Raw genomic sequence first — 72,089 nt, 5'->3', positions numbered from 1 at the left:
ATGAGAATATACTTTAAACAAAATTTTATACGTAAAAATATAAATTCTTTACCTTAATGGTTTTAACAAAAATTTTAAATACAGACATACTATATTGTAAGTTTCTATATATAATCAATTAAGTTTATACAATGTTTTTCGATTAATGATGATAAGGTAAGAAATATCACGAAAGGCTCGATTGGTTGTAAGGACTACGGAATTTAGGACATGAAATGGTGGATCATTATCTTAGCACATAATTGTGTTAAGATTGCTTTTATAAAATAAATTAATAAAGCGGATTTATTATAAATAAATAATAAATCTTAGATTAGCGCAATCTTCAATTTTGTGAAAATGTCATCACAAAGTGATCGTGATCAAAGAGATGATTTGATGAATTCGAAGACTAAACAAGCATATTATGGTTTAAGAGAATTGAAGTGCTTGTTAGGACTATTTTGAATATGATGGTTTCAATCCATCATATGGGACTTCGAATTGAGTACGTATTGCGAGCAAGTTAACTGGGTTTGGATAAAACGAGTTTTAATAAGGAAGTTCGGACATGATCACAACAGAAACCATGTATACCCTTCAAAAAGAAAATCGAGTTTTTCAAGAAATGCATTGATTCGATATTAAAGAATTATTGCTTTGTAAAATGCAGTTTAAGATGCAAAGCTCAAGTATAGCAAAACGAGATTTGAACTTTTGATAAAAACAACAAATTGGAATGGAGCCTTCCTATGGTCTTCGTAACTCAAATGAACCACATGCACAACAAACAGTGCATGTGTACCGTGTGGATTTTCCAAGAAATGAAATAGATCAATATTTGCTACTATGAAAGAAATCCTCATGGTATGATGACTATTAGAGGAAGTAGAAACACGAAAGTCAACTCTTTATAGGCAGAAGTCAGAATTGCAACGAAAGAAATATAAGAACTTTATCTGAAATCTCGTGCGATAACCTTTGTTAAGTGACATTATTAGAGAATGTCGAATGAAGTGAAATGAAATAGGGAATGTGCAAAACTATATGACTTCTTTTGTAGTACTAATAATTATGACTCAGGTTAAACTATGTACCGATGTTTGTGAAATGTTGTTCCAACGTACCTCAGCGAGATTTTGATTGTTTGTAAGATCATGTGGCAAAATACCGCTTTTTGATTAGTAGTACTTTTACCGACGGAATTAATATTGGTGTCATCGTGCCTAATTTATATTTTTCAAAGGTCTTGCCTTGGAAGTTGTGTGTGATAAACTTTGACATCTGTGGACGTAAGATTTTAAGTTTCATGTGTTTTCTTGTGCATTAGCACAACTTGACATGCTTCTTACTTGCGTTCATAATTTATGGCGTTAATAATTTATGGTAACGTATTGGTAATTCTTATATTTTTGATGGTGTCCCAACTTAATGGGTTTCCATTTATTATTGTTGCTCGAGTTACGAGGTAGATGATCAAACAAAATAATGTTTGATATCGATATAGGTAAGAGATTCTTGGTAAAGGAATCTAAATTTATTATTGACACATATACTTGTGCTTTATCCCTAATTATCAATTGTTATGGCTTTTGAAATTTCTTATAGATATACATATCTATATAATCATATATTTCACATGCTGTAATATACATACCCTTTATAAGGTTAATGTATTTAACAGATTCTTATTTTCAAAAACAAGTCTGATATCAGGCCATGATACTTACTTAGGGAAATTTTGTCACTTGTTTGACATTTTATATACCCCATCTTACCCGGTTCGCGCCGGAGAGGTAACCTCAGTATATCTGGACAAGCTGGAGAGTCTGCTACTCTATACCCAGTTTTGCCGGAAAAATTTTCTATTTCCCATAAATAGTATCTTTTTCTAGATTTTAAAAGTGTCTCTTTTATTAGGACTTTTATCCAGAATCAAGGAAATTTGTATTCCCATAACATATCTTATTCTAGACCAAATAATACCAATAAACAAGAATAAATGGCAATTAAATGCCATTGCCTGCTAGTCGTTATTCTTATGGAATACCAATTATACTTATTTATACTTATATAAGAAATTTTATCTTGAAATTTATATTAAGACAAAATTCTTAAGTTCGAGTCTAAATATCATTCAGAGTGCTATCAGATAATATTAAGTTTCTAATTCTCCGTTTAAACTTAGGTATTATTATAACACCTAATTGTGTAAACCAGTGGCTTAGCTTATACTAAGGCATCTTATGTTCAAGTCTAAATGCTATCAAATGTGCTACCAGTTAATAGCAATCTCCTAACTCTTTTATTTAAGCTTAAGTATTGTTATCACAACACTTATAGGCTTAAAGTAGTGGCTTAGCTCTGATACCACCTTTACTGTCACGACCCCCGACCCCATCCTGGCCGGAATCGGGAGCCGCGAGCAGTCCAGTGGTACCGGTGATTATTTTGAAAAACATTGCAGCGGAAATTTCATCAGGACCGTGAGTTAGGAAAAATATCAGAGTTTAGAAACACCGGATTTTATTTAAATGGATGGAATAAATTCCAAGTTTTACAAAGGTAGCTTTTAATAAAAACAATATTTCTTAATTTGATTTAATTAATAAAATAAGATAAGCCACTTCTTGAAGTCTTTTAGTGCCGGATCCAATCCTTACTCCAATCTACTGTAATTACCTGAAACGCGTTTTAAAAAGATTTTGTCAGCGGGAAATACTGAGTGAATTATTCATTTTACTGAAAATGACACGTTTTATGATTATTCACAGTGTTAAGATCTTTTACGCATGTTTCTGATATCAACCAACTACCCACAGTATTTGTCACTCGACCGGATCTGTGACAGTGGTCATATCACCATTGGCTGCCCCAATGAATGACGTATGTCACATTTAGGCTCGCCCACCTAATGTGAAGGAAACAATAATAATAATACTGTGCACAATACCCCACATACTGGCTGTAATTTGGTGATTACATCAACTTAATCACTGGTATTATAATCTCGGAAAAATGAATTTGGAGTATTGTAAAATAGTTAATACTCACAAATGGTGAGAAAAGAGTTTAGAAAAGACGAATAACTCACATTATAATCATGCAGATTCATACGGCCAAAGTTTAGTTTACAGATAAGCCTTGATATATTGCAGATTTACACAGGCAGAGCTTAGTTTATTGATTTAGCCTTGTAACCTAGTGCATACGAACTAGGTAGGTAACTTAATACAACAATTACGATAACTCACGAGATCAAATTCTTACAACGAATGACAAAGTGCAATACTTCAACTCATTTATCGAATTGATGACAAACGACAAAGTATAATACTTCAACTCATTTATCGAATTAACGACAAACGACAAAGTATAACCCAAAGTGGGCGGCACTTAGACATTCTTTGGATATATTGATCCCGGAAAATGAATCGTAATACCGATCGAGTTAATACCCTGTATCGTAGCGGCACTTCGGGAATTGTGTGTGTTTGAAGTAAAATGGTTATAACTTGACGTACATAATGAATTTTGACGTCGTAGGAACAACAGAATGCAAGTGCCAACATCCCCTATTTATATCTGAAAAGTGGTCTCCCCCGCGTGTCGCGACAGGGACCACTGATCCTGTCGCGTGGCGCGACGGGTAACAAAAGTAGGGTAGGGTGGACACGTTTCGGGGTAGCTTTGCTGAGTTGCTTGTACGATCAAATTCAATTTCAACAACGAATTTAGAAGATAACTATTGATTAGGGTTTATCCCCCTTGAGTTTTAGGGGCCCTGATCCTGATTCTGTTTATTCTGAAAATTTTAAGGATTGTGCAGAATTACTTGGGTGTCTCAACTATGGTTCCCTATTGGGTAAATAAAATAATAGATATAACTTTTGATAAAATAAAATAATATTAGTTTTGGGTAAATTACAAAAAGAGAATAAAATAGTGAGAAAAAGGAATGGACCCACTGTGTAACTTTAGGGTTCAACTAGAAAGATTCCTGGTATAAATTTCGGGTATAACTTTTGAGCTATATAAAACTATAATGCACTCGTGTTAAGTATAGTACCCCTAAATCAACCTTGTCCCGAAGTCCCGAGATGGAATCCAAACGAACTTAGTCGGGCAGAGGCTTGACATGCGTTATGGGACTCAGATCAATCGGAAAGGGTAGCGGTGATTGGGAGTTAAAATACTTAAAACGAGACAGGACCTTATTATTATTATAGGTAAAAATAAGAATAAAATAGAATTTAAAGAGGGAGGGGAAGGCGATATTTTATACAGAATAGAATGAATGAGAACTTCTCAATTCAGTTTAATCCTATTTATAGAACTTCCAAGATGTATGAGGCTCTTACACGTTTCCCATCATAAATCACGTATACATCATATGTGTTGTCTACACATTTCATCTTGTAGTACTATATCTACACACATCACAATTATTTGAATTAAATAAAAGAAATGGTTTGATTTATCTTTATTATTTTATTATTATTTTATTTTATTTTTTTTTATATAAGATGGGACATGAAATTGGTAAAGGACACGACAGTTCCTTCATGTCGAATTTCATATGTTTATTGGTATTATGATTATTTTATTATTACTACTATTATTATTATTATTATTATTATTATTATTATTATTATTATTATTATTATTATTATTATTATTATTTAACTAATTCATTTATTTAACGTGTATAACTTTTAAAATATGAAAATAATAATTATGTCACTAGAATGATAATATTTTTGTCTACATTTTGAACCAAGTTTCATTAAAAACAGAGTAGGTTCAAATATAATTATATTTTTGTAATTTAGTTATTAGACGGTTACCAAGCCCGTCTAGGTACTTCATATTTCTAACAGTCGACTTACCCGTAATCTACCCGTCTAATAAGTTTTGATAGACTTTTATTTTATTTAGAAAGGTCACCCATATACAGGTCAATTAATTAGAATAATATTTCAACCAACTATATATATATAAAATAGTGTTTAAAACTATTTGGGTTGAATATTTATATTAAAAATAAACTAGTTACTAGTCACTAGTGGTTAATAAAATTAATCAAACCTCTATTAAAAATAGGAATGTTACATTGGGTATTCGTTCGCATCCAACTCGTCATATCTTGCCTTAGCATCCAACTCGTTTGCATTGAACCGTGTGAATTTCTTCGACATCTACAAGGAAACACCAAACAATTAGCATGAAACAGTGAAATTTTTGGAGAAAACTGAAAAAAAATCGGCTGAACACGACCCCATGTTCAGTGGACACGCCCCATGTTGGTCAGAAAATGGCTGGACACGCCCCCGTGCTCAGCGAGCACGACCCCGTGTCCAGGCGTCTGTTTCCCAAAAATCTCATTTTTCTACCTGGTCCCGAAAACTTGAAAATTTTTGGTCAAGTAGGGGCGGTTTTCCCCGAAAATGAAACCCCAAGTGCCGTTTTTCCCAAAACAAACCGTTTACCCCTTAAATTTTATCTTTTTCGGTTCAAAAACAAGGGTTTGGGGTTCTTGTGAGAAATCGAGCAAATCTATGAACAATACAAGTGGATTTACTTCCTATAACATGAATCTAAACTATTTCTAACAAATTTATGCAAAAATTTGAGATTCGATCCAGATGAAGTTCAAGAACCCTAGATTTTTCCATGATTTTTTTATATTTTAACTACATGCAAGTGCTTAATCTAACTACTAATGATGTTAGAATCATACCTTAGTGTTGTTAGGAGTAGAGGAGACATCGAAATCTTGCAGAAAAATCGCCTGAACTAGAGAGTTTTCGGGGAAACATGGCGTGTGGAAATGAAGAAACTGTGTTGAAAAGGGGTTTTATCCCGACAGTTGCGCGGACACGGCCCCGTGTTGGGCGAAAATACATACATACATACATACATACATACATACATACATACATACATACATACATACATACATACATACATACATACATACATACATACATACATACATACATACATACATACATACATACATACATACATACATACATACATACATACATACATACATACATACATACATACATACATACATACATACATACATACATACATACATACATACATACATACATACATACATACATACATACATACATACATACATACATACATACATACATACATACATACATACATACATACATACATACATACATACATACATACATACATACATACATACATACATACATACATACATACATACATACATACATACATACATACATACATACATACATACATACATACATACATACATACATACATACATACATACATACATACATACATACATACATACATACATACATACATACATACATACATACATACATACATACATACATACATACATACATACATACATACATACATACATACATACATACATACATACATACATACATACATACATACATACATACATACATACAACATACATACATACATACATACATACATACATACATACATACATACATACATACATACATACATACATACATACATACATACATACATACATACATACATACATACATACATACATACATACATACATACATACATACATACATACATACATACATACATACATACATACATACATACATACATACATACATACATACATACATACATACATACATACATACATACATACATACATACATACATACATACATACATACATACATACATACATACATACATACATACATACATACATACATACATACATAACATACATACATACATACATACATAACATACATACATACATACATTACATACATACATACATACATACATACATACATACATACATAACATACATACATACATACATACATACATACATACATACATACATACATACATACATACATACATACATACATACATACATACATACATACATACATACATACATACATACATACATACATACATACATACATACATACATACTACATACATACATACATACATACATACATACATACATACATACATACATACATACATACAATACATACATACATACATACATACATACATACATACATACATACATACATACATACATACATACATACATACATACATACATACATACATACATACATATATATATATATATTTAAGTGCTCGTGTGAGTGCCCTGTTTTCCCAAAACTTGGTTAGAAGACTTACCGATTTAGATGTCAACCTGCTTGTTCGTAACTTACCAGGCATGATGTTGATGCTTTTACTCTTCGACTGTTTGAAGCGAGATTTCTTCCTCTTCATTCTCAATGAATCCTTGATAGAGTTTCAGCCGTTGGCCATTGACTTTGAATGGAATTCCATTCCGAGATTTAATTTCGACTGCACCGTGGGGAAAATATGGGTGATGGAAAAAGGTCCTGGCCACCTAGATTTCAATTTACCCGGAAATAATCAAAGTCGTGAATTAAACAAAAGAACTTGATCTCCTACCCGAAATTCATTAGGTTTAATATGTTTATCATGCAGATTTTTCATTCTTTCCTTATAAATTTCGGAGTTAGAATATGCATAATTCCTTAGTTCGTCTAATTCATTTAATTGACACAATCGATTTTACCGGCAAATTCTACATCTAAGTTTACATTTATAATTGCCCAGTAGGCCTTGTGTGCTATTTCTACTGGAAAATGACAACTTTTTCCGTAGACTAGCTTATATGGGTTTGTACCTATTGTTGTTTTATAAGCAGTTCGAAAAGCCCATAAAGCTTCATCTAATTTATCGGCCCATTCCTTTTTATTTAACCCTACGGTCTTTTCTAATATTCATTTTAAACCTCTGTTAGTCACTTCGGCTTGTCCGTTTGTTTGAGGGTGATATGCTTTTGAGACCCGGTGATAGACCCCATACCTTCTTAAGATTTTTTCAAGTTGATGGTTACAAAAATGGGTACCTCTATCACTTATCAATGCTTTTGGTGTGCCAAAACGAGAGAACATTTTTTCCAGGAATCTTACCACGACTCTTCCATCATTTGTTAGAAGTGCCTCGGCTTCGGCCCATTTAGACAAGTAATCTACCGCCACAAGTATATATTTGTTTACTTTTGACGGTGGGAAGGGTCCCATAAAGTCGAGTCCCCACACATCAAAAATTTCACAAATAAGAATACCATTTTGTGGCATTTCGTTTTTTTGAAGAAATATTACCTGATCGTTGGCAAGCATCACATGTCCTTACAAGACTTTGTGCATCTTTGTAAATGGTCGGCCAATAAAATCCTGAATCAAATACCTTTTATGCGGTACCAGCGGCACCGTGATGTCCTCCATATAGACCTTCATGACAATGGCGGAGAATTCTTCTTGGTTCACTACCATGTACGCATCGGCGGATGAGTTGATTGGCACACATATTGAAAAGATAAGGATCCTAAAAAAATAATGCTTCACATTGGCAAAGATTTTTTTTTTATTTGATGATGTGGCTAACCTTTCGCGACTATACCGCTAGCTAAGTAGTTAGCATAGTCGGCGTACCATGGTTCTTCTCGGTATTCCACCATTTCCAGGGACTCCGTCGGGAATTTTTCGTTGATTTGCTCATCCCTGGTTGCCTCCAAAGCTGGGTCTTCTAAGCGCGAAAGATGATCTGTTGCGGTGTTTCTGCTCCTCTTTTGTCTTTGATTTCAATATCAAATTCTTGGAGGAGTAGAATCCACCGAATCAAACGCGGTTTATCATCCTGTTTCTTGAAGAGATATCGGATGGCTGCATGATCTGTATAAACTATTGTTTTAGAAAGAACAAGATAAGAACGAAATTTATCAAAAGCAAATACCAGAGCTAGTAATTCTTTTTTTCAGTTGTTGTGCAATTTTCTTGTGCATCGTTAAGTGTTTTACTAGCGTAATAGATTGGGTGAAAATGCTTTCCTTTTCTTTGTCCCAAGACAGCTCCAACTACAAAGTCACTTGCATCGCACATGATTTCGAAAAGTAATTTCCATTCAGGCGCTATCATGATCGGTACATTGACTAGCATTTCTTTTAGTGTTAGAAATGCTTGATTGCAATCCTTGTCAAAGATGAAAGGGGCATCTTTTTCAAGTAATTTTGTTAAATGCCTTGATATTTTTGAAAAGTCTTTGATAAATCACCTGTAAAATCCGGCATGCCCCAGGAAACTTCTGATGGCTCTAACGGAGGATGGGGGTGGTAATCGAGAAATAGTGTCTATTTTGGCTGGATCAACCTCCATTCCCTCGCTTGAGATTTTGTGACCGAGTATTATTCTCTCTGTTACCATTAAATGACATTTTTCCCAATTAAGGGCGAGGTTAGTTTCCTCACATCGGGATAGCATTCGTTCAATATTATCGAGACATTGGTCTTACGAATCTCCAAAGATAGAAAAGTCGTCCATGAAGACTTCCATTGTCTTTTCTATCATGTCATGGAATATGGCCACCATGCAATGTCGGAAAGTTGCGGGGGCATTACATAGACCAAACGGCATACGTCGATAAGCAAAAGTTCCATAGGGACATGTAAATGTTGTCTTTTCTTGGTTTTCGGGTGCTATCGGGATTTGAAAGTAACCTGAAAAACCATCCAAAAAACAGTAAAATTTATGACCGGATAATCTTTCTAACATTTGATCAATGAAGGGCAAAGGAAAGTGATCTTTCCTTGTTGCTTCATTTAATCGTCTATAATCTATACACACTCTCCATCCTGTGACGATTCTTGTTGGTATTAATTCATTTTTCTCATTAGTTATTACCGCCATACCTCCTTTCTTTGGTACTACTTGGACGGGACTTAGCCAAAGACTATCGGAGATTGGGTAAATGAGTCTGGCGTCAAGTAATTTGATGACTTCGTTTTTAACCACTTCTTGGACATTTGGATTTACTCTACGTTGTGGTTGTATTACCGATTTGTAGTCATCATTCATTAAAATTTTGTGCGTGCACACGGAAGGACTTATTCCTTTAATATCTACAAGCTTCCAAGCGATCGCATTTTTGTGTTTTTTCAAAAGTTTAATTAATTTTTCTTTTTCTAAACTACTTAACTTAGACGAAATAATTACAAGTGATTTACCATCTTTGTCTAGAAAAGCATATTCCAAAGCTTTTGGAAGTTCTTTGAGCTCAAGAGGTGGGCTTTTGGAGACTCCTTATTTGGTTGCTCATTTTTATCAAAAACCATAAAAGTTTGTTCTATGGCGACCTCTTCTTCAACAAAGTGGTCAATCTCTTGACTTGTATCGGGTGGTTCATCTTCATCTTCAATTAGGGGGTCATTATTGCCGAATGGATATTTCATTGAACGCTCAAGACCGACAGTTTTTTTTTAAATGCCCCTAATTAAATAGATAGATTATTGTATTTCCGGTTTTTCAAGGCTTCATGAGTTTTTACAAAAGGTCGTCCCAACACTAATGGAGTGTCATCAAGGATGACAAAGTCGGTTGGGATTACCATTTGATTTGTTTGGACCAAGACGTCCTCAACCATACCGATTGACTTTATTATTTTTCGATTAGATTGAAAAATGGGTATTTGAAGTGGAGCAAAATCACTAACACTTAATTTTTTGAAAATGTAGTTGGGCATTATATTAACACAAAGATCTTTATCAATTGTAATATTACTAATAAAGGAGTTTTGAAAAAAACTTGGAACCGGTGTAATGTTAATTTCAAATGGGTCTTCTTTTATTAGTGAAGTTTGATCATTTGTTAGGTTAATGCTTACTGTTTCGTCAATTTTAGCGTTAGTGTTTAACTCTTTTAAAAACTTAACATGAGTAGGTATTAAACAATGATTTTCAAAAGAAGGTGACAACAGATTAATTTCTTGAAAATTAGACTCTTCTTGAATTTTAACGTCATCAGACTCACCATTCTCGTTGCTTAACTCAAGTGTCAGTTTTTCACTTATTTGTTCTTCCATTTTCACACTTTCAACTATTTCTTCGTTATTATTACAAGTTAGCTCTTCTCTTGCGCGGGACTCCTCTTGTGACACATGTGTCACTTCAGCCATCAAACAAATACCAAACCAATGAAATATTGTATTTCATACTTGGGATTTGTATAAACATGTGCATCATTTGCATATATCAACTCTTGTTCGATTTCGGGCTTTAAATCGCTTTCTGAAAGGTTATACGCGCACTGATGCGTAAATATAACCAGTTTAATGCAACAAACACTCCGGAATAGTGACATAGGCTTAACATACCATAAATAACCTTTACATAACTTAGAAATAAGTTTTTGGTTTGGTATGCCGAAATCAAGTCTATTCGCTTGCAGGGACTAAATTCGACAAACTACGAAAGTATGTCAATTTGTACTGTAACAGACCCTCCGGAACATGATCATAAGTTAAGCACACCCTAAATATCCTTTACATAGCTTAGAAATAGGCTTTGAGGTATTCAGTGTGCTAAAATAAACTTTTTGGTCATTCAGGGACTAAAAGCGTCAAAAAGTGCATAAGTTTGCATTTTCGCGCATAACTTACGTTCTGAATACATCCGGACATCCAAAAATTTATGTAAGCATTAAAGTATTTTATTTTAATGTTTGGCATAAGAAAAATCCATTCGTCGCGTAATTTGGATCGTTTTTCGCGCTTAAGCGCATTTCGTCGAAATTGAGCAAACATCGTGATCGTACGACCAAACGAACCGACATCCGGCATATTTTTGAGCATGTTTTATGTCCACAATGATTAGGCATCATTTTAGGGCCTTAAAGTTGGATTGACGGGCCTTAAACATGTTGGAAATGACCTTAAAAGCTTGCAGGGACTGAAACTGTCAATTCTGAAACTTATTGCTGGTCTGGGGCACCCAGGCAGGGCGCCTAAGGCATTTGTAAACCTTACGCGGGGCGCGGGGCCTCCCCAGATATGCAAAATTTACTGTAAACAGCTGTTAACAGCTGTTATGCACTCCAAAACAACTTGCAAATGGTATTTTCAAACCATGGGCTGTTTTAATCTATGGGTGCTCAAGGTTTCCCAAAACAATGGGCCCATGTGTACGGCCGAGATCAAAGCACGTTTCACGATGAACGATCCTAACGGTTGTGCCATGCCTATATAAACCCAACCCATTTCATTCATTCCTCACTTGATTTCTGAGATTTTCTCTAAGTTGGAGTGGTTATCACTTCATACCTGAGAAATACTTGGAAATCAATCTTGCGGGGACCTTCTGTAAGTACTCTTTCGCGTTTTTCGTTCGTTTTAGAGTTAAAGTCAAACTGTGTTTGACTTTCTGCATTAACCAGTTTATGGTCAATGCGAAGTTCATTTGAACTTCATAACGTGAGCGTAATCACGATGGTTATAGTTCCTAGTGACTGTACCTTCTGATTTCCACGTTATCTAGGCTCAGTGACGAGTCGTAGTTTCGGCCAAAATGCATTTCCTCGCGTATTTTGTAACCAAACTACTCTAGGGTATCGAAACTGTTTGTTTTGATACCAAATCTGTTTTCTAACTTTACTAAACATGTTCTAGCATGTTTTGCTCGTCGCTTTTAGATTTGTGCTTGTTTAGGGTCTTAAAGGTAAGCGATCTAATCCATCGCTTATACTTTCGAACCCGACCCATTTGGTCGATCATTAGGATCCAACCAAACACATTAGGTGACCATAGTTGTATAGGGAATAACCTTCTGAGGTTATACCTTATTGTCACATCGTTTAAGTAGTTGTATGATAGGTAGTTTATATGCCTTAGGAAAATTACCAAAATACCCTTTTGTCGCCAAAATTCATTTTAAGCATATGCAACCTAAATTTTGATATCTAAACTGATTAGGCAACTATATTAAACATATTAAGGCATATTCTACTTGTCACAGGACTAGTTAGGCGGTCCGAATGCATTTTACGCGAACGACGCCTTAAAGTAGCATAAGCTACCTAAACGGGTCTTAATGGGTCGTAAGCACTTAGGTTAGGTTTCATTTTAGTATGTAGGCTTTATTAAACCATATCATATGAGTTCCAATACTCATTTGGTTTATGAAACCTCATACTGTCCAGTCTCCCGATTTAGGTCTGGTTATTTATATAGTTATCTATATAGGGTGCCGTTTGATTCCGTGATCCCTCTAGCTTTGCTTGGTTGTTGTTCAAGACTCCAAAGCACCCTCAAGTGAGTACATAGTCCCCTCTTTTACCGTTTTCAAACTGTTTTGGGGTGGAACACATGTGCCTACTTGTTACTTTCATGCTTTTCATGTTTTCATATCATATACTTGCTATGTTCACTACTACACTATTAGTACATGATTTCATTATGTTTTTGCTATGTATGTCCTTTGTTGCATACTTAGTACATTTGATTTACATTACCTTTTCATGCTATGTATGTTCATCATACTAGTACATTGTTTTACATCACATCAGATGCTATGTATGTTCATTTTGCTCATACTTAGTACATTCACATCACATCACATGCTTACATTTTGGTATGACATTTGGTTTGTTTAAACGGGACAATGTACATTTATTAACATTGATCACGCCGCTCGGTAGTAGGTAGTGGTACCATAGGACTTGACAAATCCCGTTCCTAAAATCCTAGGTTTGTTTGGATGGATGGAATGACCGAATCCGAAAACATTTCTTTTTGATAACCTTTACTCTAAGGTTATCCTGCTATCTCAAGGCTTGAATGTATGGAATTTTCACAATACCGCATAAATGTTTGTATCAATATAGCATGCATTTCCACAAAACATAACATTGATTTAAACTGAGTTTTACTTCAATTCTTTTTTTTGTGCATTTTCACCTATGGTTTAGTTGATACATATTTCACTTGCCATACATGACATTTTGTTTACACATTACATGATTGACATTTAACATAGACATTTTGACATGGTTTTCACAATGACATTTGACAATTGGTTTAGACATGGGCAATTTACATTGGTGGTTTGTTTGGGTAAGTGATTTAAGTAACGAGACGTGTGTAATGTGATACAAGCATGGTGGATACGCCGCTGGTACTTCCTATATATAAGTGCTTGTATTATATTACATGTCGTAGCGTTATTTCAATCATTCAATTTGGATTTACACATTTTTACACAAATAAGATATTTTTCACAAAACATTGTTTTACAAAACAGTTTGTTTTATACAAATTCATTTTACTTGGTTATTCATTTAACCTTACAAACATTCTTTTAACTATACATATCTATCATCGCTTTTCAAATGATTTATAAAACAAAACATTTTACAAGGATCATGACTGATTTTTGTTAAACAACTTTTTTCTAAACTTATAAGTCATGAATCCTAAATCAATAAAACCTATGTACTCGCCGGCATTTTTATGTTGATGTATTTTCACATGTGTTTCAGGTACTATAGTTGATGATATTGATGCATGCTCACGTAGGATTGGACGAGGCCTTAGTGACATTAAAAGATGCAAGACTAGTTAACTATGTTATATCTTCTTTGTTTGTTAAGACATTGTAACTCTTTTAATCAATAAAACAACATTTCAATTTTTCATGTGTTATGAAACAATGATTCTATCACAACACTCCCCGACGATTCCGCCAGGTTTTGTTGTCTTACGTGGTCGGGGTGTGACAGAAAAGTTGGTATCAGAGCTCATGGTTATAGGGAATTAGGTTATTAGTAATGCTTTGACCTAGTCTATAACCTTCCTAGGACCCTAACGCGAGTTTACTTGCGTTTAGTCATAAAACAATACCGTCACCTATCCTTAGGCGATTACCACAACAAGAACATAAATTTCAAAACCGCTTTGAAAACTAATCATCTGTTCTAGGATGATTTATTATATGGTTTTGAACCCTTCCAGTTGGATTGTTAGCCTAGTTACGTTTTCAAAATTCCGAAAAGGTTTTGGGTTCTAAATAATGTGAACACGTGCAAACCGGAAGAGTGAATGCCTGTACTCTGAGTTTTCTATCTAAGGCTAGAGTGTTCGTACAAATCTGCAGTATCGGACCAGTCACTCTTACCCGGGAACTCTTGGGGTGAGTGTTCACTTATAGGCAAGCATGTCTTCAGCAATACATTATTATGACCCGCTTGCTTTGATTTGTCACCATCTCATTTGTTTGCCTTAGGTAACAAACAAATGATCGCAATTCGTATGCATTGCCTTTCTGTTTTGTTTATCCGATAACATTTCATTTGTTGTTTCCTATATTTATCATTTTCTTCTTGAAAGTCTCTTCATCTCAACAAACGGTCAAATGTCTGAGCAAACAGCCAAATTTGCCCAGCAAATAGGCGAAGTGATACTGAAGTCTGTGGATCTAGGCATTGCCATGTCTCGTCTCAAAAATGGAGCCACTCAAGAGTCACCAAAGGAAGCAGAAGTCAAGCCTGCACCAAAACCAAGGAAGCGTAAGGCTTCAAAGAAACCCGCAGCAGCTACACCTAATCAAGCGGGACCTAGCCAGGTAGCGACGCCACCAGCTAGGAAGCCATACTTGGGAGCTGCCCCATGGTGCAAGCGATGTAACCGTCATCATTTAAACCTCATACCTTGCTCCAAATGTACCTACTGTGGATGGTTGGTACATTTGATTAACATATACCGCTTTGCTATCCAAAACAAAGCTGTTACAAACCTTGCTGCTACCCAACTCTAAGTCAACCCTACTCAAGCTCGTTTCCCGTCTGGTACTTGCTACAACTATGGTGAGACGAGCCATTTCAGGAACAAATGCCCGAAGATTGTCAATGCAAATCCAACCCTTGGATGAGCATTTGGCCGAGCAAAAGATATTGCTGTCTTATGCCTTTGTTTCTTTTGTTTTCTTGTATTGTGAAACAATCTGTTTTGTTCATAAATAAAAGTTGTTGTTCGCAATTCTGATGTACAAGTGTAGTTACATGTGTGTATAGCATTTCCCTATGATACCTACATCAAGGAACTATGTTCTTTACAAACTACTCTTGTCATTCTCCCTTTCAAGTGATCGCTCATGATTTCCTCGAAAATTTTAAGTACTCGTTTCATTCTAGGAGACGAAGTACAAGAAATAAAGCGAAATTGTGAGTAATCATGCTTTTTGCACATCTGTGCCTTTGAATCCTTGGTTAGATAACTAAGGGCATTTTCAAATTTCATACCGATTACGTTCTGATTTTTTCAACATGAATAACAAGTTTTCAAAACAACCTTCATGATATCAAAAACATTTTATATATAGTTCAAAAACGTTTTTAATATAGTGTATTTACTTAACATATCATATGCATGATTTAAAAAAAAAATTGTCTATACTTTCAAAAACAACCTCCACGATTTGAAAAACATTGTCTATACTTTCAAAAACAACCTCCATGATTTCAAAAACATTGTTTATGTTTTCAAAAACGACCTTCATGATTTCAAAATGTTATTAATACAGTGTAACTACTTATATCAAGTGCATGATTTCAAAAGCACCATTCATGTTTTCAAAAACCTTATACATAATTTCAAAATTCATCTTGCATGATTTTAAAACATTTTTTTTATATACCTACCTAATACACCTACTTTATGATTTCAAAAGTATTATATATAAGGTTTCCAAAAACATTGAACACATTTTAGAACCCCATGCATAGTTTCAAAATATTTTCCTCATACATTGATTTAACCTTCAAATTCCGCTTCATGTGTCGCCTTGGCATATCTAGCATCTCAATTTCATAAGCATTTTTACTTCATGTTTTCACTCAAGCACACCCAGTGCAAGATTTCAAAACATCTTCAACTTCTAAAATCCATATGGGATCTTCTTATCATTACAATTAGATCCTTGTGCATAATTATCATTCAAATCAGAGTTCTTAAATAGGATTCCTTGTGTACCTTAATTCGAACATTTCGGTTCCTTACAATCGAAATCGAATTTTCTCTTTAAGGTCTTTCTATCTTCATAGTTAGATTCTTGTTAATGTTTAAAGTACCAAATGAAATCCACAGAATGGATTCCTAGTGTGCTGTAAATACTTGTGCGTAATTACCAAAATGATGACAAATTTAAAATAAACAATTATGTGATTATGTGTTCATGCATTTTGTGTTTTCTTTTATGCATTTTTTGTGTTTTTGAATACTCTGGATATTCGTTATCCAAATCCTTGTAGAACCCTTCATATCTTCATATGAGGGATTTGTAGTAGGATATTCAAAAAGGTACTACCTTAAATCCTTATTGGGCTTCTACGTGATAGTCAAGACCCTTGGATTAAATGGTACCATTCCATGATTCAAAAAGAGACCCTTTGAGTGGTCTAGTCAAAAGATTGACTCAGAATCTGCTTAAGAATGACATGTGATGATATAAGCTGAAAAGACTCCTTGGCGGTCTAGAGATCATTTATTGACTCAATTAAAAAGGATCCCAGTATGGTCTAGTCACACTCATCACAGGTTTGTTCATTTGGTTTCTCCTACACCTTATAAAATGCACTGTGCGAACTATGCAAGGAATTACGTAATTATGGACGCGTACATAATTATGGAATTCAGTGCACAGAAACCCAGTAAAAATTATTATGTGTAAGAACCGATAGTGGCAACCATAACAAAATGTGAACAATGTAATAGAGGTACGATGGATGCACCAATGACGCTTTATATACTTGTATATAAGTGTCTCTCTCATATTGCAAGCGTGATGTTATTTAAAGTTACTAGAAGTTCAGGACTCTAACCAGTATTGTTCGATCTTTTCAATTTCATGTTTCAAGCTCTCACAAGTTTCCTCTAAATAAATTTCGGGACGAAATTTCCTGAAGTAGGGGAGACTGTGACACCTGTGTCACTTCAGCCATCAAACAAATACCAAACCAATGAAATATTGTATTTCATATTTGGGATTTGTATAAACATGTGTATCATTTGCACATATTAACTCTTGTTCGATTTTGGGCTTTAAATCGCTTTCTGGAAGGTTATACGCGCACTGATGCGTAAATATAACCAGTTTAATGCAACAAACACTCTGGAATAGTCACATAGGCTTAACATACCATAAATAACCTTTACATAACTTAGAAATAAGTTTTGGAAGGTTTGGTATGCCGAAATCAAGTCTATTCACTTGCAGGGACTAAATTCGACAAACTATGAAAGTATGTCAATTTGTACTGTAACAGACCCTCCGGAACATGATCATAAGTTAAACACACCCTAAATATCCTTTGCATAGCTTAGAAATAGGCTTTGAGGTATTCAGTGTGCTAAAATAAACTTTTTGGTCATTCATGGACTAAAAGCGTCAAAAAGTGCATAAGTTTGCATTTTCGCGCATAACTTATGTTCTGAATACATCCGGACATCGAAAAATTTATGTAAGCATTAAAATATTTTATTTTAATATTTGGCATAAGAAAAATCCATTCGTCGCGCAATTTGGATCGTTTTTCGCGCTTAAGCGCATTTCGTCGTAATTGAGCAAACATCGCGATCGTACGACCAAACGAACCGACATCCGGCATATTTTTGAGCATGTTTTATGTCCACAATGATTAGGCATCATTTTAGGGCCTTAAAGTTGGCTTGACGGGCCTTAAACATGTCGGAAATGGCCTTAAAAGCTTGCAGGGACTGAAACTGTCAATTCTGAAACTTATTGCTGGTCTGGGGCACCCAGGCGGGGCGCGTAAGGCATGTGTAAACCTTACGCGGGGCGCGAGGCCTCCCCAGATATGCAAAATTTGCTGTAAACAGCTATTAACAGTTGTTATGCACTCCAAAACCACTTGCAAATGGTATTTTCAAACCATGGGCTGAATCTATGGGTGCCCAAGGTTTCCCAAAACAATGGGCCCATGTGTACGGCCGAGATCGAAGCACGTTTCGCGATGAAAGATCCTAACGGTTGTGCCATGCCTATATAAACCCAACCCAACCCATTTCATTCATTCCTCACTTGATTTCTGAGATTTTCTCTAAGTTGGAGTGGTTATCACTTCATACCTGAGAAATACTTGGAAATCAATCTTGCGGGGACCTTCGGTAAGTATTCTTTCGCGTTTTTCGTTCGTTTTAGCGTTAAAGTCAAACTGTGTTTGACTTTCTGCATTAACCAGTTTATGGTCAATGCGAAGTTCATTTGAACTTCATAACATGAGCGTAATCACGATGGTTATAGTTCCTAGTGACTGTACCTTCTGATTTCCACGTTATCTAGGCTAAGTGACGAGTCGTAGTTTCGGCCAAAATGCGTTTCCTCGCGTATTTTGTAACCAGACTACTCTAGGGTATCAAAACCGTTTGTTTTGATACCAAACCTGTTTTCTAACTTTACTAAACATGTTCTAGCATGTTTAGCTCGTCGCTTTTAGATTTGTGCTTGTTTAGGGTCTTAAAGGTAAGCGATCTAATCCATCGCTTATACTTTCGAACCCGACCCATTTGGTCGATCATTAGGATCCGACCAAACACATTAGGTGACCATAGTTGTATAGGGAATAACCTTCCGAGGTTATACCTTATGGTCACATCGTTTAAGTAGTTGTATGATAGGTAGTTTATATGCCTTAGGAAAATTACCAAAATACCCTTTTGTCGCCAAAATTCATTTTAAGCATATGCAACCTAAATTTTGATATCTAAACTGATTAGGCAACTATATTAAACATATTAAGGCATATTCTACTTGTCATAGGACTAGTTAGGCGGTCCGAATGCATTTTACGCGAACGACGCGTTAAAGTAGCATAAGCTACCTAAACGGGTCTTAATGGGTCGTAACCACTTAGGTTAGGTTTCATTTTAGTATGTAGGCTTTATTAAACCATATCATATAAGTTCCAACACTCATTTGGTTTACGAAACCTCATACTGTCCAGTCTCCCGATTTAGGTCTGGTTATTTATATAGTTTATCTATATAGGGTGCCGTTTGATTCCGTGATCCCTCTAGCTTTGCTTGGTTGTTGTTCAAGACTCCAAAGCACCCTCAAGTGAGTACATAGTCCCCTCTTTTACTATTTTCAAACTGTTTTGGGGAGGAACACATGTGCCTACTTGTTACTTTCATGCTTTTCATGTTTTCATATCATATACTTGCTATGTTCACTAGTACACTATTAGTACATGATTTCATTATGTTTTTGCTATGTATGTCCTTTGTTGCATACTTAGTACATTTGATTTACATTACCTTTTCATGCTATGTATGTTCATCATACTAGTACATTGTTTTACATCACATCACATGCTATGTATGTTCATTTTGTTCATACTTAGTACATTCACATCACATCACATGCTTACATTTTGGTATGACATTTGGTTTGTTTAAATGGGACAATGTACATTCATTAACATTGATCACGCTGCTCGGTAGTAGGTAGTGGTACCATAGGACTTGACAAATCTCGTTCCTAAAATCCTAGGTTTGTTAGGATGGATGGAATGACCGAATCCAAAAACATTTCTTTTTGATAACCTTTACTCTAAGGTTATCCTGTTGTCTCAAGGCTTGAATGTATGGAATTTTCACAATACCGCATAAATGTTTGTATCAGTATAGCATGCATTTCCATAAAACATAACATTGATTTAAACTGAGTTTTACTTCAATTCTTTGTTTTGTGCATTTTCACCTATGGTTTAGTTGATACATATTTCACTTGCCATACATGACATTTTGTTTACACATTACATGATTGACATTTAACATAGACATTTTGACATGGTTTTCACAATGACATTTGACAATTGGTTTAAACATGGGCAATTTACATTGGTGGTTTGTTTGGGTAAGTGATTTAAGTAACGAGACGTGTGTAATGTGATACAAGCATGGTGGATATGCCGCTGGTACTTCCTATATATAAGTGCTTGTATTATATTACATGTCGTAGCGTTATTTCAATCATTCAATTTGGATTTACACATTTTTACACAAATAACATATTTTTCACAAAACATTGTGTGACAACTGTGCTCTTTAATTGATGAGCAATGCAAAACAATGTTAATTATCAATAATATAATGTGTTTTGGTGATATTATATGTGTTTTATGTGTTTGTTGATTTCACGATTTGATTCGATTCGTTTTCAAGCTTTAAATCGCTTTCTGGAAAGTTATACGCAAACTGGTGCGTAAAAGCAGTCAGTTTAATGCGACAAACACTCCGGGATAGTGAAATAGGCTTAACATACCTTAAATAACCTTCACATAACTTAGAAATAAGTTTTGGATGGTTTGGTGTGTCGAAAACAAGTTTGTTCGATCGCAGGGACTATTTGTGTCAAACTGCGAAACTATACCGATTCGTATGGTGTCGAATAGTCCAGAACTTGATCATAAGCTAAACATACCATAAATAACCTAAACATAGCTTAGAAATAAGCTTTGGATGGTTCGGTGTGCGAAAACATGCTTAATTGATCTTATAGGGGCTAAAAGTGTACATCTGGACATCCAAAATTTTTGTACACACTAAAATATTTTTATTTTACTGATCGGCATGCAAAAATTCCATTCGTCTCTTAATTTGGATCGTTTTCGCGTTCGTTACGACTTCCGTCGTAATTAACCGAACAACGCGATCGTACGACCAAACGAACCGACATCCGAGATGTTTTTGAGCATGTTTTGAGTTCTCAATACTTTAACTTCATGTTAGAGCCTTGAAATTAGGTTAACGGGGCTTAAACGTGTCAAAAATGGGCCGAAATGCAGGTTTCTAAGCTGCAGGGACTGAAATTGTCAATCTGCCAAAGTTGGCCAGGCGGCCCGCGTAAACCAAGCCTTACTCTTACGCGGCCCGTGTCAGTGTCACAGTACAGAAACATTGAATCTGGTTATTCTGCTCGTTTTTGCTGGTTTTGATCTCTGGTTTTCAATACTATGGAATGGTTTGTGTGTTCTCCAAGTCCCCCAATCCTTTCTTGACACTTGTGTGGCTTGGATCATGCCCTCCTCTCCAAGAAATGATCCTAACGGTTTGCGAAAAACTATATATAGGCCATCCAATTCACTTGTTCTTTGCTGATTCAAGTGTTTGGAGCTTTCTAATCTGATTGGGAACTTGGTTTCCTTGTAGAAAAGATAGCAAGGACCCATTGTGAGCATTCTTTCATTCTTTTTATTGTTTTTCTAGTTTGAAAGTCAAATATAGTTTGACTTTCAGCTTTGACCACGAGTTGGTCAACGAGAAGTTCGTTTGAACTTCGCAACGTGAGCGTAATCACGTTGGTTATAGTCCTTAGTGACTATACCCACTGATTACCACGTTAACTAGGTGTAGTGACGAGTCTAAGTTTCGGTCAAAATGCGTTTTAGCATGCATTTTGCAACGGAACTACTATTAGGTATCAAAACACTTTGTTTTGATACCAAATCAGTAGGTTAAACATGTTTAACTCGTCACTTTTAGTTTAGTGCTTGTTTAGAGTCGTAAGTCAAGCGGTCTAAACCACCGCTTAGACTTTCGAACTCGACCCGTTTGGTCGATCTTTAGGATCCGACCAAGCATGTTTAGTGATCATAGTTGCATAGGGAATAACCTTCCGAGGTTATACCTTATGGTCACCGAGTTTAAGTAGTTGTATGATAGGTAGATTATATGCCTTAGGTAAATTACCAAAATGCCCTTTTCATGCATAATTGGATTTTAAGCCTATGTAACCTAAACTTTTGTCATATAACTGATTATACAACCTATTTAAACATGTTTAGGCAGATAATACTTGTCATAGGACTAGTTAGACATCTCGAACGCGCGTTTGCGCGCACGACGCGTTAAAGTAGCGTAAGCTGCCTTAATGGGTCGCAATGGGTCGAAAGCACTTAGGTTAGGTTTCAATCTAGGATGTAGGCTTTGTTAAACCATATCACGTGAGTTCCAACACTCATTTGGTTTACAAGACCTCATTCTATCCGATCTTCCGATTTGGGCGTCTATTATTTGACTAGTGATTCGATTACTAGGTGCTGCTTGAGTTTCCTTGGTTTGAATGAGCTTGTTGAGTTCTTTAGATTGAGGATACTTTGCACTTCAATGTGAGTACATAGTTCCCCTATTTTACTGTTTTCAATTGTTTTGGGGTGATTCATATGTACAAAACGAATTTCAAGGTTTAAACGATAATTTCAAAAACAATGGTTTATACTAAACTAATAACGATTTCAATAAGGTGAACAAGACTTGTTGGTTGTAATTACATAACGAATGACATTCATTAGCTTTGGCTGAGCCGACCAGTATTAGGTTATGGTACCATAGGATCTGACAAATCCCGTTATCAGACTACACCCAAAGTTATGTGTGGGGGTTATGTAGGTAACGACTGAATCTGATGATTGTTAACTTACCCTTTGGTGGTTTGTTAATACAAGAAACGAGGTAGTCGAGTCACGAAGGTTTGAATGTTATTAGCGAGATGACCAAAAGTAGTTTCACTATTAAAACGAATACGATTTTGGGACGAGATACACAATTCGAAACGAGTTAAACAAATTAAACGATTGATTTTGGGAAGTGATTAGATAATGGGACGGGTGTAGTATGATAGAATCATGGTAGATATGCCGCTGGTACATCTTATATATAAGTGCTTCTATCATATTACATTGCGTGTCATTATTTAGTTCACTGGGGAAAACGATTTTGAAACGATGTCACATAACAAGGTTTTCAAAACGATATAAACCATACGAGTTTTATTAACAAGTTTTTACGAGATGTTTACAAGTTGTTATACTAAAACAAATGTTTTTGGGTTAAGAGTCATGGCTACGAGATTTTATAAACTATAACCATCTTGATTTGAGTTGGTTAATTATGTTGCAATACACTTTTCAAAACGAGGTTTGCATTTTGACTCTTATAGTCTAACGAGGTACTGCAACATACAAATGAGCCATGAATCCAATATTCCCATAAAACCTATGTACTCGCCAGCATTTCTTTGCTGACTTTATTTTTACATATGTTTCAGGTGGTATTGCTTGATGTTGCTTGCTAGGAAGCTCGTGTCACATAGGACCTGGACGAGGCCTTAGTGACTTAAAAACAGTTATAAACAATATGTAGCATGTTTGTTTTGATTTAAAGACAGTGTACATTGCATAATATTTCAATAAAACGAAACTTTTAATTACCATGGTTGTGGAACAATAATTCTGTTACAACACTCCCCGACGTTTCCGCCACGGTTTGTTGTTTTAACGTGGTCAGGGTGTGACACATTGTTTTACAAAACAGTTTGTTTTATACAAATTCATTTTACTTGGTTATTCATTTAACCTTACAAACATTCTTTTAACTATACATATCTATCATCGCTTTTCAAATGATTTATAAAACAAAACATTTTAAAAGGATCATGACTGATTTTTGTTAAACAACTTTTTTCTAAACTTATAAGTCATGAATCCTAAATCAATAAAACCTATGTACTCGCCGGCATTTTTATGCTGATGTATTTTAACATGTGTTTCAGGTACTATAGTTGATGATATTGATGCATGCTCACATAGGATTGGACGAGGCCTTAGTGACATTAAAAGATACAAGACTAGTTAACTATGTTATATCTTCTTTGTTTGTTAAGACATTGTAACTCTTTTAATCAATAAAACAACATTTCAATTTTTCATGTGTTATGAAACAATGATTCTGTTACAACACTCCTCGACGATTCCGCCACGTTTTGTTGTTTTACGTGGTCGGGGTGTGACACATCTTCCCTTGCGCGAGATTCTTTTATGTAACGCTCAATAGTTTTAAGGTGTTCTAGTATCTTTTCGGTTACTTCGGTGATAGAATAAGGATCGGGATCCTCAAAGCTTGAATCCGGATGTTCGATCCTTTGTTCCACATAGTACTCATATGAAGTAGATGGTTCGCACCATTGTTCTTCATTGTAAGCATATGATGGATAAAGGTCGTAATTTTGTTCTTCATAATACTCATATGAGGTGGGTTGTTCACGCCATGGTTCCTCATAATAAGTAGATGAAGGTGGTGGCTCATATCTTGGTTCCTCAAAGTATGAGTATGAGGGCTCATACCTTGGTTCATCTGGATATGAGTATGAGGGAGAAGGTTCATACCTGTGGTCTTCATAGGATGTGTATGAAGTCGATGGCTCGTACCTGGGCTCCTCATATTAGGTGTATGAAGTGGATGGTTGAAATAAGTCACAATATTGTACCGAGTGCAGGTCACCACAAATGGTGCAATAGTCTTCCCTATAATCATCCTCCTCATAGGTGTAGTTGTAGCATCCTGAGTATTGATCCATTAGAATCACTCAACGGACCACAACAGAGTCTCGGGACCAGAAAACGAAAATAAAAACTGAAACAGAGGCTGGACACGGCCCCTTGTTCAGTGGACATGGCCCGTGTTCAGCGTCTGTATCTGGGCGTTTGAATTAAAGTTACTGGTTTTGTGCAGCACGGGGGCGTGTTCAGTGAGCACGACCCCGTGTTCAGACTCTGTATCTGGGTGTTTTTACGAAAAATATGCAGCACGGCCCCGTGTTCAACCTACTGTAATGCAAAACTAACTAAAATGCAGAAAAATGTGCGCGCGTTTTGAAAAAGGTTTGAAAAACTAATTAGGCCGTCGATTTTAAGCTTTCTTAAAATCCTTGTGTCCCTGGCAACGGCGCCAAAAACTTGATGTGCATGTGGTGTGATATAATTTTATGTATATTTTTAGCCCTTTTTAACCACTTTAGTAGAGTTTTAAATTTATAAAACACGATATTTACTAACACCAAACACACATATGGGCAAGTGCACCCATCGTGAGCGTAGTATATTGTTGGTAAGATACCGAGGTCGTCCAAGGACACAAGAGCTTTTAATACCAGTTTATCCTCAACGTCTAATCAAATAAAAAATTTAGAAAAAGGTTTTAAACTGGAAAATAAAAACTAAAATGCTAAAAATAAAAATAAAATAAAAACAGATAGACAAGATGAATCCCTTGGATCCGACTCGCCTTTATTGTAACCTTTGATTATTTCCGCACTTTTGCACTTTTTAAGAGATTATCTTAGTTAATGTAGTAGGCCCCTCTTTTGAAGGTGACGTTACCCTCAACCCAGTAGTTTGAGTCAGCAAGGATACAATCCTAAAGGGTTGGATTATTGAAAGATAACTAATTAAGTTATTAACGCATATTGTGGTAGGCCCTTCTTTTGAAGGTGACGTTACCCTCGGCTAAGTAGTCTGAGTCAGCAGGGATACAGTCCTAAGTAGCCGGGTTAAAGTTTTAATAGTAGTTTACATATGAGGGGATCAATGAGTTTGGACCCCCGCCATCCAATACCTTTGGGTATTGAAGGAGGTCCTACTAAATTTGACCCAGGTCCTTGCAGGATCTATACACTGAACAATGGCAAGACTCTTACCAAACCATTCCCTTAACCCCCGACCAGGTAGCCAACATACCTCCATATAGACCGTGGAGATATGAATGGTGAAATTCTTTTATTTTATATAGACAGTAAAATAATGCCAAGACACCACGACAAATGATAAGGAAGAATCACCTTCAACATATAAAACTAGTTATTAAAGTCATTAATACATAACCAAATAAAAAGTGCGAAAATATTAAAAATAAAAAGTATTACACTAAATGCTTGTCTTCACCAAGTGATGTAAGAGACTGTGACATCTGTGCTTGTAATCATTGTAAACAGTTCAGTTATCAATGAAATAAAGTTATTTGATCCCTATGTTTGTTTGTTTATGTTTGATGTTTTTCATGTTTTGACTTTTATTCGATTTCAAACTCTATATCGCTTTCTAGAGAATTATACGCAAACTGGTGCGAAAACGTAATCAGTTATATGCAACAAATACTCCGGAACATCAATTTATGCTTAACATACCTTAAATAACCTTTACATAACTTAGAAATAAGTTTTAAAGGCTTTGGTATGGCAAAATCTAGTTTATTCGCTTACAGGGACTAAAATTGACAAACTGCGAAAGTATGCCAATCTGAACTGTAACGAACATTCCGGAACATGATCATAAGTTAAACACACCTTAAATATCCTTTACATAGCTTAGAAATAGGCTTTGAGGGGTTTGGTGTGCTAAAATAAACTTTATGCTCATTCAGGGACTAAAAGCGTCAAAAAGTGCATAAGTTTGCACTTTCGCGCATAACTTACGTTCTGAATACTTCCGGACATCCAAAAATTTATGTAAGCATTAAAATATTATGTTTTAATGTTTGGCATGAGAAAAATCCATTCGTCGCGCAATTTGGATCGTTTTTCGCGCTAATGCGCATTCCGTCGTAATTAAGCGAACATCGCGATCGTATGACCAAACGAACCGACATCCGAGATATTTTTGAGCATGTTTTGGGTTCCCTATACTTTAACATCATTTTAGAGCCTTGAAATGAGGTTAACGGGGCTTAAACGTGCCAAAAATGGGCCGAAATGCATGTTTTTCAAGTTCAGGGACTAAACTGCAAATTCTGGAAACTATGCCCAGGCGGCCCGCGTGAGTTTGTGTGTAATTCTTACGCGGGGCGCGTCAGCCTCCCAGATCAGCAAAATTGTTGCAAACAGCTGTTTGCAGCTGTTTAGCACTTCCAAACCACTTGCAAATGGTTTTGGGGCATTTCTATGGGCTCTAATGGTATTCTAAAACAAGGGGCCCATGTGTACGGCCAAGATCGAAGCACGTTTATCGAGGAACGATCCTAACGGTCTTGGTTTTCCTATAAATACCCCTCACCTTTCACTTACAAAACCCACTTGATTTCTTGAGATTTCTCTAAGTTGGAGTACAAAACCACTTCATACCTCAGAATACTTGAGAAATCAAAGCTTGCGGGGACCCTTTGTAAGTATTCCATCGTTCTTTTATTGCTTTTCGAGTTCGAAAGTCAAACTTTGTTTGACTTTCTGTATTAACCAGTTTATGGTTAATGCGAAGTTTGTTTGAACTTCATAACGTGAGCGTAATCACGATGGTTATAGTTCCTAGTAACTATACCCACTGATTACCACGTTATCTAGGCTCAGTGACGAGTCGTAGTTTCGGCCAAAATGCGTTCTCGCGTATTTTAACCAAACTACTCTAGGGTATTAAAACCGTTTGTTTTAATACCAAACCTGTTTTCTAACATTACTAAACATGTTCTAGCATGTTTAGCTCGTCGCTTTTAGATTTGTGCTTGTTTAGGGTCGTAAAGGTAAGCGATCTAATCAATCGCTTATGCTTATGAACCCGACCCATTTGGTCGATCATTAGGATCCGACCAAGCATTTTAGGTGACCATAGTTGTATAGGGAATAACCTTCCGAGGTTATACCTTATGGTCACGACGTTTAAGTAGTTGTATGATAAGTAGCTTTTATGCCTTAGGTAAATTACCAAAATGCCCTTTTTATGTTAAATTCATTTTAAACCTATGTAACATAATTTTTGACACCTAAACTGATTTAGCAACAATATTAAGCATGTTAAGGCATATCTTGCTTGTCATAGGGCTAGTTAGGCGTTTCAAACGCGTTTTACGCAAACGACGCGTTAAAGTAGCATAAGCTACCTAAACGGGTCGTAACTGGTCAAAAGCACTTAGGATAAGTTTCGTTTTAGTGTGTAGGCTTTGTCAAACCATATTACATAAGTTCCCATACTTATTTGGTTTACGAACCCTCGTACTACCCGATCCTCCGATAGGTCCGTTTATTAATGTAGATACCTATATAGGTGCTGTTTGATTCCGTGATCTTCTAGCATTGCTTGGTGGTTATCCTACGACTTCTAAGCAATCTCAAGTGAGTACATAGACCCCTCTTTTACTGTTTTCCAAACATTTTGGGGTGAAACACATGTGCCTACTTGTTACTTTCGTGCTTTTTCATGTTTTCATACCATATACTTGCTATGTTCATTAGTACACTATTAGTACATGATTTCATTATGTTTTGCTATGTATGTTTACTTGACATGCTAAGCACATTGTTTTACATTTCATTTCTTTTGCTATGTATGTTCATTTAACATGCTAGCACATTGATTTACATGACTTTTCTGCTTTGTATGTTACTTAGCATACTTAGTACATTGTTTTCACATAATTTGTTTGCATTTGGTATGACATTTGGTTTGTATAAACGGTTCTTTACTACATTCATTAACATTATCTACGCCGCTCAGTAGTAAGTAATGGTACCATAGGACTTGACAAATCCCGTTCCTGACACCCTAGGTTTGTTTGGGTGAAAGGAATGACTGAATCCGTGAACATTTTTACTTTGATAACCTTTACTCTAAGGTTATCCTGCTGTCTCAAGGCTTGAATGTAATGCGTTATCTTACCACATAAATGTTTGTATCAATAAAACAAGTTTTCTACTTGGCAAAACATAACTTTTTGATTTATTCAAAATACTTTGTTTTGTTCCTTTTTACTTATGGTTAAGTATTCTTATTTTGTTACTTACCATACATAACTTTTGTTTACACATAACTACATGACTACATTTTGGGTTTTAAACATTGACAATGGTTTAGACAAGGACATTTGATGATTGGTTTGAACATGAACTATATGCTTTGGTAGTTTGTTTAAGTGACTTAAGTAACGATATGTGTGTAGTATGCTACAAGCATGGTGGATACGCCGCTGGTACTTCCTATATATAAGTGCTTGTATTGTATTACATGTCATAGCGTTATTTAACTCATTTAGTTTGGGACTTATACATTTTTACACAAATAACATATTTTTCACAAGACTTTGTTTTACAAAACAATTTATTCCATACAACTTAACTTTACTTGGTTATTCTTTTAACCATACATCATTCTTTTATACATACATATTAACTGATTTTGTTATCGCTTTTCAAACATTTTATAAGCAAACACTTAAACTAGATTCATGACAAGTTTTCATTAAACATTTTCTTAAACCTAAGTCATGAATCCTATTTTCACAAAACCTATGTATCTCACAGGCATTTTTATGCTGACGTACCTATTTTCACATGTGTTTCAGGAGCTAATGCATAGGATGATCGTGATACACTAGGATGGACTTGGGCCTTAGTGACGATAAAATGGATCTAGACTAGTTAGAACTTGTTATGTACTTTGTTTCTTTTTTTTTATTTTAAGACAATGTAACTTGTGGGTTCTCGTTTGAAACAATGCATTCCACCCTTGGGTGATGAATAAAATATTATTTAAATTACCTTGGTTGTGGAACAATAATTCTGTTACAACACTCCCCGACGTTTCTGCCACGATTTGATGTTTTACGTGGTCGGGGTGTGACAGAAGAGTTGGTATCAGAGCCAATGGTTATAGGGAATTAGGTTATTAGTAATGCTTTGACCTAGACTATAACCTTTCTAGGACCCCAACACAAGTTGTCTTGTGTTTAGATTTTAAAACATGCACTTCACCTATCCTTAGGTGATCATCAAAACAAGAACCCAGATTTCTAAAACGATTTTTGAAAAACAATCCTCTATTTTTCAAATGATTTATTATATGGTTTTGAACCCTTTTGATTTTTCAAATTGATTTTGAAATTTTATCATTGTTTTAATGATTCTTTTGGCCTTGTGCCTTCCAAGTTTTCAAAATCCCGTCAAAGTTTTGGGTTCTAAATAGTGTGAACACGTGCAAACTGGAAGAGTGAATGCCTGTACCCTGGGTTTTCTGTCTAAGGCTAGAGTGTTCGTACAAATCCACATAATCGGACCAGTCACTCTTACCTGGGAACTCCTAGGGTGAGTGTTCACTTATAGGCGAGCATGTCTTCGCAAAGCATTATTTATGGACCCATTTACTTTGATTAGTCACTGTGTGTCATTTGTTTGCTTTGTGATACGGACGAATGACCACCATCCTTGCTTTGTTGATTTTGTTTCATCTCGTTCTTTTCATTTAATCATCTCACTCGTTTCCTCTCATGTTTTCCTCTTTTTAGCATGCCTCCTCGACGCGAAAATCAGCTACCTAATGCCGAACTGGCAGAAATCATCGCACAGCATATGGCTGCTGCGTTCCCGAATCTTATTGCTCAGTTTAACCAAGCCAACATCAACCAGAACGCTCCTTGTAACTTCAAGAGCTTCAATTCGGCTAAACCACTCAAGTTCAGTGGTACTGAGGGGGCAATTGGGCTCCTTCAATGGTTTGAGAGCATTGAGAATACTTTTCGTCATGTTCAGTGTCCTGATAATCGCAAAGTTGAGTTTGCTTCTAGTGTTTTTCAGAAGAGGGCGTTGACATGGTGGAACGGGGTTATGAGAGATCGTGGTGTTGAAGTCGCTTTAGCACAAACATGGGCTGAGTTAAGGACTCTCATGATGAGTGAGTTCTGTCCTCGTCATGAATTGCGAGCGCTGGAAAGGGAGTTTGATGATCTAAAGCAGTTTAGTGGCGAGCACCGGGCGTATACTGACAGGTTCGAAGAGTTGAGTTTGTTTTGCCCAACGATGGTTACCCTACTTGACAAGGCTATCGAGAGATACATTGATGGTCTACCTGACTCTGTGCAAGACATAGTTACCGGTAGTAAACCTACCACTGTTCGTCAGGCAATCGAACTATCTGCAACGTTGACTGAATCTCAGATTCGAAAGGGTAAGTTGCATAGAAATGGTGACAAGAAGGGTAAGAAGCAGGATTCTGACAAGAAGGATAGCAAGAAAGGTAAGAACAAGAAGGGGAGTGATGCGGGTTCTTCGAAGGGTTCGAGGAAGCGGAAGGCTTCCCAGAACTATGCCGTTACTACTCAGGCTCAAGCTGCTCAAAATCAACCTGCGCAACCTCTTGCCAAGAAACCATACTTTGGCAATGCACCTCTGTGCAACAAGTGTAACGGACATCATCAACCACACCACCAGTGCCGTCAATGCACCAACTGCGGAAGATCTGGCCATCTCGCTGCTGCATGCCGCTTTCCTGTCAATCAGAATCGGGCAGCTCAAAACCCGGCTCAACAAGTTGCCCGGCCTCTTGCTTAGCAACAAGGTCAAGCAGCGCGACCTCACTTCCCACCAGGTTCTTGTTACAACTGTGGGGATTTGACCCACTATCGAAATCAGTGCCCAAGATTGATCAATGCAGTTCAGAACCAGGGTCCAGCTCGAGGTCGAGTTTTTAATATGAATGCTGCTGAGGCACAGGCAGACAATGAAGTGGTAAACGGTACGTTCTTTGTTAATAATCAACATGCGTCTGTTCTTTTTTACTCAGGGGCCGATAAGAGTTTTGTGTCATTATCTTTTGAGCCTTTGCTTCGCGTGTCTAGAACGAAACTAGGTAAGCCCTTGACTGTTGAAGTTGCGAATGGTGAACCCGTTGTTCTTGATTCTGTTCTTCGCAACTGCCAATTGAACCTTAGCAACCATCTCTTTCCTATTGACCTCACCCCTATGCATCTTGGAAGCTTCGACATTATTGTGGGTATGGATTGGCTAGCTAAGCATCGCGCAGAGGTAGTTTGCTTTGAGAAGATTGTTCGAATTCCGCTTTCGTCAGGTGAGATCCTACAGGTTCGTGGTGAAAAACCTGCTAGTAGCCTCAAGCTTATGTCTTGTTTTCAAGCTCGGAAGTATCTGCGAAAGAACTATGTGGCCTTCTTGGCACATGTTACGGCAGATAAAGACCAAGGTAAGCCTATTCAAGATATCACTGTTGTTCGGGATTATCAGGAGCTGTTTCCTGAAGAGTTGCCTGGTCTACCCCCAGCACGCCAAGTCGAGTTCCGTATCGATCTCGTGCCTGGTGCAAATCCTATTGCCAGAGCTCCGTATCGTCTTGCACCGTCTGAGATGCAAGAGCTATCTAAGCAGCTTCATGAGCTTTCTGACAAAGGTTTTATCCGTCCTAGCTTTTCACCTTGGGGTGCTCCCGTTCTTTTTGTCAAGAAGAAGGATGGATCCTTCAGAATGTGTATCGATTATCGTGAGCTGAATAAGCTTACCATCAAGAATCGATATCCCCTACCTCGCATTGATGATCTCTTTGACCAGTTACAGGGTGCTACTTGCTTTTCGAAGATTGACCTTCGTTCTGGGTATCATCAACTTCGTGTGCATGAAGAGGATATTCCCAAAACAGCATTCCGCACTCGATATGGGCATTATGAGTTCACTGTCATGCCATTCGGTTTGACCAATGCTCCTGCTGTTTTCATGGACTTAATGAATAGGGTCTGCAAGCCTTATTTAGATAAGTTCATCATCGTTTTCATTGATGATATCTTGATTTATTCTAAGACGCGAGCTGATAACGAGCGCCATCTTCGTCTTACTCTGGAACTCCTAAAGAAAGAGCAACTTTTTGCCAAGTTCTCCAAGTGTGAATTTTGGCTTAAGGAAGTTCAATTTTTAGGACATATTGTCAACGAACAAGGTATTCATGTAGATCCCTCCAAGATCAGTGCGATTAAGGATTGGGTTACGCCTACTACTCCTACTGAGGTTCGTTCTTTTCTTGGTCTTGCGGGTTATTACCGCCGCTTCATCGAGAACTTCTCAAAGATTGCGGTTCCTCTAACTGCTCTAACTCAGAAGAACAAACCCTTTGAATGGGGTTCTAAGCAAGAAGAAGCGTTTCAGACCTTGAAGCAGAAGCTTTGTGATGCACCTATTCTAACTTTGCCTGAGGGCAATGATGATTTTGTTGTCTACTGTGATGCATCGAAATTGGGTCTTGGCTGTGTTCTGATGCAAAGGAACAAAGTCATAGCCTACGCATCTAGACAATTGAAGGTACATGAGAGAAACTACACCACTCATGATCTTGAGTTGGGTGCAGTTGTCTTTGCTCTCAAAATCTGGAGACACTATTTGTACGGTACAAAATGCGTGGTTTTCACTAACCACAAAAGTCTTCAGCATATCTTCAACCAGAAAGAACTCAACATGAGGCAAAGACGTTGGGTCGAACTCCTAAACGACTATGATTGTGAAATTCGCTACCATCCTGGTAAAGCGAATGTTGTGGCTGACGCATTAAGTCGTAAGGAACGTACTGTGCTTCATTGTGTTCGTGTTCAATCTGCTATTCAAGCTCGATCTGATATTCAAGCCCGCATTTCTCAGGCACAGCATGCTTGTGTTTCACAAGACTTGATGGGTAAGGAATTACCCTATCACATTAAGCCTGATCTTGTGCTGAAGGAAGATGGATCGTATTACTTCATGGACCGTTTATGGGTCCCAAGCCAAGATGATCTTCGCGCTTTGCTTATGAATGAGGCCCATAAGTCTCGTTATTCTATTCATCCTGGCTCAGACAAAATGTATAAGGATCTTCGTACTCAGTATTGGTGGCCTGGTATGAAGAAAGACATTGCCTTATACGTTTCAAAATGCCTTACTTGTCTTAAGGTTAAGGCTGAACACCAACATCCTGCTGGTCTTTTAGAGCAACCAGAGATTCCAGTTTGGAAATGGGAAAACATCGCTATGGATCTCATTACTAAACTTCCGCGCACTAAGAAAGGTCATGATGCCATCTGGGTAGTTGTTGATCGTCTTACAAAGTCAGCGCATTTCCTGCTGATCCGTGAGAATCTATCTGCTGAAGATCTGTCTAAAATCTACGTGGATGAAATTGTATCTCGACATGGTGTTCCTTTGAACATTATTTCTGACAGAGATGCTCGCTTCTCTTCTCGATTTTGGAGAACCATGCAATCTGCTATGGGGACCCAACTCAATCTGAGCACAGCTTATCATCCACAATCTGATGGCCAAACTGAAAGAACAATCCAGACTTTGGAGGATATGCTTAGAGCTTGTGTGATCGATTTTGGTGGTAGTTGGGATTCACATCTTCCATTGATTGAATTCTCCTACAACAATAGTTATCACTCCAGCATCAACATGGCTCCTTTCGAGGCTCTCTATGGTCGAAAATGTCGTTCACCTATCTGCTGGAATGAAATAGGTGAGGCTCAGCTTACTGGACCTGACCTCATTCTAAAGACAACTGACAAGGTTAAGAAAGTTCGTGATAACTTACAGGCAGCTCGAAGCCGTCAAAAGAGTTACGCGGACCTACGACGCAAGCCCTTAGAATTCCAAATCGGTGATCGTGTATTACTTAAGGTCTCACCTTGGAAAGGTGTGATCAGATTTGGAAAGAAAGGAAAACTTGCACCTAGATACGTTGGACCATTCAAGATCGTCGAAAGAATCGGTAAGGTAGCCTACAGACTTGCATTACCTCCTGAACTTGGAAATGTTCATCCAACTTTCCACGTATCCAATCTCAAAAAGTGTTTAGCTGATGAGAACCTCCACATACCACTTGACGAAATTCGTGTTGATAAAACACTACATTTTGTTGAGAAACCTGTGGAAATTATGGATCGTGAAGTCAAATGGCTAAAACGCAAGCGCATTCCGTTGGTTAAAGTTCGCTGGGAATCTAAACGTGGACCTGAGTTTACTTGGGAACGTGAAGATCAAATGAAGGCGAAATATCCACATCTTTTCTCACGAGTTTCCTCTAAACAAATTTCGGGACGAAATTTCCACAAGTAGGGGAGACTGTGACATCTGTGCTTACAATCATTGTAAACAGTTCAGTTATCAATGAAATAAAGTTATTTGATCCCTATGTTTGTTTGTTTATGTTTGATGTTTTTCATGTTTTGACTTTTATTCGATTTCAAACTCTATATCGCTTTCTAGAGAATTATACGCAAACTGGTGCGAAAACGTAATCAGTTATATGCAACAAATACTCCGGAACATCAATTTATGCTTAACATACCTTAAATAACCTTTACATAACTTAGAAATAAGTTTTAGAGGCTTTGGTATGGCAAAATCTAGTTTATTCGCTTACAGGGACTAAAATTGACAAACTGCGAAAGTATGCCAATCTGAACTGTAATGAACATTCCGGAACATGATCATAAGTTAAACACACCTTAAATATCCTTTACATAGCTTAGAAATAGGCTTTGAGGGGTTTGGTGTGCTAAAATAAACTTTATGCTCATTCAGGGACTAAAAGCGTCAAAAAGTGCATAAGTTTGCACTTTCGTGCATAACTTACGTTCTGAATACTTCCGGACATCCAAAAATTTATGTAAGCATTAAAATATTATGTTTTAATGTTTGGCATGAGAAAAATCCATTCGTCGCGCAATTTGGATCGTTTTTCGCGCTTATGCGCATTCCGTCGTAATTAAGCGAACATCGCGATCGTATGACCAAACGAACCGACATCCGAGATATTTTTGAGCATGTTTTGGGTTCCCTATACTTTAACATCATTTTAGAGCCTTGAAATGAGGTTAACGGGGCTTAAACGTGCCAAAAATGGGCCGAAATGCATGTTTTTCAAGTTCAGGGACTAAACTGCAAATTCTGGAAACTATGCCCAGGCGGCCCGCGTGAGTTTGTGTGTAATTCTTACGCGGGGCGCGTCAGCCTCCCAGATCAGCAAAATTGTTGCAAACAGCTGTTTGCAGCTGTTTAGCACTTCCAAACCACTTGCAAATGGTTTTGGGGCATTTCTATGGGCTCTAATGGTATTCTAAAACAAGGGGCCCATGTGTACGGCCAAGATCGAAGCACGTTTATCGAGGAACGATCCTAACGGTCTTGGTTTTCCTATAAATACCCCTCACCTTTCACTTGCAAAACCCACTTGATTTCTTGAGATTTCTCTAAGTTGGAGTACTAAACCACTTCATACCTGAGAATACTTGAGAAATCAAAGCTTGCGGGGACCCTTTGTAAGTATTCCTTCGTTCTTTTATTGCTTTTCGAGTTCGAAAGTCAAACTTTGTTTGACTTTCTGCATTGACCAGTTTATGGTCAATGCGAAGTTCGTTTGAACTTTATAACGTGAGCGTAATCACGATGGTTATAGTTCCTAGTAACTATACCCACTGATTACCACGTTATCTAGGCTCAGTGACGAGTCGTAGTTTAGGCCAAAATGCGTTCTCGCGTATTTTAACGAAACTACTCTAGGGTATTAAAACCGTTTGTTTTAATACCAAACCTGTTTTCTAACATTACTAAACATGTTCTAGCATGTTTAGCTCGTCGCTTTTAGATTTGTGCTTGTTTAGGGTCGTAAAGGTAAGCGATCTAATCAATCGCTTATGCTTACGAACCCGACCCATTTGGTCGATCATTAGGATCCGACCAAGCATTTTAGGTGACCATAGTTGTATAGGGAATAACCTTCCGAGGTTATACCTTATGGTCACGACGTTTAAGTAGTTGTATGATAAGTAGCTTTTATGCCTTAGGTAAATTACCAAAATGCCCTTTTTACGTTAAATTCATTTTAAACCTATGTAACATAATTTTTGACACCTAAACTGATTTAGCAACAATATTAAGCATGTTAAGGCATATCTTGCTTGTCATAGGGCTAGTTAGGCATTTCAAACGCGTTTTACGCAAACGACGCGTTAAAGTAGCATAAGCTACCTAAACGGGTCGTAACGGGTCAAAAGCACTTAGGATAAGTTTCGTTTTAGTGTGTAGGCTTTGTCAAACCATATTACATAAGTTCCCATACTTATTTGGTTTACGAACCCTCGTACTACCCGATCCTCCGATAGGTCCGTTTATTAATGTAGATACCTATATAGGTGCCGTTTGATTCCGTGATCTTCTAGCATTGCTTGGTGGTTATCCTACGACTTCTAAGCAATCTCAAGTGAGTACATAGACCCCTCTTTTACTGTTTTCCAAACATTTTGGGGTGAAACACATGTGCCTACTTGTTACTTTCGTGCTTTTTCATGTTTTCATACCATATACTTACTATGTTCATTAGTACACTATTAGTACATGATTTCATTATGTTTTGCTATGTATGTTTACTTGACATGCTAAGCACATTGTTTTACATTTCATTTCTTTTGCTATGTATGTTCATTTAACATGCTAGCACATTGATTTACATGACTTTTCTGCTTTGTATGTTACTTAGCATACTTAGTACATTGTTTTCACATAATTTGTTTGCATTTGGTATGACATTTGGTTTGTATAAACGGTTCTTTACTACATTTATTAACATTAGCTACGCCGCTCGATAGTAAGTAATGGTACCATAGGACTTGACAAATCTCGTTCCTGACACCCTAGGTTTGTTTGGGTGAAAGGAATGACTGAATCCGTGAACATTTTTACTTTGATAACCTTTACTCTAAGGTTATCATGCTGTCTCAAGGCTTGAATGTAATGCGTTATCTTACCACATAAATGTTTGTATCAATAAAACAAGTTTTCTACTTGGCAAAACATAACTTTTTGATTTGTTCAAAATACTTTGTTTTGTTCCTTTTTACTTATGGTTAAGTATTCTTATTTTGTTACTTACCATACATAACTTTTGTTTACACATAACTACATGACTACATTTTGGGTTTTAAACATTGACAATGGTTTAGACAAGGACATTTGATGATTGGTTTGAACATGAACTATATGCTTTGGTGGTTTGTTTAAGTGACTTAAGTAACGATATGTGTGTAGTATGCTACAAGCATGGTGGATACGCCGCTGGTACTTCCTATATATAAGTGCTTGTATTGTATTACATGTCATAGCGTTATTTAACTCGTTTAGTTTGGGACTTATACATTTTTACACAAATAACATATTTTTCACAAGACTTTGTTTTACAAAACAATTTACTCCATACAACTTATTTTTACTTGGTTATTCTTTTAACCATACATCATTCTTTTATACATACATATTAACTGATTTTGTTATCGCTTTTCAAACATTTTATAAGCAAACACTTAAACTAGATTCATGACAAGTTTTCATTAAACATTTTCTTAAACCTAAGTCATGAATCCTATTTTCACAAAACCTTTGTATCTCACAGGCATTTTTATGCTGACGTACCTATTTTCACATGTGTTTCAGGAGCTAATGCATAGGATGATCGTGATACACTAGGATGGACTTGGGCCTTAGTGACGATAAAATGGATCTAGACTAGTTAGAACTTGTTATGTACTTTGTTTCTTTTTTTTTTTATTTTAAGACAATGTAACTTGTGGGTTCTCGTTTGAAACAATGCATTCCACCCTTGGGTGATGAATAAAATATTATTTAAATTACCTTGGTTGTGGAACAATAATTCTGTTACAACACTCCCCGACGTTTCCCCCACGATTTGATGTTTTACGTTGTCGGGGTGTGACAACTTAGGCAAACATGGCCTTTGATTGTCAAGAACTCTTACAATCAATCTTGGGCCCCGAGACTACTCACACACTCTATGATGGATGATGGTGGTGCATGATGGTGTTGTGGTCGTGGTGGAGTGTGGGTGAAGTGTGAGAGAGGTGGTGTGCCAAGGGATGATTTGCAAGTGAGCCAAGCACCCCTATTTATAGCCTGAACAGAAGCTCGGGCATGCCCCGTGTCCATTGGGCACGGCCCCATGTCCATCCCTCTTCTCTTTCTTCATTAATTACAGTTTGTCTGCATTAGTTGACCACGCCCCCATGTCAGCTGAGCACGACCTCGTGTGCAGAAGCGTATCTGTACTATCAAGATTTCCTCAGATTTTGCGAATCTTAGAGTTGGCCACGGCCCCGTGTCCGCTGGGCACGCCCCTGTGGTGGGTGATAGAAGCTTCTACAACTTTGTCTTTTCTGCTAACACTTGGGCATGCCCCCGTGCTCATTGAGCACGGGGCATGTTCAGTCTTCTGTTCTCTTGTTTTTGCTTGGGAAGATGCTGTCGAGGGGTTAGGCATGCCACGTTTATTCCTTTTCTTGTATTTATGTTAGATTTAGCTGTCGTTTTGCTTCTTTTGTTAATTTGAGCTCATATAATCCTGAAAATACAAAAGGAAGACAAAAGCACACCTTTTCCAACATTAGTACTAAAAAAGGTTAGTTTTATGCTACAATTGATGTAATTTATATGTTGCATTTTGTATACATCAAAGTGCGTTAGCAAGGATGAGGGTTTGGATATTCTTAGGCATGTGCATGAGGGGTTGATGGGAGGTCATCATAGTGCGCACACTAGCGGACAAAAAGTCTACGATTGCGGTTTCTTTTGGCCTACGGTATTCGAGGATGCTCAAGAATTTGTTAGGACTTGCGATGCTTACCAACGTACCGGCAACATCTCATCCAAGAATGAAATGCCCCAAAATCCCATTCAAGTACTCGAAATCTTTGACTTATGGGGCATTGATTTCATGGGACCTTTCCGTCCTTCGAGTGGGAATAGGTACATCCTTGTGGCAATCGACTACGTTTCAAAATGGGTGGAAGCTCAAACTTTGCCTACCAACGACGCCCAAGTGGTGGTGAGATTCTTGAAGAAGTTGTTCACGCGTTTCGGTACTCCCAAAGCCCTTATTAGTGACTGAGGAGCACACTTTTGTAATTCCGTGATGGAGAAAGCATTGGAGAGATATGGAGTTACTCACCATTTGTCTACCGCGTACCATCTACAAACAAACGGTCAAGTAGAAAATGCGAAAAGGGGAGTAAAGAAAATTCTTGAGAAAACGGTAGGAAAAAGTCGTAAGGATTGGTCGGACAAGCTTGATGATGCTTTGTGGGTATTCCGTACCGCCTACTAAACACCTCTAGGGACCACACCCTTCATGATCGTATATGGCAAAGCTTGCCATCTTCCGGTAGAATTGGAGCACCGAGCGTTTTGGGCTCTTAAAACCGTGAATTTAGATCTTACTCCCACGGCTAGGAGAAGATATTTCCAAATCCATGAGTTAGAAGCACTTAGAGATGCGGCGTATGAGCGTTCTTGGAGTATCAAAAAGAAAACAAAAGCGTTGCATGATAGAAAGCTTAAAGGGTTGAAGGAGTTTAAAGTTGGTGATAAAGTGCTCCTCTATAATTCGAGGTTTAAGTTGTTTCCTGGGAAGTTGAAGTTGAAGTGGACGGGACCGTATGTCATGAAGGAAGTGTTTCCGCATGGTGCGATTGAGCTATACGATAAAGCTAGTGAAAGCTCATGGAAATTGAATGGCCACCATTTAAAGAATTACTTAGGAGGGCCGATTAACAACACCGAGAAAGAGGAAACTCCTCTCGAAGATCTTCCGAACATCACCGTTTAGAGAGCAATCTCAAGTGTAGAGTTTGTATAGTTTGTTTCGTGTCATTTTTGAGTCGTTTCGTAGCTAACATAATTTGTCGTAGTGTGTCGTGTCTTTGTTTTGCGTGTTTGAGTATTTTGCAGGAATCAAGTTCAACAAGGAGCTGAATTTGCGAAGAAAACGACATTCCAGGTAAGCCCCTATGTTAGAAAAAATTTGGGAAGGTTGGGTAACACTTAGGAAAAATTCTAAGGCATGAAACTTGGATTTTTACGCAACTTACTGTGAAAAACAACCTGTCGCGTCACGCCAAGGCCATATAGACCTCCTTGTCGCGCGACGCCACCATAGGCCAAAAAGTCATCCTGAACCTAGCCATCGCGCTACGCGACCATACTTGGATCCACCCCTGGCGCTACGCGACCTCCAACATGAACCCCATTTTTTGAACCACCCTGTGGCATTACGCCACAACCTGACCCACCCATCGTCGCGTAGCGCGATGCTATGCCTACTCGTTTAAACCCTTGTACCTGCTTCTTTCTTCCCCAAAATCATTTCACACCCTAAGCCATCGATACCCATCGCCGATTACCCCTCTTACCACCATATCTCACCCACTAGACCACCATATCGCACCATTTTTCCACCCTTGTGATCGGATTTCATTACTTAACAAAACCCACTGAAGAGAACCAACTATTAATCGTTGAATCGTTCAACTTGGGGACCCACTATCGACGAAATTTTTGTTTTCTTTGCAAAGTTCCGGCACTCAGGTATGTCATTATGATTCTTTTCTCATACACGTTGTTTAGAGTCTTTGTATAGGTTAGTTTGTGTAAGTTATGTGGTCTTTTATGTTGGGTCGGTTGAGTCAGTCTTAGTTCGTATGGAGTCAAGTCAGTTTTGTCGGTTCGTTTGTCGAGTCAATCGGGTCTGTTTCGAGTAGGTTTTGCAGTCTAGTCGAGTCAGTTTGGTGGTCTTGTGTGTCGGGTTAGTTGTCTAATTAGCTAGTACCTTTAGTCTAATCGAGTGGTGCGGATGGTTGGATTGGGGTTTTGTGCATGGTATTACATTTTCTTGAGATAACATTGTCGTTTTGATATTAGGTCCTTGTTTCAAGTTGTGATATCTATAGGCTGAGTTAATGTCGTTATTGGGTGCGAATGCTTGTTGGTTTGGGACATTGAAATTGATTTGCTGAATGTTGAATGGTAGGTAGTACATTGACGCCTGAAGTTTCAACCTTGCACTTTGAATCGGAATTTTTGCAAAGATAAAAACCTCCTTTAACTAGGCGGAATTTTTCAACGCTAAAATTTGTTTTAAACTAATACACTGCTGAATTTAAGCAAGGTTGGACTTCAATGTCAGTTTGGTAGGCACTTGAGTTTAATTGAGGACAATTAAGGTGCCGGGAGGGGGTACTGTACATTGAGTCCAAGTTAGAGTGTAGTCTTAGTCGCTTTAGTCGAGTTCGAGTCTAGTTTAGTAAATTAAGGGTTTACTTGCACGTACAACTTAATTAGGCTCGCCCGTACTCAATCTCTATTCAGGCGAGTTTAGTTATTTCTTAGCAATTGTAAAAGGTAATCCGGTTGTTTTTCATTCAACTTTATTTTCAGAATTAAACCGCAAATGAAATGCTATACGGTTATTCTATTTTTTTATATTAGAAAAATTTTTCAAAAATCCAACAAAATTTAAAAAATTAAAAATACCAAAAATAGTTTGTGACTACTGATTATCTGCCTGTTTTGTCTTGTTGAATACTTGTTTTGTAGATATGGCAGCAGCAGGAAGTTCGTCAGGTGGTGGTGAAAGGGCTCGGAAAAGGGGCCCAGGTCATAGGGAGGAGCCGACGTTACAAGCAGATACGCGAGATTGGAGACTAAGGCAAATTAAATATAGGGCTCCCGAACGAATTCCGATATGCAAAATAAATAACAGAGCTGACCATCCATTGCTACAGTTTGCATTAGATACTAATGAATGGAAGAAATATGATAGACTAAAGAATACTGATCTATTTCAGCATAGGAGCATCGATTGGGGTTGGTTGGATGATATAGGCTCAAGACTGGAGGTGTTGGATCTCTTGGGTCCAAGGTTGAGAATGATGATAGATTGCGCTTTGGATCAGTATGAGGAGTTAGTTCTGGAGTTCCACAGTACGTGGAAGCATAAAGAGGGGAAGTTTGCTAAGGATAAAGTTGTGTCGTTTAGCTTGGGTAGAAAAGTGTTTCAGATGAACATGGCTCGGTTTGCAGTTGCTTCTGGTTTCTATACAGAGGAGGAGGTTAAGGAGACCGGTTTTTCCACCAGTTTGAGAGGGGCGTACTCTATTGATAGAGAGTACAGTGTTGGGGCGGTAGAGCTACGTCGTTTTTGGAGTACAATTTCCGACCACCCGTTTGCATTGACGAACCTGATTACTTCGGTTCGTAATCTGGTATATAGATATGTGTTGAAAATATTGTCGACTACTCTGGTGGGGCAGAAATCGGGTGAGAACAAAGCAAACTGGATCGAGTTGTTTATTCTGATGTGTCGGGTGGAGAACCGAGAGATGAATTTGGCAAAAGTGTTAGCTGATTCGCATAGTAGGGGGCGTAGAGGAGGTCGCCGAGCTGCTTTGGATATGGGTCCATATATCACCGGTCTTGCATTGAATTTGGGGGTGTTTGATAAGTATAACCTAGGCTTTTATATGAAGGACTGAAGACCATCATCTTTGGTATGCGGGAGCTACAGCAAGCGGGCATTGTTTCTTACACTGAGCATTATGGTTGGGAGCCGATTAGGCAAGGCCCACGGGTACAACCACCTGAGGGACATCCAGCTGCGGATGTCATGGCGCAGATTGATCCCAGTCATCGCCAGCGTCCACCGCAGAGACACGAGAGGCCGATGCCGCAGTATCCTCGTAGGCAATCGCCTCCTGAGCCGCTTACTTTGTAGTCTTGTCACACCCCGACCACGTTAAAACAACAAACCGTGGCGGAAACGTCGGGGAGTGTTGCAACAGAATCATTGTTTCACAACCATGGAATAAATAGTTTCGTTTTATTGAATTATTGAACTAAATGTTTTGATACAAATTTGATAAATATAACTATTATCCTCCAAGTTTTAAAGTCGCTAAGGCCTTGTCCATTCCTATGTGAGAATACACCAATATCATCATCAAATGCCATCAACTAATGTACCTGAAACACATGTGAAAATAGGTACGTCAGCATAAAAATGCTGGCGACTACATAGGTTTTGTATGAGTTTCAGATTCATGACTCGTTTTACATATTGCAATACTTATTTAAAAACCTTGTTTTGAAAAGTATAGTATTGCGACATAAATAACCAACTCAAATCAAATTGGTTATATTTTATAAAAAAAATCTCGTAGCCATGATTCTTAACCCCAAAACATTTGTTTAATAAAATCCAGATTTGTAAATCGTTTATGGAATAAAACTCGAATAGTATAATATATTGTTGGAAAACCTTGTATTACAACTTTGTTTTGTTTACCATTGCCCAAGTGATCTAGATAACGCAACGATATATAATGTATTAAAAGAACTTATATATAGGAAGTACCAGCGGCGTATCCACCATGCTTTTAACACATTATACCCGCCCCGTTACCTAATCACTTCCCTAACCCAACAGTTCAAACAGATTCAAACAGTTCGTGTCAATCAACGGTTACAAACGGTTCACATAGTCAAATAGTCACGAACGGTTCACATAGTCAAATGGTTACAAACGGTTCACATAATCCAACGGATCATCTAGTCAACGGTTATAAACGGTTCACATAATCAATGGTTACTAACGGTTCACATAGTCAAATGGTTACCAACGGTTCATATGATCAAATGGTTACAACGGTTCAAATGATCATATGGTTACAAAGGTTCAAAATGTAAAACAATGTGTCCATATGCTGGATGAGCATATGCGACAAAATGAAGTATATGGAAATCAATGTGCTAGCATGTTAAGTGAACATACATAGCAAAACATAATGAAATCGTGTACTAATAATGTACTATTGAACATAGTAAGTATATGATATAAAAACATGGGAAACATGAAAGTATCAAGTAGGCACATGTGTTCCACCCCAAAACAGTTTGAAAACAGTAAAAGAGGGGACTATGTACTCACCTGAGGGTGCTTAGAAGTCTTGAACAACAACCAAGCAAAGCTAGAGTGATCAGGGAATCAAACGGCACCCTATATAGGTAACTATGTAAATAACCGGACCTAAATCGGGAGATAGGATAGAATGAGGTTCTATAAATCAAATGAGTAATTGAACTCATATGGTATGATTTAATAGACCCTACATTCTGATTGAAAGGCCTACCTAAGTGCTTTTGACCCGTTTCGACACGTTATGGTAACATAAGCTACTATAAGGCGTCGTTAGCGTAAAACTATGTTCGGATGGTTAACTATGTGCTATGCCAAGTCTTACATGCCCAATTATCCCTAAACATGTTACTAAATCAGATTACTTGTCAAAAATATGTTCACATAGGCAAAAATACGGATTTTAGCTTCAAAAGGGCATTTTGGTCATTTCCTATGGGCATACAAGCTAACAAGCAAATGACTAACCAATCCTATGTGATCATAAGGTATAACCTCAGTGGTTATTCCCTATGCAACTATAATCACTAACTAAGCTTGGTCGGATCCTAAAGATCGACCAAACGGGTCGGGTTCGAAAGGCTAAGCGGTGGTTTAGACCGCTTACCTCACGACCGTAAACAAGCACAAACTAATAGTGTCGTGTTAAACATGTCAAAACATGTTTAACCTACTGATTTGGTATCAAAACAAAGTGTTTTGATACCCTAAAGTAGTTCCGTTGCAAAATGCGTGCTAAAACGCATTTTGACCGAAACTTTGACTCGACACTACAACTAGATAACGTGGTAATCAGCGGTTATAATCGCGAAGGATTATAACTATCGTGATTACAATCACGTTTCAAAGTTCAATTGAACTTTGACTTGACCAATTGATGGTCAAAACCGAAAGTCAAACTGTTGGCCAAACTGTTTGACTTTCTGCACTACATAAGGAAAAAGCAAGAAAAAGAATGAAAGAAGGCTCACAATAGTCCTTGCTATCTTTTCTACAAAGAAGACAAGTCCCAAATGCTTGAGAGAGAGCTCCAAAGCAGATGTGAAGAGAGGAATGAGAAGAATGAGCAAGGAATGAATGAAATGGATGGGCTATTTATACTTGTGGTGATGCTCTAGGATCATCACAAGTGGTTTGTTTAGCCATTAAGGAATAAATCTCATCCATACAAGTGTTAGGAGCAGGTGCAAAGCCTTGGAGAGCACTTAAACTTGCTCAACACACCAAGAATTTACCAAAACAGCACCTGAATTTGCAAACAGATGCTGAAAACACACTTTCTGCCCAGATGAGGCGCTCGCGTAGCGCTAGGGCATAGGCCTTAGGGCTCGCGCTACGCTAGCATGTATCAGGTTCAGCAAAGTTTCAAAATTGACAGAAATGGTCCCTGCACGTGTTTAAAGCCTTTTTCGATGCGTTTAAACCCCGTTAACCTCATTTCAAGGCTGTAAAATGAAGTTAAAGCATAGGGGACTCAAAACATGCTCAAAAATATCTCGGATGTCGGTTCGTTTGGTCGTACGGTCACGTTGTTCGGTTATTTACGACGAAACTCGAACGGACGCGAAAACGATCCAAATTAAGCGACGAATGGAATTTTTGCATGGCGATCACTAAAATAAAAATATTTTAGTGTGTACAAAAATTTTGGATGTCCAGATGTGTCCAGAACGTAAGATATGCGCGAAAATGCAAACTTACGCCGTTTTTGACACTTTTAGTCCCTGTAAGATCATATAAGCATGTTTTCACACACCGAACCTATCAAAGCTTATTTCTAAGCCATATTTAGGTTATATATGGTATGTTTAACTTATGATCAAGTTCCGGACTGTTCGACAACATACGAATCAGTATAGTTTCGCAGTTTGACACAAATAGTCCCTGCGATCGAATAAACTTGATTTCGGCATACCAAACCATCCAAAACTTATTTCTAAGTTATGTAAAGGTTATTTAAGGTATGTTAAGCCTATGTCACTATTCCGGAGTGTTTGTTGCATTAAACTGGTTATATTTACGCATCAGATCGTGTATAACCTTCCAGAAAGCGACTTAAAGCCCGAAATCGAACAAGAATTGATATGTGCAAATGATACACATATTTTCACAATTCCCAAGTATGAAATACAAAATTTCATTGGTTTGGCATTTGTTTGACGGTCACAGTGACACAGGTGTCACAGTCTCCCCTACTTTAGGAAATTTCGTCCCGAAATTTATTCGTAGGAGTCTGTCTGTGACTTTGTGTCAAATAACCCCTAGAGATATGCAAAGCATAATCCTATCATTTCCTTAACGGACATTCTTCAGAAACGAAAATGAACAGACGGAGTCATTTTCAACAGATGTTTCCTCAGAAACGGAAATGAAAAGGATAATCAGACGGATATTCATTTCCTTCAACGGATATTCTTCAGAAGCGAAAATGAATGGATGATCCATTTTCAACAGATGCTTCCTCAGATTCAGAAATGAAAAGGATATTCAAACGGATATTCAGTTCCTTCAACGGATATTCTTCAGAAGCGAAAATGAATGGATGATCCATTTTCCTCAACGGATTCTTCATCAGAACAGAAATGAAAAGGATATTCAAACGGATATTCATTTCCTTCAACGGATATTCTTCAGAAGCGAATATGAATGGATGATCCATTTTCCTCAACGGATTCTTCATCAGAACGGAAATGAAGGATTAAACAAACGGATATTCATTTCCATCAACGGATATTCTTCAGAAGCGAAAATGAATGGTTGATCCATTTTCTTCAATGGATTCTTCATCAGAACGGAAATGAAGGATTAAACAAACGGATATTCATTTCCATCAACGTATATTCTTCAGAAGCGAAAATGAATGGTTGATCCATTTTCTTCAACAGATTCTTCATCAGAACGGAAATGAAGGATTAAACAAACGGATATTCATTTCCATCAACGGATATTCTTTCAGAAGTGAAAAATGAGTAGCTAGTTCATTTTTCTTCAACGGGTGCTTCATCAGAATTGGAAATGAACAAGGTTCACTCAAGGCACATGAAAAAAACTCGCTGTGGTTTCTGTGCACTAAATTCCATAATTATGTAGGCCTCCATAATTACGTAATTCCTTGCACAGTCTGCACAGTTCATTTCATAATGTGTAGGGGAAGAAAAATCAAACTTGTGATGAGTGTGGCTAGACTACCATAGGGTCCTTTTAATTAGATCAACAAAAGATCTCTTTAATTAGACCACTCAAGGAGTCTTTTCAGCTATATCATCACATGATATTCCTAACCAGAATTTTGGATCAATCTGTTTAACTAGACCACTCAAGGGGTCTAATTATGGAATAGTACTTCATAACCCAAGGGACTCAACTCCAACGTAGAAGTCCATTAAGGATTTAAGATAGTACCTTTGGATATCCTACTATGAATCCCTTATACGAAGATATGGAAGATTCTACGAGGATTTGGATAACAAAATTGGATCACAAAAACATAAAAGGGAGAACATAAGCATATAATCACATAATTGTTTAATTTGGCCTTTAAATTGTTATCTTTGAACGCGGATACTTAAAGCATACCAGGAATCCAATCCGTGGATTTCATTTGGCACTTTAATCATTTTCAAGAATCTATCTATGAAGATAGGAAAATCTTAATAGGAATTCGGCTTTGTCCTTATTGAATTGTAATGTACGTATTGAATCATACAAAGAATTCAATTAAGAGCTCCGATGAACGATACCCATCCACAAGGATCTAATTATGAGGATAGAAAGATCCTACATGGATTTTGGAATTTGTGTAACGAGAGGTGTTCCGACACCTTGCACTAGGCGTGCTTACGTCGATACACAAGGTAGAAAGTTCATGAGGTTGAGGCACTAGATATGCCAAGGCGACATATGAAGCAGAATTTGAAGGTTGAGTAGCAGCAGGATTGGTAACAACTTTGCTTTGGATCGCAAAGCGGCAGATGTTAACCAAATGTCCCCATCGTCCACCGTGGGTACATTTGAAACAGGGTATTTGATTTGGGTGATGACGGTGGCATTGATTGCACCAAGGAGCAGTTCCCTTATACGGCTTCATCCCTGAGGCGAGTCATGGTGATAGCTAAAACAACGGTCCTCTGGAGTACGACGCCTACTTACTGGGTAGTTGCAGCACCTGGTTCGGACATTTGGGTGTTGTTGCGATGAAGAGGCATCTTGAAGACAATGGAAGGCATAGGAGGAAACAAGCAAAAGATAGCCAAAAGAGAATGACAACACATGAAGATTGTGACCATTTGTTTGTTACCAAAGGCAAACAAATGAGACAGTGACTAATCAAAGTAAGCGGGTCAATATAATGTATCGCGAAGACATGCTCGCCTATAAGTGGACACTCACCCCAAGAGTTCCCAGGTAAGAGTGACTGGTCCGATACTGCGGATTTGTACGAACACTCTAGCCTTAGACAGAAGACCCAGGGTACAGGCATCCACTCTTCCAGTTTGCACGTGTTCACATTATTTAGACCCAAACTTTGACGAGTTTGAAAACTCAAGAGGCACTAAGCCAAATATGAGTCAAACTGGAAGGGTTCAAAACCTTATAATAAATCATCCTAGAACAGATGATTAGTTTTCAAGGCAGATCAAACTTATGTTCTTATTGTGGTTGTCACTTAAGGATAAGTGACGGTATTGTTTTATGACTAAACGCAAGTAAACTCGCGTTAGGGTCCTAGGAAGGTTATAGTCTAGGTCAAAGCATTACTAATAACCTAATTCCCTATAACCATTGGCTCTGATACCAACTTTTCTGTCACACCCCGACCACGTTAAAACAACAAACCGTGGCGGAAACGTCGGGGAGTGTTGCAACAGAATCATTGTTTCACAACCATGGAATAAATAGTTTCGTTTTATTGAATTATTGAACTAAATGTTTTGATACAAATTTGATAAATATAACTATTATCCTCCAAGTTTTAAAGTCTCTAAGGCCTTGTCCATTCCTATGTGAGAATACACCAATATCATCATCAAATGCCATCAACTAATGTACCTGAAACACATGTGAAAATAGGTACGTCAGCATAAAAATGCTGGCGAGTACATAGGTTTTGTATGAGTTTCAGATTCATGACTCGTTTTACATATTGCAATACTTATTTAAAAACCTTGTTTTGAAAAGTATAGTATTGCGACATAAATAACCAACTCAAATCAAATTGGTTATATTTTATAAAAAAAAATCTCGTAGCCATGATTCTTAACCCCAAAACATTTGTTTAATAAAATCCAGATTTGTAAATCGTTTATGGAATAAAACTCGAATAGTATAATATATTGTTGGAAAACCTTGTATTACAACTTTGTTTTGTTTACCATTGCCCAAGTGATCTAGATAACGCAACGATATATAATGTATTAAAAGCACTTATATATAGGAAGTACCAGCGGCGTATCCACCATGCTTTTAACACATTATACCCGCCCCGTTACCTAATCACTTCCCTAACCCAACGGTTCAAACAGATTCAAACAGTTCGTGTCAATCAACGGTTACAAACGGTTCACATAGTCAAATAGTCACTAACGGTTCACATAGTCAAATGGTTACAAACGGTTCACATAATCCAACGGATCATCTAGTCAACGGTTATAAACGGTTCACATAATCAATGGTTACTAACGGTTCACATAGTCAAATGGTTACCAACGGTTCATATGATCAAATGGTTACAACGGTTCAAATGATCATATGGTTACAAAGGTTCAAAATGTAAAACAATGTGTCCATATGCTGGATGAGCATATGCGACAAAATGAAGTATATGGAAATCAATGTGCTAGCATGTTAAGTGAACATACATAGCAAAACATAATGAAATCGTGTACTAATAATGTACTATTGAACATAGTAAGTATATGATATAAAAACATGGGAAACATGAAAGTATCAAGTAGGCACATGTGTTCCACCCCAAAACAGTTTGAAAACAGTAAAAGAGGGGACTATGTACTCACCTGAGGGTGCTTAGAAGTCTTGAACAACAACCAAGCAAAGCTAGAGTGATCAGGGAATCAAACGGCACCCTATATAGGTAACTATGTAAATAACCGGACCTAAATCGGGAGATAGGATAGAATGAGGTTCTATAAATCAAATGAGTAATTGAACTCATATGGTATGATTTAATAGACCCTACATTCTGATTGAAAGGCCTACCTAAGTGCTTTTGACCCGTTTCGACACGTTATGGTAACATAAGCTACTATAAGGCGTCGTTAGCGTAAAACTATGTTCGGATGGTTAACTATGTGCTATGCCAAGTCTTACATGCCCAATTATCCCTAAACATGTTACTAAATCAGATTACTTGTCAAAAATATGTTCACATAGGCAAAAATACGGATTTTAGCTTCAAAAGGGCATTTTGGTCATTTCCTATGGGCATACAAGCTAACAAGCAAATGACTAACCAATCCTATGTGATCATAAGGTATAACCTCAGTGGTTATTCCCTATGCAACTATAATCACTAACTAAGCTTGGTCGGATCCTAAAGATCGACCAAACGGGTCGGGTTCGAAAGGCTAAGCGGTGGTTTAGACCGCTTACCTCACGACCGTAAACAAGCACAAACTAATAGTGTCGTGTTAAACATGTCAAAACATGTTTAACCTACTGATTTGGTATCAAAACAAAGTGTTTTGATACCCTAAAGTAGTTCCGTTGCAAAATGCGTGCTAAAACGCATTTTGACCGAAACTTTGACTCGACACTACAACTAGATAACGTGGTAATCAGCGGTTATAATCGCGAAGGATTATAACTATCGTGATTACAATCACGTTTCAAAGTTCAATTGAACTTTGACTTGACCAATTGATGGTCAAAACCGAAAGTCAAACTGTTGGCCAAACTGTTTGACTTTCTGCACTACATAAGGAAAAAGCAAGAAAAAGAATGAAAGAAGGCTCACAATAGTCCTTGCTATCTTTTCTACAAAGAAGACAAGTCCCAAATGCTTGAGAGAGAGCTCCAAAGCAGATGTGAAGAGAGGAATGAGAAGAATGAGCAAGGAATGAATGAAATGGATGGGCTATTTATACTTGTGGTGATGCTCTAGGATCATCACAAGTGGTTTGTTTAGCCATTAAGGAATAAATCTCATCCATACAAGTGTTAGGAGCAGGTGCAAAGCCTTGGAGAGCACTTAAACTTGCTCAACACACCAAGAATTTACCAAAACAGCCCCTGAATTTGCAAACAGATGCTGAAAACACACTTTCTGCCCAGATGAGGCGCTCGCGTAGCGCTAGGGCATAGGCCTTAGGGCTCGCGCTACGCTAGCATGTATCAGGTTCAGCAAAGTTTCAAAATTGACAGAAATGGTCCCTGCACGTGTTTAAAGCCTTTTTCGATGCGTTTAAACCCCGTTAACCTCATTTCAAGGCTCTAAAATGAAGTTAAAGCATAGGGGACTCAAAACATGCTCAAAAATATCTCGGATGTCGGTTCGTTTGGTCGTACGGTCACGTTGTTCGGTTATTTACGACGAAACTCGAACGGACGCGAAAACGATCCAAATTAAGCGACGAATGGAATTTTTGCATGGCGATCACTAAAATAAAAATATTTTAGTGTGTACAAAAATTTTGGATGTCCAGATGTGTCCAGAACGTAAGATATGCGCGAAAATGCAAACTTACGCCGTTTTTGACACTTTTAGTCCCTGTAAGATCATATAAGCATGTTTTCACACACCGAACCTATCAAAGCTTATTTCTAAGCCATATTTAGGTTATATATGGTATGTTTAACTTATGATCAAGTTCCGGACTGTTCGACACCATACGAATCAGTATAGTTTCGCAGTTTGACACAAATAGTCCCTGCGATCGAATAAACTTGATTTCGGCATACCAAACCATCCAAAACTTATTTCTAAGTTATGTAAAGGTTATTTAAGGTATGTTAAGCCTATGTCACTATTCCGGAGTGTTTGTTGCATTAAACTGGTTATATTTACGCATCAGATCGTGTATAACCTTCCAGAAAGCGACTTAAAGCCCGAAATCGAACAAGAATTGATATGTGCAAATGATACACATATTTTCACAATTCCCAAGTATGAAATACAAAATTTCATTGGTTTGGCATTTGTTTGACGGTCACAGTGACACAGGTGTCACAAGTCTTTATCTGGCTATGTGGAGCAGAGGTTTGGTAGTCTTGAGCATATGATTCAGACTGGGCAGGAGAGACAGGAGGGGGCTCTCAGGTATATCATGAGCATGATGAACATCGAGATACCAAATTTCTTCCAGCCGGGTGAGCAGCTTGGCCCGATTGATGCGGGAGTGATGGATGATCCGGCTCCCCCATTTCATGTGTTTGGGGAAGGAAGTTCAGGATCAGGTGGACGGGAGAGTATTAGTGAGGAGAGTGATAGCGAGAGTGGTGATGATTAGTGAGGAGCTGAGTTGATATCTTTTGTTTTTATTTTTATGTTGTTTTAATTCTCATCTTTTGGTTTGTACTTATACTTTGGATACGTTTGAACAGACCGGTTTGGATGGTTGGTTTGGTTTGTGTTTGAACTGATACTTTTATGTTTATATATTATCTTTTGGTAGTGTTTGTTGATGATGTTTGATAGGTTGATGGTTATTGTCGCTTCCGTTCGCGTGTCCGATTCGGAATTGTTTGGTGAGCGCGTTCGGATTGGAGGACTTATGTGGAAATGACTGGCACATTGACAGTATCACATATCAGCTAAGTCATTTTCCACTTGTGTTTTTTGTACATTTGTTTTTATTTTATTCGGTAGTTAGGTAGTTTAGTATGTTTCATCCTTGCATTAGGGACAACGCAAATTTTATGTGTGAAGATGGGACATGTTAGTTGAATCATAGTTTAGTTCGTTAACTTAGTGTGTCGAGTCATAAATATGAAAAAAATACAAAAGAATAAAAAAATTGAAAAAATGAAAATATCCAAAAAAAATGAAAAAAATAGAAAATGTCTTTTGAATAAAGAAGTTTGCAAAATTAATACGGAAAATGATAGAAAAGATAGATTTTTGTTCGGGTTCAAATAATAATAATATGAGATTAATTAAGTCGAGCTTGAGTCTAGTTTGGGATATGTGAATAGGCATGGTTTGGTTTTAGGTCCCTTTGAATTAATATTACCTTAATTGTCGGTCTACTAGTGGGTTTTCACCTGGGAAAATGGGAAATTGAAATCGCCAATAAGAGCATAAGGGATGTCGTTATAAGTCAAAATCGTCAGAATTTTTTATCATGAAAAGAAAAGCAAAAAAATTGAATAAATGAGCTAGAAGCTAAAGAAAAGTAGCGCAGGCCTATGTAATCTTGGTTGGGGATAGTGACTCTGACCCGGAATGCCTCTAGGATGTGTGAAATCAAAATTGCAATAAAATTACCGACGCCTATTGTAATCTCTCTCCGGGATGGTGACTCTGATTGGGAATGCCTCTGGGTTTGGTAAAGCAACGTCTAAGCTCAAAAGAAAGAAAAAAAATGAGAAAAAGTTTGGTTTTACTTTCTCTTGATTTGGGTATAAAACTGTTAGGAATTGGTCCAGTGATCGTTCTTTTTGTTCTATAAGCTTGAGGCGGGATTAGGTGGACTGTGGCTTCTAGCGTGAGACCCAAGGTAGATTGACCGTAATTGAACTAAATCTGCATGATAAGGGGCTTAGAACTGGGTTTGGGTTTAAAGGGACAAGTATATTTGCAACCGCGGCTAATGCAAGCTTTGATTTTAACAAGTATAAATAAGTTTTGACCCGAGTATTTATTCATCTCTGATTCCGTATGCATAGATTCTTTTTCGAGGACGAAAAAAGGGTAAGTGTGGGGATATTTGATGTATTGTAAAATACATCCATTTATCGTGTAAAGTTTGTGCATATTTCGTATTAGTTTAGTTTAGTTTTGTTTAGAATTTCGTTACTTTGATCAAATCTCGTTTTACAGGTCGTGGTTGCTAAAAATGTTGTAAAACGAAGAAGAATTAGCTGAGCTTGGGAGTTAGAATAATTTCGGGAAATTTGCAATACTGGAGCTGATAAAAAAACGAGAGTCTGTGAAAAGTAGGGTCTCGCGTCGTGCCACAAGGATCTTCTTATGCTGTCGCGCCCCGCTACCATTTTAAAATTAATATTTTGTCACCTTATATCGTCACGTCACGCTATGCGACACTGAAGCCATTAACCCGTCGCGCGACGCGACGGGATGATTGAACGGCAAATCTTCGTTAAGGGTCCAGGGTTTACTATAAAAAGCAATTAATCATTCATAAAACCCTAGTTACGAATTGTGCAAGTTGTGGGCGAATTTCAGAGTTCTTTTGGAGCGTTTTCGAGCATGGGGAGCTACCGGTTGAAGATACGATGTGCGGTAATCATTCGGGTTGCATATCCGCCATTCGGGTGTCTTTATTTTCGTCTTTCTTTCACCGTCATGTTTTGCGTTTTCGTTAATACTTTGATTTTGATGTTTTTCATGACTATTCTTGGCTAAATCTTTTAAACTACCCAGACATGGATGATTAATCGCTTATGTTTTGATTATATATTGGATTTATGGAAGCTATGGATTATTTATGAATTATAAATGAGTTGTTCTACCGGTTAGATGTATATGCGTGCTTGATGTTGTTTGAATATTGATTATTGCTTCGTATGATTCTTGGTGATGGTCTTTATAACATAATAGAGTCGTGCTAGGGTTTTAGATTTTGCTGAGTGTCTATATCACGTAATAAATCTTAACTCTTTAGCGTGAAATTGCGCAACTAACCTTAGAAGTAATATTCGGTAATCTTATAAAATCAAGTGTTCTACTAATCATCAATAACTGCAAGGTGCGAGATTATTGTTAGGTCTAAGCGATTAAACCGTAAGGTGGGTCCTTCTTAGGAAGTAAACCTATTAGCTGTTGTCTAGCAAGTCTAACTGAGAAAACAAGTCTATCCTAGGTTTAGATCTCGACAGGGAGTGAGCCTTGTAGGATACTTTTATAAATCCATTATATGTCTTGCAAAGGAGTCTAATAACCGGTAATTTAACAACCTTTAGGGGATCATAGCGTGCTCTTGAGAAGGGTTAGGGGTCCTTTAGATTTCCCGAGAGGTGAGAATTTTAAGATCCCGGTTCCATAGTAGACAACTTCTAAATATAATCTTAACTAAAAGCAATCAAGATTCCATCTAGGTAGTGTTTTCGTCATCTGAGAGAAGTCCACAGCAATTTGTTAGTTAGCTTATTTAATTAATTTAGTTTCAATTGCATTTTTAGGATTTTTAGAAACACCCCCCACCCCTAAAATATAAAAATAGTTAAGTTTCGTGTCAGCATCAGTCTAGATAAAGTATTAGCGCAATTAATTAGAGTCGCGTGGGTTCGATATCTGGACTTACATAGCTATACTAAAGTCGATCGGTACACTTGCCGGTTAGTAGTTTAGCATGTCTTAGTGAGTCTAGAGTATTACTTAGAGTCTAGAATTAGGTTAATTTGAGTTGTTTTTATTACTTTTAGCACATCAGATGGATCCTTTGGGTTTTGGCTTTCTGGGTTTTGACTTTCATCATCAGCGGATCTTATATAACCCAAAAGTGCTTATACCAGATGTGTCTGTTGCACACTTTTTTTAATTTCGCCGCTTGTCGGGGTGTGACAAGAGATAAAACCTAGGGTGCTAATTGATGATGTTGTCACTCTTATAAGATAAATGTATTTTTCCCTTCGAGCTATGAACTTTCTTAGGGCTTATAACCCTAGCTTTAATATTAATAGAACGATGCCTTATGTGTCACACCCCAACCGATGGCGGAATCATCGGGCGTGGCACTGAGCGAAACAGATTGTTCAAGAGAATCCACAACAACTATTATATGACAATATCTTTAATGTTAATATCCCATACTACTAACAGATAAAGCAAAAACAGTCATTACAGATATTCAGTCTCAAAAAGAAATCAATTCCGACAACTCAGATTTATTTAGTGTGTTTCTAGACTTCCTAACTTGATTCCAGCAAACATCCATTTAACCTGTCACATACGTTAAAATAACGTCAATACATAAAGTAGAGGTGAGTACGCAAGTTTCCATAGTAATAGTATGAAAAGCGTTTACGCATAATCAATATGTATCACGTAACGGGCGAAGCATGTAACTATCAAACAATGATTACAACTTAACCACGAGACTGCGTTGTAGAGTATGCGCGACACATGTTCAGCGAACACGTGAAATAAAGTAATGTGATCCCTAGGAACCCCTGTCCCCGACATGTTCTGAGTTGAAACTATAGTACTATCGTTGGTTGAGGCGGTATAGTGTAACACTGTATAAGCATAGTACAAGCATTCATAGATCACGTATAGCATGCGGGGGCGGTTAGCGTTATAAAGTGCTTGCGTTGTGTGTTGTGTTTTGATATAGAACGTATGTAACACCCAAAAGTGCGTTAAAAGAAAATGGGTTCGAGTATACTCACAGTGTGTGTTTAACGAGTAAACACAGTCTGTATTGGATTGAAGGGAGCGCGTTGGGTTAGCCTGTGAACAGAAGCGTAAGTCGTTGAGCAGAGTGTTGAACAGTGCGTAAACAGAATGTCGGTTGGTCAAGTGTTCAAATGGTGATCCGAACGAATGGGTATAACCCATCCGAGCGGATGCTCATCCGGACGGATGGTCATCCGAGCGGATGGTCATCCGGACGGATGGTCATCCGGACGGATGGTCATCCGTGCGGATGACCATTCGAACGGATGGCCATTCGAATGAGTGTGTGGTTTGTTTGTAAAATTATTAAAGTTCGAAGTTTCGTAAAAAAAAAATGTTTAAGGCAATGGAAATTATAAAGGCCAGGTCATCCGGACGGATGGCCATTCGAACAAGATGATCTGTAGTTGAAGTTTTCGGTAAAATTTCTAAGTACAAAGTTTTGAGTTAACGGAGACGGCGTGACGACGTGCCAAACGAAGGAAACATACCAATTCCAGTTCATTCGGTCGGATGGGTACCACCCCTTCGGACATACGGCTGTTCTTGGTGGAATTTCATGTTTGACCCGTTAATCGGTCCATCTCTTCGGTGGTAACACGTTTTCAAGTCGGCTCTCGACTAAGAAACGAGTCGAGAGTCTGATTGAGTCCAGATTCCATCGGTTTTGAGTAGAAAATTGAAGAGAGGTTGAAAATAGATGAAAAAGTGTTGAAATATTTCATAAATTAGTTGAAAATAGATGAAAAAGTGTTGAAATCTTTCATAACTTAGTTGAAAAGTGTGGAAATCCTTTAGATCTGCAACCAATCTTGATCAAATGATGCTACGAAACAGTTGCCTAAGCAAAACGAGTGGAAACCACCCTCAAGAGGTCCAAACCATGCAATTGCGAGAGAAAAGTTAGTGTTTGTGTGTGATTTTGATTAAGAAGATGATGTAGAAGTGAGTAGAGATATAGATTGTATAGGGTTTGAGGAGAAAAGCTTACAAAATGGCCTTGATTCGCGATTGAAAGTGACTAAGATCGACTGAGTGGATGGAAGTGTCAAATCAGAGAATGGAGGGTGTACGGTGGTATTTATAGAGTGAGAGTGAGAGGTTAAGTCGGTGCACGAAATGGTTGTGGTCGGATGGCTCGCCCGGCCGAATGGCCATCCGAGCGGATGGCCATCCGGGCCATCCGAGCGGACGGCCATCCGGGCGGATGTTCATCCGGGCGGATGGTCATCCGAGAGGATGTCCATTCGGACGGCCGTATTGTGTTTTGTTAGTTTTCCAACTTTGTTTTGTTTGTTAAGCGTTGCGTTGCGTTTAATTGAGCTGCGAGTAAGCGTTTAAGCGTATAAGCGTTGCGTTGATAACCACATAACATTTAACAAATAATCACACAATAACACACAAAAAATAAGTAAATCTGTGTTTCGAGTCTGCGTTGAGTTGGCGTTGAGTTTGCGTTGCGATAGCATTTAGTCTAATCTAGCGATGCCATATGCGATAAATTGCGTTTAGTAGTAAGCGTAACAAATAGCGTTTAAATGCGATTAGTGCATTTTGAATAAGTGTTGTAATATGTGTTTAAAAGCGTAAAAAATATAGTATTAACCCTTTGCATAATCTCGGGAGTACAAGCGTTTACGAGTGATATGACAAAGATGACTAACGATCTGAAAAGTCGGGTTGTTACATTATGTTTCTGATTATCATTAATAGTAACACGTCACCCTTATCCGGGGCAGGGTATGACAATATCCATTTATAACAATTCATTGCTCTTGTTTCCTATATTGATGTTGGTTGATTGTGTTAGAGTAACAAGATTGAAACACACTCACAAGACTACATGTCGTTGGAACAATATAATTTTCTAAAGAGATATTAGATTTAAATAACCTTAACCTTCACCAATTCATCAATAGCACTCTTAACTTTCGATTTGTACCACAACGTTCCCAAGTTTCAAATTATTATCCTCTGGCACTCCCCAACTAACAAAACCCTAAACTAGTTAGCTGATGTCAGATGCCCCGTTACTTAAAAAAGCCCACATCAAATGCCACATTAGCAAAACAAGCCACGTTGTACGGCACATCAGCAAAAAAATGTCATGTCAGATGTCACGTTAAAAAAAAATTGTTATGCTAGATGACACATCAGCAAAAAATTCCACGTTAGATTATTGGCAAAAAACTATGTTAAGGTTTAATTAGTTGAGAGTATTTTAGGACAAATAGAATGTTGAGAATGTTTTCAGCTAATTGATAAAAGTTGAATTTACTTAAATTCAATATCTTTTATTAATGTAAACATTATAAAGCTTAAATAGAGAAAAATAATAATAAACTAAGTCGGACTTAAGCAATGGCCACTAATGACGCCCCTAGTAAAGACAATATCTCTTAAACAACCGCTCCACCTTGACCACTTTTTCTAGGGACTAATAATATTAAATATCCCATTAGGTCACCCGGGGTGGAAGACTTTTAGCACGTGATGAACATTTTTAACGAGTGATGGAAATCAAAACACCACTGTCACTCCATACATTCACGCGTCAATTTGATAACGCGTTGAATGTATCACACGTGAAAAATGAAAGAATGTGAGTGTTTATGTTGGGTGTTGTCAGGCTGGAGGGTGTGGTTGGAGCCCCTAGGGACTTTATCAGGCCACCTAAGTGCCATGTAGAAGCCATGTCAACATGGGGGCTTTATCACGCCCCCTTTAATTTGCAGGGTGTGGATGGAGCACCGTCATCATTACCTAATTAATTATTTATTTAAATATTTTTTTAAATTAAATGGCAATTTTAATAACTAGAAAATTAAAAAACAACATATTTCCTTAAAAAAAATAAAAACACTACAAAGTCATTAAAAAACACAAGTACTAGAAAAAAAACAAGGTACTAGAAAAAAAACAATATTTTTGAATTAAAAATTAATTTTACAAAACTATATGTTTGAATTAAAATTTACCAACAATCTCGTCCTCCGATACGTTGAGCCATGCTTTTGCCAACTCGAACTATTCCTTAGGCGACAAAAATTCGAGCTTCTTAGTAGCACGTTTTTCGGCATCATCCTTCTTTTTATGACTTCTCTTTTTTTTTTAGAAGAAGGTTCGACTTGGGTTTCGGGAACGGATTCGGTTTCGGTTGTGTTTTGGGTTTCGGGTATGTTTTGGGTTTGGGGTATGTTTTGGGGTATATTTGAGGGAAAAAATGGGGGTTGAGAATAATACCTGAAAAACCGGGCATTGGTGGAGTGGTGGGATGAGGAGAAGTTGGGGTGCTTGGTGGTATTGGATAATATCCAAGCTCATTCGTACGCGGGTCTCGGTGATGCCGTTCCTCTTACACGTTGTTTTGCAAAGTTTGCCAAAACGGATTGTTCGGGTCTCATGGGTTTGGGTTGTTGGGAAATATTGTAGAGAATGGTTTAAAAAATGTAGAGAATGGTATAAAAAGTATAGAGAAAGTGAAGGGAATGGAATAAAAAAGTGTAAGGAATGTTGGGTATTTATAAGGTTAATTTATAAAAAAGGAAAATATTTTTTTTAAAAAGTTACCGTTTCAAACGGTCAAATGTCATAACTCTCCTCGATCCACGCGATTGTTGCTCGTTATCACCATGGAGCCCCCCTATAGCGCCCCCTTTAAATCGAACGGTGTTGTAGTATAGTGCCTCGGGCGCTATAGTTGATGAGTTGGCGGGGGTGGCGCCCCCACACCCTCCGGCCTCAGTGATGGACATTTCTACTAAAATCTATTACCAGTGATGAAATAAAACTTAATTACGTGACAGAACTTAATTGGAAGTTGTGAGTGAGTGATGGGTAAGTAATAATCATCCCTACCCCTCCTAAAAAACTCTACTAAGATATGAGTTAATAAACTCCTAATGCACTTAAATATTGATAATACCATATTCTTTTCAGCGGTTGCTTAAGATTTAAATTATCCTTCAACAGATTGAATGTCCTTATTTATTTTTATTTTTTTTTTTTGAAAAAGAAAAAGAAAAAAAAATATATATATATATATGGGAGGGTTCATTGAGGAACACCAAAAAAGTGGGGAACTGGGGAACATGGGCAATATTGTCAAATTACATAAAAGAAACACGTGCATACAAAAAAAAAGTTCCCCCTGATTTGAATCCGCTAGGGTTTCGTCGGAGAAAGGTTGAGATACGGCGGAGTCAAATCAGGTTCTCGGATTGCATTAAACAACTAAAATCAATCGCTCTTCAAGTGGCAACACGGCGGTGATACGACGGAAAACACCGCGGAGATACGACGGAACTGCAATCAGATTCTAAGATTGCGCTAAACAGCTGAAATAAGTCGTTCTTCAATCAAAAATCTTAGTTTCTTCGTTCGAAAGTAAGATTCGTTGATCAATCTTCAAACACATTGCATGTAAAACGATTATTATAACATTCAATAAACATTCTTTGATTTCTAGGGTTTATATGTTTTATATATTACTTTTTCACTGTTTTTGCTCCTTTTTCTGTTATGAATTCGTATTATAAAGAATCGAAACTCGTATGAACTTAAGTTTGTTTATGTAGAACAAATTAATATGTGTTCTTCCTATGTTATATATTGTTATGCTTGACAATAGTGATAATTGTGGTAAATTGTACCTGTAGGTTGCAAATTATACGGCAGAACCTGGAAACTAGGGTTTAAAACATGTAGGATGTATATAATATTATCACAAATAGACCTGTTATGATGACTTTTTCTTTGGTAAGAGAGTGTAAGTGTACATATTCACCACAACATATTGTACTTTTTAGATTGTATTTAGGGGTAAGGGTACTTGATATGTCTTATAAGGCAAAGATAATAAATAGATAAGAAAATATTGTTAGGATACCATCATCTGTGAACTTCAAGTCAAACAATGTTTCGTATAATCGTCAACGATTTAGACAATGTATTTTGGCAAACTTACCAGTAATGCGCAATGTGCTGGCTACACTACAGAAAAGGGAAATGGCAGACGTGAATGACACCACTAGATTATGCAAATTTAAAATTGGCTACAAAAAGAAGAAGAAGAAAAGAATACTGAGTTTTAGACTTGTATCATGGATCGGTATCATCATCATAATCATATCATGCAACATAGGATGAGTCTAAGGTCCCAAAATCAATTTGGTTTTTGTGCTATGGAGGTAAATAAAGGATGATTTTTTTTATTAAATGACTTGAAGAGAGCTATATGCAGCAAAATGTAATTTGTATAACGTGCTGGTGCTTAAAGGTATTCGGTCATGAATCACATTCATTAATTCGATCTCTGCAACTATATGAAGCGCTCAGGTTTTTGTCGCATATATACTTGTGTATTCTGAACTGAATAGATCAGGATGCTACAATTTGTTTCATTTAAGTTCTAAAGCTTATAGTTATCATAGACACTTTACACCTTTTCAGTTATAATAATCTGTCATGTGCACTGAGTTGGCTATTGGAAACTTCAACTAGACATAAGTTAGTTAGCTATGTAAAGGGCTTAGGTGATAAGACTCATACGGCGAGTTTGATTTAAAAGATCATGCTTAATAATCCTACCGACAGATAAAAAGCATGAAGACTGCAATTTTATTTTCTTTATTTACATATAACAACGTTTCTGCAGTGTTCCTATCGATTCCACCTGGCTAATATTCACTAATTACACATAGCAACGTTTCTGCAGTGTTCCTATCGATTCCACTGGCTGGGTGGAAAATGTTTCCGTTTGTTTTGCCTTTTTACACTAATATTGTTTAGATTCTTATAAAGTTAAGTTTATTTTTAATTTAATATGTCTTTCATTGGTTTTTGCAGTGGAATTCAGAAAAAAAGCCCTTTCCAACGAACATATGCTGGCCAGGTAAATAGTTTATATTCCTCTCTATGCTTCAACACACTCTTTATAATTACACCATATTTCAAAGTTAAAGATAGAGATCTACCTTTTGGAAGTTCAGATAGTAACATGATAATAGATATTGAAACTATTATAGCTCTTTTACGCAACTGATGCATGATGGCACCTAATTTGCTCTACCAGAAAAAAAGTTTTATCAATTTGAAATTAGTGCTCCATGAATGGTTTTCTTAAGTCATGCTACATAGTCTTGTAGAAATCTCCAAATTAAATTATTGTACTTTATGTGCATTTTCATGAATAGCTTGATATGACGCCACGTTGCTAACTTAAGCCCCTTTTGGGTTATGAGTAATGCATGTCGTTATAAATGAGACACTCCGTGACAGCTATACAATGTACTCCACTGTTCTATTTTTTAGGTAGCAAAACAGAGATAAATGCTCAATGTTAGCTTCTAAAAACAACGCATGTTGAGAGTTTTCTATTTTCTACCATCTACAGCAATATTGTTTGGGTGCTTGATTGCATTTTCTAACATTCTTATTTTATTATGGATTTGCTTTATTGTGTTTTAAATTTTGACAACATTTTAACTTGCTCAAAATTTGAAGATTAAAAGATGCGGAGAGATGGAACGGGAAATTACGGTACTTCAAAGAACAAATGTCAAAGGCGGGTTTTACACCCACAGTGAAAACTGATGCAAAAAGTGATATCAGTCTGGATGACCTAGAGGTACATACGAATCAATTAAATTTTTGTGTATATGCAGGGAAAAAAATTCCTAACGAGGCTCATCCTCGACATTGTTTAGGCATTTTTTTTATCAAGTGTTATTATAAAGCGTAAAATTCTCTATAATCCAAAACGCAAATGTAAGTGAACATTGTTTGATAAAATAACACAAAACATAACACTTTCATACAAAATGTAATACAATACATAGCCTCGAAACCCTAAACCCTACACACTAAATCGCTAACTATTACATATTATTACTTAGATTCACACGAACCCGTTGTGTATCTGAATCAGGTTCTCAAACAAACCGTGAAATCGAACAGTTTCTTCGTACAACTGTGGCTAATGGAAATGCATGAAAAATATGATGAAGAAGTTGATTCTCGATTTGATGAACCTGTTCTTATGACAAACCCTTCATCAATTGAGATTTTAAATACAAGGCAATGTCGTGAGTTGGGAATAGAATCGGTTATTTCATCGCGCGTCTGAACCGACTTTTAAACCGGGCGGAATCTACGAAGAAACTGTTCGATTTCACGGTTTGTTTGAGAACCTGATTCAGATACACAACGGTCTCTTTGCTTCGTCCACTAGAACTATTTGTGTATGCATTCTTTTGGTTGTTAAAAAAGAATGCATACACAAATAGTTCTAGTGGACGAAGCAAAGAGACCGTTGTGTATCTGAATCAGGTTCTCAAACAAACCGTGAAATCGAACAGCTTCTCCGTAGATTCCGTCCGGTTTAAAAGCCGGTTCAGACGCGTAATGGTATATGGTGGTGATGGAACTACTAGGCGTCGGTAGATGCCGGTGACGGAACTGCCGCGCGTGGGGAGATGCTATCAAGACAACACCGGGTGACTTGGCTATTGATGTTGGATGATGCATCCCCCACCGCCAAGCACCTCACCCTAGACCGACGTCCCGACGCATGAATCTGAAATATGAACGCAGTGCACTTCTCCATAAAAATTACGTTTCCACCACCGTCAAAACACCGACTTTCGATATCCTGTTAAAAAACATAGAATTATAGTGTTAGACTCGATATTAGAAATTATATTGTAAAATATAATAAACAAACAACACCACCACCACCACCACCACCAACACCACCACCAACACCACCACCACCACCACCACCACCACCACAGCCGACCACCCACCACCACCATAGCCGACCACCCACTACCACCACAGCCGACCACCACCACCACAGCCGACCACCCACCACCACCACCACCACAGCCGACCACCCACCACCACCACAGCCGACCACCCACCACCACCACAGCCGACCACCCACCACCATAGCCGACCACCCACAACCTAACCACCACCAAAACCACCATCCCAACTACCACAACACACCACCACCACCACAACCTACCACCCTCAACCACCACAACCCACCACCTCAACCACCACATCCCACCACCTCACCACCGTCAACCTTAACAAACCAACAACAAAGCCCACCACCCACAAACACCACAGCCTACCACCCACAACACCACAACAGCCACCACTGACTACACACCACCACCACCACCACTGTAAACCTTCACCTAACCACCCAAAACCACCACTGTCACACCCCGAAATACCACCTAGGGGATGTCCCTGCTAGGCGTGTGACGTACCAATAACGAGCCGCTAATTACATTGAACCCATACAAGTTTCCAAATAACATCATCATTGATTAAATAAAAGTTTCAACAATAAGTTTAAATAAAACCCAACATGTTCAGCGGAAGCAATTAGTAACCCCAAAGTTAAACCATTTCAAACCAAAGTATAATACTCATAATTCAATCACATGAATCCATCCAGTACGACCCATGACCACTCCAGCTACTCCAGACAGCAAGTCCAAACCCAAGACATCTAACGACCTGCGAGCATGCAACAAGTGTATCAGACAAAGCTGGTGAGTTCATAGTTTTAAGAAAACGTTGGTTACCAAGTGTTTAGTTAATCCATTGTATTTAATTCCAAAAGTAATGTTGATAATACCCCGAATACAAGACGGCTTCTGATTATTTTGCCCTTTCTCCAATGCTCCTATCAAAGCATTGGTCATGACTAGGTCATTAGTTCAACACCCGTCCTCCCAGGTACGGGGTGAGGTTGCCAAACCTAAGTAGCGCTACTAACTAATACCATGTTACCTCCTCGGTAACCAAACAACACGGAGGGACTTTAAAGGTGATAGGATGAGTATATTATCCAACATTCCCGTTTTTACCCAAAAGACTTATCCCTCCTCGGGATTCCCACTGACTGTCCCAACCACCGGGACGCATGCTCAAGAGAGATGAACTAACCTTTGTTTTGCTCGGTAGAATTAATTACCCGTTTAACAAAGTGATCAACCAAGACCTATGATAGTTACACACGACAATCAGTTTGCATACAATCACAGCACGTAATATTCCACGTTCAATCCTCAAACAGTGTACACGTATACAAATATTGACATTCTAAATATGTTGTATAATAACTCATTGACCATGTACAGTCCACAAAACATGAAGCCCAGTTAATCGTGTGGTTCGTTTACAAGCATGTGGCCCAACGGCTCGCGCCCACTTATTGCGGTTATACTAAATTACCAAATCTATTTATAACATTGTTCAAATGTCAATTCTAATTTACAAATTAAACTAGTAACAGCCCACAACATGATTAATCACATAGCCCAACAACACAACAGTTGCATGTGCAACCCATTCTAGTCGAGTAACCACCATTGTACAATATGCCCATTTACCTACCCATATCTATTTCCAATTACCCACTAATGTCGGCCACCTCATTACACAATTCTCAACAATGGGCATTACAAGAAACACGTCAATTATAAGGAACACACCATGATTGCACATGTCAACAGGCGTCCATTCCTAACAGTAATAGACAAGCATATTAGGGCCTTTAACATCTACCACTTCATATCTATTAATACTTAATTTAGTATGTACAGTAACTTGACCAAGATTTGGACACGCCCAATGGTGTTGGTGAGTTAGATAAGGTGTAGAATAGTAGGAGGTCATGGGTTCAATCCCCATAATGTGCAAGTTTAGCCATTCAAAAAAAAAATATACTAAGTTATATAATTAAATGCCCAAGCAACTTTGTTCAACAATAACAATAATAGCATTGATTCAATAGTTAGGTGCACATGATCTGACATCCATATCAGTTTCACATGAATATATTTCAAGTCAACACCATGAATTAATTTTCATGTCAGACTAATCTTTTACCCATGCCATTCTAAGCTTACATAGATTACCATGCAACCTTACTTCAATTGCACCCACATGCAAGGCCTTCATATCTCCTAGGTTACTGACAACATTTATGGACTTCCACTTTGTTTGATAATCACATGAACCGCCATTTTTTTTCATTCAAGTTATCATGCCTTATCAATCATTTAACATTAATTCTATTGGACCTCTAAACATCAAGATTTATTGTGAATCACATATTATACATCACCAAATTAGTAATCAAGAAACTAACAATCCCTATTCTAGTCAACCCAATGATTCCTTGTCTCCTAGATGATCCACCCCCCCCCCCTTCCCCCACGTTACCAGCCGCGAACAACAACATCATGATATCGACATCCAATTTCACATAGCATACTCATCATTAAAACACATCGTTTGCACTTTACATTAGAAACCATACAACTGTAACAATCAATATCACATATTATAACCACATAGTTAATCATCATACCTCATTCAATAACACATATAACATTATCATGCAGGTATGAATAACAATAGACAAGAACTACTAACCAAGACTCTAATCGAATGAGATGCTAACTCGAATGAGGGGGGGTTCTGCCACTGCGATCGCGCAACTCAGGAGGAGCCTAGGGTTTTTGGTAGATTGATATTAACATATTACGCTACCTAAGGTGTGTATATGCACTGATGTATTGGCCGGCCCCAATCTACTAATCTACTTGGGCTTTACCAAGCCCAATCATGAATATGATGCATACATAAGTTCGGGTCTCTAATTGGTGCCCAATATAATTCATAGAGTCATAATAACTTGGAACAAGGGCCGCCGAGCCCACGTGGGCTTTACCCGGCCCAAGCATGACTTCGGTGCAATTGTGCTTGGTTTGGGCTTCGGCTCTTGTAACTTGGCCTAGAGTAACTTGTGTGTGTGCGTGGGCCGAAGGGGAGTGTAACAAGTGCGGCCCAAATGTAATCTAAGGCCCAACATACAAACAATAATTCTCGTTTACGTTAAGGTTTCACAATTAACAAATAGCAAGCGTTCACCGTAACGTGTGATAAAAACGTAGTGTAACTGGAATAATACCAGATTAAAAGTTACGAGGTTAGACAACGCTAAACTTGAAAGTTCGGGTTGTCACATCATCCCCAACTTAAAAGAAATTTCGTCCCGAAATTTGATAAGTAAGCACAGAGAAATGAGATGATAAATCAAGATTGTTGCGGATTTTTCCTCAGGTGCCACATCATCCCCAACTTGAAGAGGAATTTCGTCCCGAAATTCACCAGTAGTATCCGAATTTGATTAGTCAACAGGAAAGAGTTGAGTTACTTGAGTTTCATTTGATCCTTGCATCCCCACGTGAAATCCGGTCCACGTCTTGAGTCCCAACGAACACTCACGATTGGAATTTGACTAAGTTAACGAAGCTTGACTTCTTGTCCATGTGTTCGATAAATTTCTCCAGTAAAGGTATCGCACGTGTTCTAAATGACATCCCGTACGTTACCTGATTCGTCAGGTAACTCGAGTTTGTAGGTTACTCTTCCCGATTCTTCCCAGACCGTTGAATGGTCCATTGTGTCGTCAGTTAAAGTCGCCATGCTTCCCAAGCATTCCACACCCTCCTAGGGCGAGACTTTCTACACAGTACGATCGCCTACAACGATCTTCCAGCGTTTCCCACGTTTATCAGCTTTCCTGATGATCACGCGTTGCCACCAATCGGCTCCCGATCCAAACAACCTTCCCAAGAGTTTCGAGTACCAGTTCTGGACCAGTAATTAAGTTGTCAACCATCGTAGTCTAACAAGAAGGTTGGCATTATCGTCTATGCAATGCTTCAACAGAGCTGTCTGGTTACCAAGATGATAACTGCCGCAGTAGTACCCAACCATAGGTAAGAGTCCTTCCAATCCGCACCAAAGCCAGTCACACACATGCTCACAGCATGTCTTCGAGTTCCAGGAGAGTTCGTCCTCTATGATCGTTTATCCAACGACGGTAAGCAATGCTCTGGTCCTAAACGCCGCCCCTCTTAGAGGAACATTCACAACTGTGAAGACTCGTCAGTCTTCTTGTTTGCAAGAAAATGTGCTAGTAACTTGAGTCCATCAATGATCACCCAGGTGATAATGTTTCCGTTTTGAGTTGTAAGTAGACTAGCAACAAAATCCGTGGCAGTCTGTTCTCATTTCCATACGTGTGTTTCTGGTTGCTCATATCCCACCTAATTTTCTCACATGTCAAACTTCTTCCCCATGCGTGGTTATGTGGACCTTCAGGCCCGGTCACCCGTACATGGTCTTCAGGTTTTAATACATCCTATCGAAACTCAGATGAATAGGATATCGAGGCCCGTGTGCTTCACTTGCACCAGTTCCCTAAGGTTGCTGTATAGTGAGGTTCATATTCGTCCCATGAAGTAGCAAATATCATTCGATCTACCAAAGGTTGCTCCCCCATGCCCCGCATGGGTTAATATGGAGAAATCTCTCCCTTCAGTTCTTCAGTTTGGGCAAGGCGGGTCTGATCAGGTATGTTAGAGTCGATAGCAGGCTGCAAAGTTCGTGCACGTCCAGGTTTCACGGTCGTATTCATCCAATAGCTCCATCCAGCAATGTCGTTACATGTTTAGCTCCTTCCAAAACAAGGGTATACGGGAGGCCCTTGTGATCGGTCTTGGTAATGCATTTGGTACCGTCCAAGTAACGCCTCCAACTTAAATCCAAAGACCATGGCTTCCACCGTAGGTCGTAACTCGTGCAGTTCTTCCTGTAAGTCAACTACGTAAACCATCATTTTCTCGCGCTGCATCGGTGTATGAATGGGACTCTGGTTCAAACCATAATGGTATACCACTGAATCACCCGCGCCCTCGGGTAAAGACGATGCTCCGTGCATTGTAGTGCTGGGTTTCCAAGGCTGGAAAGACGTCCTCCTGTTTTTTTTTTTTTTTTTTTTTACGAACACAGCACCTGGCTGTGCTAAAGAGATTTAAGCTACGTGACCTTCGAAAATCATGTGATGAATCTGCGATAGTATCTTGTGAGACCAGGGAATTGTTGTACCGTCGAGGGATCTTTGGCGTCGCTCAATTTATAACAAAATGTATCTTAATGAGATCCCATGTATTCTACCTCGTCGATTACATGACCAGAAACGTACCTCTCAAATCCAGAAGTCACATTTATCAAGCCTTCGCGCCGTGTTGCTCCTCCCTCAGGAGCTCTCAAATAAGATACAAAGCTGTCCACGATGTTCTTTCCTCCTGGAAAAGATTAAAAATGGCACCCAATAGCATGCTCGGTTCACATGATCCATAAGGCTGTTGGTGTGATGATTACTCCAAAGGTCATGGAATACAGAGTCGTATGGCCGAATTTTTGTCAGATAAGTCGCTGTAAAAAAAAACAACATTCTCCCCTTGGATTTCCATCTGATAATAGTTCGCTCGTAAATCAATCCTCGAATGAAAGTTCTTGCAACCCTCCTGGTGCAAGATGGTAAGAGTACGAGTATTCGGAGCTGCCTCTGGCGTGATATCAAACTGAGATTCCGCTTAACAGTTGTGGGAGTAAACCTGAAAATTCCTTGGGTAGTACACCGAGAGAAATCTCGAACGATTGGTGGATCCTCGATCCTCTTTTCCTTAGCTTTACGTCAGTAACAGTTGTTAACATAGCAGGGTAATCCCTCCATAGACACTCATGGCTTTCATTGCTGAAATGACATTAACCGTTGCGCCACCCTGACGCGTTAGAACAGACATCAATCCTCCATTAAGGAGAGGGACACGTAAAATTTTCTCCTCACATGGTACATCTATCAAGAATAACAGAAGAAAGGTCGATGTCGAACACTTGTCCAACAAGGTCGAGTTTACATCCCAACGGACATAGGAGGTTTCCTTTGACTTGCCGTCAGCTGGATCCACAATAAGTTCGGTTTCAAGAAGCGTCCGGGTTAAACAAAACAGAGACGAAGCGATTTGCTACCCATACTAGCTACCATGTTGCTATTATCCTGGCGTCGCCCACGCCATTCCTAAATGCCCTTCCACGAGCATCGTTCCCAGTGTTTGTTGTTTTCGTTACGAGAATTTCCAGTACTGTCGTCGTTCCCTTGGTTGTGTGTCGTCTTGACTTAACAACGGCCAATCCATGTCGTAGGCACCTTCGTTTTCATACTGCAAGCTACGATTACGTGCGCCTCAATGTCGTAGTGATTGTTGCCCTTAATGTCGTCGCTTGTAATGGGGTCCTATGACATTTCACCAACAGGGTACATCTTTCACGTTCCGTGTTACGTACCAAGGCACTACTCACTGCGTGGGAAGTTACACATTCCACTCTAT

At 38.0% G+C, this 72,089-nt stretch overlaps 1 protein-coding gene across 1 annotated transcript; it reads left to right on the top strand.

Moving 5' to 3' along the window:
• The first annotated feature begins 40,664 nt into the window (after positions 1 to 40,664).
• Positions 40,665 to 41,141, top strand: LOC110914608. Its single transcript, XM_022159394.1, has one exon. It carries the CDS (start codon positions 40,665 to 40,667, stop codon positions 41,139 to 41,141), a length of 477 nt encoding a protein of 158 aa, XP_022015086.1.
• Positions 41,142 to 72,089: the final 30,948 nt, after the last annotated feature.

This window comes from Helianthus annuus, chromosome 2 (assembly GCF_002127325.2).
Source record: "Helianthus annuus cultivar XRQ/B chromosome 2, HanXRQr2.0-SUNRISE, whole genome shotgun sequence".
NCBI classification, from domain to species: domain Eukaryota; kingdom Viridiplantae; phylum Streptophyta; class Magnoliopsida; order Asterales; family Asteraceae; genus Helianthus; species Helianthus annuus.
The sequence above is the reverse complement of the archived record's forward strand: the minus strand, read 5'-3'. Positions and strand labels throughout refer to the sequence as shown.

Bases quoted from the DNA above. Each gene is read 5' to 3' on its own strand.
- LOC110914608 (XM_022159394.1), top strand. From the start codon at position 40,665: ATGATCGTATATGGCAAAGCTTGCCATCTTCCGGTAGAATTGGAGCAC.